This window comes from Taudactylus pleione, unplaced genomic scaffold (assembly GCF_031769625.1).
Source record: "Taudactylus pleione unplaced genomic scaffold, aTauple2 ptg001329l, whole genome shotgun sequence".
Classification (NCBI taxonomy): domain Eukaryota; kingdom Metazoa; phylum Chordata; class Amphibia; order Anura; family Myobatrachidae; genus Taudactylus; species Taudactylus pleione.
The window spans coordinates 647,678-719,766 of NW_028285729.1; the positions used below are offsets into that span (position 1 = coordinate 647,678).

General features: G+C 46.0%; 2 protein-coding genes and 1 pseudogene across 2 annotated transcripts; 1 reads left to right on the forward strand and 2 right to left on the reverse strand.

The window, feature by feature from the left end:
• Window positions 1-1,713: 1,713 nt before the first annotated feature.
• On the reverse strand, window positions 1,714-5,015 carry LOC148443145 (E3 ubiquitin/ISG15 ligase TRIM25-like; annotated as a pseudogene).
• A 4,955-nt stretch (window positions 5,016-9,970) lies between these two features.
• On the reverse strand, window positions 9,971-55,510 carry ATP6V0A4 (ATPase H+ transporting V0 subunit a4). The gene is made up of 21 exons (XM_088463172.1): window positions 55,334-55,510; window positions 51,439-51,592; window positions 50,505-50,583; window positions 49,694-49,791; window positions 49,324-49,449; window positions 47,478-47,575; window positions 45,050-45,176; window positions 35,417-35,499; window positions 29,757-29,850; window positions 29,347-29,559; window positions 27,072-27,222; window positions 26,334-26,473; window positions 25,936-26,093; window positions 25,048-25,141; window positions 24,807-24,925; window positions 24,176-24,392; window positions 16,064-16,171; window positions 14,730-14,936; window positions 13,800-13,917; window positions 13,438-13,609; window positions 9,971-10,177 (listed from the first exon to the last, which is right to left on the reverse strand). Exons 2-21 carry the CDS (start codon window positions 51,553-51,555, stop codon window positions 10,084-10,086), a joined length of 2,613 nt encoding a protein of 870 aa, XP_088319298.1. The 5' UTR covers window positions 51,556-51,592; window positions 55,334-55,510; the 3' UTR covers window positions 9,971-10,083.
• Window positions 55,511-59,849: 4,339 nt separating this feature from the next.
• Window positions 59,850-70,073, forward strand: TMEM213 (transmembrane protein 213). Its single transcript, XM_088463164.1, has 3 exons — window positions 59,850-59,958; window positions 62,184-62,222; window positions 68,770-70,073. Exons 1-3 carry the CDS (start codon window positions 59,895-59,897, stop codon window positions 68,937-68,939), a joined length of 273 nt encoding a protein of 90 aa, XP_088319290.1. The 5' UTR covers window positions 59,850-59,894; the 3' UTR covers window positions 68,940-70,073.
• Window positions 70,074-72,089: the final 2,016 nt, after the last annotated feature.

Genomic DNA, 72,089 nt, shown 5'->3' on the forward strand with positions numbered 1-72,089 from the left:
TCTGTATATTGTATTTGATAGCTCTCAATCTTATAGGACTGTGTGACATATACCTGAATATTGTCTTTGATAGATCCCCCCTCTTGTAGGACTCTGTGATATACATCTGTATATTGTATTTGATAGCTCCCTCTATATAGGGCTCTGTGATATATATCTGTATATTGTCTTTGTTAGCTCCCCCTCTTATAGGAGTTTGTGATATATATCTGTATATTGTCTTTGATACCTCCCCCTCTTATAGGACTCTGTGATATATATCTATATATTGTCTTTGATAGCACCCCCTCTTATAGGACTTTGTGATATATATCTGTATATTGTCTTTGATAGCTCCCCCTCTTATAGGACTCTGTGATATATATCTGTATATTGTGTTTGATAGCTCCCCCTCTTATAGGACTCTGTGATGTATATCTGTATATTGTCTTTGATAGCTCCCCCTCTTATAGGACTCTATGATATATATCTGTATATTGTCTTTGATAGCTCCCCCTCTTATAGGACTCTATGATATATATCTGTATATTGTCTTTGATAGCTCCCCCTCTTATAGGACTCTATGATATATATATCTGTATATTGTCTTTGATAGCTCCCCCTCTTATAGGACTCTATGATATATATCTGTATATTGTCTTTGATAGCTCCACCTCTTATAGGACACTGTGATATATATCTGTATATTGTCTTTGATAGCTCCCCCTCTTATAGGACTCTGTGATATATATCTGTATATTGTCTTTGATAGCTCCCTCTTATAGGACTCTGTGATATATATCTGTATATTGTCTTTGATAGCTTCCCCTCTTATTGGAATATGTGATATATATCTGTATATTGTCTTTGATAGCTCCCCCTCTTATAGGACTCTGTGATATATATCTGTATATTGTCTTTGATAGCTCCCCCTCTTATAGGACTCTGTGATATATATCTGTATATTGTCTTTGATAGCTCCCCCTCTTATAGGACTGTGATATATATCTGTATATTGTCTTTGATAGCTCCCCCTCTTATAGGACTCTGTGATATATATCTGTATATTGTCTTTGATAGCTCCCCCTCTTATAGGACTCTGATATATATCTGTATATTGTCTTTGATAGCTCCCCCTCTTATAGGACTCTGTGATATATATCTGTATATTGTCTTTGATAGCTCCCCCTCTTATAGGACTCTGTGATATATATCTGTATATTGTCTTTGATCGCTCCCCCTCTTATAGGAATTTGTGATATATATCTGTATATTGTCTTTGATAGCTCCCCCTCTTATAGGTCTCTCTGATATATATCTGTATATTGTCTTTGATAGCTCCCCCTCTTATAGGACTCTGTGATATATATCTGTATATTGTATTTGATAGCTCCCCCTCTTATAGGACTCTGTGATATATATCTGTATATTGTCTTTGATAGCTCCCCCTCTTATAGGACTCTGTGATATATATCTGTATATTGTCTTTGATGGCATTTACACTTAATTTACAATTGCAGAAACCTGTGTTGAACTAATTATTATACAGTGGATGTTGGATGAGGCTCTGTGATAAGCTGGCCATACACGTAAAGATTATCTGTCCAACCAGCCAACTAGTTGATTGGTTGGAATGAAAATCTGGTAATGTATGAAAGTAAATGATAATCAGCAATTTGCTCCCAAATGGTGGAAAATGGACAAAAACTGTTGTTTGAACAAATTACACTTTTATTATATACAGGCACTATTGTCGCTTATCTACCATCTTCACCGATTTATGTGTTTTATGTGGTAATTAGCCATTAACAAATTACTGTGGTTAAAGCAGACACTTATAACATAATAAGAAAGTGCAAAACACTAAATTATATACATAAATCAAATAAGGAAGCCTTGATAAAAACCAGTCGCAGAGTCCATTCACACTACACATATATATATATGCAATTAAATTTGTATATATTTTTTATATGTATATATTTTTTATATGTATATATTTTTATATGTATATATTTTTGTTCATTTCTAAACAACAATTATTAATTTTATTTATTTTTTTAAACCAATTTTTATAGTTATCGTTCATTATTTTATTGTATATATGTAATCAACTCCATATGAGGGAATATTAAGTGCATAAAGTTTCTATGAACAATGAAGGGCAGCTCATTGTAGCTGTATCAAATAAACATTTACCCTTCAAATGGTGATTATTGTAGTAAAGGTGTGTGTATGAGAAACAAATACCAGAGGCTATAGGAATTGCAATCAGGTGTAACAACCGATCAACCAATTTAGGTGATTTTGGAAGAATATAAGAAGACTCCAAGGACTTGAGTCTCCTGTCGTGAGAAAGTCCCCGGTAGTTTGCGGGACGAAACGCGTTGACCTTACCCTCCCACCACACCTGTACTCCAGACAAGCCTGGCAAGCCTCGCCAATCCATTATTACCTGCATTTAGGAGTCCGTTTACCAGGGGCAGAGAATTGCTGCAGCAGGCTTGTTCATACGAGACTATTTAGGATTGCAACAACATGGTCACTTCTTCTCTATTTTAAGAAACACAGATTTTTCTATTATTCGTAACATTGTTTGAGCTGGGAACATTGATTTTTCTCCACACAGGAGTGGTTCTCACAGCTCTGCCTACACCTTATATTATTCTATCACTCTCCACTTCATATGGTCATGCTGCTTATTAAGAACATCATTGTATTTACATGAATTATGTCACTATTTATTGTGTTTTTTAATGTTTTTTATTTTATTTCACTGATTAGGTATTTATGTGAATAAATTACTCTTGTTTATTATTATATACAAGCCTTTTGCACCTTTTTGGAAAGCAAACACCATTATATGTTTGAATTTGATTGTGTATATTTTTATCACTATGTGCAGTATTTAAAGTTCTTTCAGTTTTACATACATCCCCTTAGGTCTTAACTAGACCTTTTACTTGCAGCTGGTGATATACAATTATTAATCCTTAACAGCGCCAGGAAGTGTAGTGATTTTTGCACTAAAGCCAGATGTTACAGTGTCAGTGTCATTACCGACTGTAGTCTGCGGCAGCTGCGGGAGTCAGGACTCAGGAGAGTCACCATGGAAGTGATATTGCCGCCATAACATCGCTACAGCCAGGGCCCAGGGGGTGTGGCAGAAGGATATCAGAGGGGCAGGGCTGTGAGGGGCGGAGCTGTCAGTGACAGCAAATCACTTGGAGTCGGAGGCGCTGCTGCTCCCCTGCTGAATCTGAATGAGCCGTGTCCTGGGACACTCCACTGAGCTAAGTCATGTGACTCAACTCAGTTTAATGAATCACTCTGCCCATGGCTACACAGGAGGGGCTTAGCTGTAGCTCCACCCACTGCAGCATTCTACTGGCTGAATGTTTCACCAATCAGATTCCCCTCCCTGTGATGTCACCAGTCTCTGGACAGAATCTTTAAGGTAATTTCTCCCAGGTCCTGACTCCCCCAGATATAGTTATACACCCTCCTCCCCGCCCTACCCATAATGCAGCATGAAGGGGCTCAGTGAGGGCGGCAGTGTATGTGTGTAAGTGTCTGATGGGGTCACACAGAGAATAAAAGGACAGCTGTCCTGCCTCATAATCCAGGTATATCCTCACTCTGTCACAGGGGATATTGTCAGGTAACCAGATCTCTGTCCTGTCATGTATCACTAAGTACTGATTATTATACCTATACATACACCAGGACTTGTTATTATATCCAATGTGTGACTGATCTCCTCTCCTCTCTATACTGGGATAACACATCCCCACCATCCAGTGCTCTGATTTACTGACATCCACTTCCCAGTAATGTCCCCCTGAGGAGAATCCCCTGGTGCTTATTACCTGATCATACAGAAATCTCTCTGGTGTTACTGGGTGATTCTGGTTTATATCTGACCATGATGCAGTTTTCCTGTCACCTGATATCTGTATATAATTACCAGCTGTGGTTACATCCAGTAATAGGTCTGTAGCTTCCTGCACATAGACCCCTGTATTTATACCTGTTATTATATCAGATAATGTGTGTAATGTCCCTGAGAGGAGACCCACATCCAGATCTCCTGCACCATGGACCTGGTTATCATGTCTCTCTGAGTCCTCAGTATCACACAAGTCACCTGTGTCGGGGTCCTGTAAGACAGTCACTGGATCAGACATGTTACACAGCTCCTCAATGTGACGCATCTTCCTGGACAGCTCGTCCTTCTTTATTTCCAGCTGCTGGATCAGATCAGAGACTGAGAGTGAAATGCGCTGTTCCTGCCTGGAGATCTCACTCAGGACTCTCTTCTCCAGGTCTTCCAGCTGTCTCCTGATGTCTCTAAATAGGACAGTGACTGTCTCTGTTACACCAGCTGCTTTTCCCTGATCTCTCCTGCGCTCCTGCAGACTCTGGACTCTTTTCTCAGCCTTCGCTCTCTTTGTGGTCAGTTTCTGCAGAACATTTCTCAGTTTTTTCTTCTTCTTTTCAGAGGCCTCATCCAGTGTCTGCACCAGGTGTCCCCGATGTTCTCCAGCTGAACAGTACACACAGATACAGGCAGCATCCTCAGTGCAGTAATATTCCAGGATCTTCTTATGGACGGAGCATTTCCTGTTCCCCAGGGAATTGATGAGATCACATAAGACGTGTTCTGCTGACTTGCTGTGTACTCTCAGGTGTTTATCACACAGAGAAGCCTCACACAGCAGACAGGATTTAGCAGCAGGTACAGGAGAGTCCACACAGTAAGTGCAGAAGATCTCAGTCTCCTCCTGATCTGGCTGAGTACACAGTAATCTCTCCACTATGTTACACAGAGTTATGTTCCGTATCAGTGCAGGACGCTCCTGACACTCTGCTCTGCATTCAGGACAGCTATAAACTCCAGACCCCTCCTGTGTATCCAGCACACGATCAATACAGACCCGGCAGAAGTTGTGGCCACATCTCAGGGTTACAGGATCTGTATAAATGCTCAGACAGATGGAACAGTCCAGCTCCTGTCTCAGATCAGCAGACGCCATCGCTGGCAGCAGGAGAGAGAAATGAAAGTGATGATCTCTGATGCAGAGAAACCAGTGGGGTCACATTCTGCACACAGGGCGAGGCTGAGCTTATCATGCACTTTATATTTACAGGCTCAGTTATACTAAAGGACACAGCATAATGCAGCACAAATATGCTACAGTTATTGGATTATTAAACAAATGATGAAATATAACAGGTTGTTTCTAAGTGTAGTCTGGAGTCATTATTGCTGTTGGGAAAACACAGCAGCTTTATTTGGTGCCCACAGTAAATATTATGTATATACAGGAACAGCCGGTCAGGTTATGCAGTGAGATGAGCAGGTAATAGCAGTTACACTATACAGACAGCCTCATCCACACCAGCCATCTACACACTGACACTGAGGCCTTAGATAGACCAGACGTTTCCTACCTATAAGAAAGGGGAGGAGTCAGCAATGATAAACCTCTTCCTCACATGGGGCAATCTCTCACTCTACCACATACCTCCCCCCAGGGGGGGAACTTAAAGTTGACAATTTAGTTATTAGATGTGGCCTCATGTGGGTGGAACCAAACTAGCTGTGGATGGGACCATCACAAAAGAAGGCGGGATTAGCACACGATTATCCCTAGTCCCACCAGTTGGGTACTTATAAGGCTAAAGTAACACGCAATTGTAGGATAATGCATTCATACTAATGATAATATATTATAGGGCATTACTACTAGGGCTGTCTATCGATGTCTGTTTTAAGGCATCGGTTATAAATCATCAGTGGCTGAGTTGAGTTGCTATTTTTCAAAAATAAAAAACAACTTACATTTTCCACTGAGGTCATCCCCAGCCATGATATATGAGCAAATACCTCTGTGGGATTCTGAGCTTCCTACCGTACAATATAGACCATGCAGGCATCATAAAACGCATCACACTGGCTATGAAAATGTTATTTGGGTAAGTCCCCCTCAGCATGCAATGCTTGTAGCAGTGAGTGGGCTTATGTAGGCAGAAAACGTCCCTATGTTCTGTCACAAAGACAGTGATTCAATTCACCTTGCTGTTTGCGGAGAATGCCGGTTCTTGCTATTTTACCTGGGTGTTTAGTCGCGGTAACCAGCATTTTCCGACTAAAGTGCCGGCCGTGCAGCTGTCATCATCATGCTAAGCAGGAAAATAGCCACGCGGCCGGCACTTTAGTCGGATTTCTCCTCGTACCCTCAGAGGGGTGCGAGAAGAAATCCTTAAGTCCTACCAAACAGCGCGGTGAATTGAACAGCTCCGGGAGCTCCCTCCTAGGGCTATTCAGCATCGCGCTGAATTGAATCGCCCCCAAAGTGTCTGACAAAGGTTGCTGGGAAAGGCTAATAGTTCTATAGCTGCCACTTACTCATTCCCTATTTGGTTAATGCAATTGTGGAGCACTTTGAGCAGGCGATGTAGGAATGTCACCCATAACATGGAAGTGCTGAATGTAAGGACATAATCCAGGATTTTGGGACACGTTGCTTGGGGAGGGAAGGAAGATTTCAGAGCATTAAACATAGATACTATGGAGATCCCCATTGAGTGGACGACTAAATCAATCTCATATCTAAGGGTACAGTTACCCAAATATCTTGATAATCTATATACTATCAACATAAAGAGTATTTTGTGCAGTATTAGGGAGTATACTGAGAGATGGCGACATCTTAATATTTAATATCTAGGCCAAGACTTCTCTACTCTCTCCAATCACTTCCCATTTTATCAACTACAAAAGACACTATGGAGAGTGAGAGGAGGGGACACACATTTATTTGGAATGGTAGGAGAGCGAGAATTGGACTTGTAATACTCCAGCAACATAGATCTAACGGTGGCATTATTCTACCCAACATTAGTGCCTATAGTCTGCTCACCTACGTTACCTGAGAGACTGGATACACAATAGAAATGAATACGTGAATACTATGTTGGAAACAGCTTTCCTAGATAACATTGGTATTATCCCCTTTTTACATTTACATGATGATGAGATACCTGGGTCAATTCGGGGATCCGGTCTAAATATCTACAGTAAAAAGGTAGACAATGTCTAGATAGACACCTAAGAGGCAATTGTGCGTTATAGGCATCACAGCCACCATTCATTAATGTACCCAGGATGTATTTGTTTATTGGTCTCCATAACAACCTTCCACCAATCATATATGTTTTTTGCAGCTCACGTGGTGTGCTGTCCATGCCGCAAGATCTTGCGTGATCCGTGATATCACAATGTAGTGCCAGAGCGGGTGATCTGGCGTCATGGATGGTGGGGGTCTGTCTGGTATTTGTACTGGTAAGTGTATTTATGTATTATGCATCCTGAGGAAAATGTGTTAAACACCCTCCTGCATGTTACTACTGCACTCTCCTGCATGTTACTACTACACCCTTCTGCATGTTACTACTGCACCCTCCTGCATGTTACTACTGCACCCTCCTGCCTGTTACTACTGCACCCTCCTGCATGTTACTACTACACCCTCCTGTATGTTACTACTGCACTCTCCTGCATGTTACTACTACACCCTCCTGTATGTTACTACTGCACCCTCCTGTATGTTACTACTACACCCTCCTGCATGTTACTACTGCACCTTCCTGCCTGTTACTACTGCACCCTCCTGCATGTTACTACTACACCCTCCTGCATGTTACTACTGCACCCTCCTGCATGTTACTACTGCACCCTAATGCATGTTACTACTACACCCTCCTGCATGTTACTACTACACCCTCCTGTATGTTACTACTGCACCCTCCTGTATGTTACTACTGCACCCTCCTGTATGTTACTACTGCACCCTCCTGCATGTTACTACTGCACCCTCCTGCATTTTACTACTGCACCCTCCTGCATGTTACTACTGCACCCTCCTGCATGTTACTACTGCACCCTCCTGCATGTTACTACTGCACCCTCCTGCATGTTACTACTACACCCTCCTGCATGTTACTACTACACCCTCCTGCATGTTACTACTACACCCTCCTGCATGTTACTACTGCACCCTCCTGCATGTTACTAGTGCACCCTCCTGCATGTTACTACTGCACCCTCCTGCATGTTACTACTAGACCCTCCTGCATGTTACTACTGCATCCTCCTGCATGTTACTACTACACCCTCCTGCATGTTACTACTGCACCCTCCTGCATGTTACTACTGCACCCTCCTGTATGTTACTACTGCACCCTCCTGTATGTTACTACTACACTCCTGCATGTTACTACTGCACCCTCCTGAATGTTACTACTGCACCCTCCTGAATGTTACTACTGCACCCTCCTGCCTGTTACTACTGCACCCTCCTGCCTGTTACTACTGCACCCTCCTGCCTGTTACTACTGCACCCTCCTGCATGTTACTACTACACCCTCCTGCATGTTACTACTACACCCTCCTGTATGTTACTACTGCATCCTCCTGCATGTTACTACTGCATCCTCCTGCATGTTACTACTGCATCCTCCTGCATGTTACTACTACACCCTCCTGCATGTTACTACTGCACCCTCCTGCATGTTACTACTGCACCCTCCTGCCTGATACTACTGCACCCTCCTGCCTGTTACTACTGCAACCTCCTGCATGTTACTACTGCACCCTCCTGCATGTTACTACTGCATCCTCCTGCATGTTACTACTGCATCCTCCTGTATGTTACTACTGCATCCTCCTGCATGTTACTACTGCATCCTCCTGCATGTTACTAGTGCACCCTCCTGCATGTTACTACTGCACCCTCCTGCATGTTACTACTAGACCCTCCTGCATGTTACTACTGCATCCTCCTGCATGTTACTACTACACCCTCCTGCATGTTACTACTGCACCCTCCTGCATGTTACTACTGCACCCTCCTGCATGTTACTACTGCACCCTCCTGCATGTTACTACTACACTCCTGCATGTTACTACTGCACCCTCCTGAATGTTACTACTGCACCCTCCTGAATGTTACTACTGCACCCTTCTGCATGTTACTACTGCACCCTCCTGCATGTTACTACTAGACCCTCCTGCATGTTACTACTGCATCCTCCTGCATGTTACTACTGCACCCTCCTGCATGTTACTACTGCACCCTCCTGCATGTTACTACTGCACCCTCCTGTATGTTACTACTACACCCCTGCATGTTACTACTGCACCCTCCTGAATGTTACTACTGCACCCTCCTGAATGTTACTACTGCACCCTCCTGCATGTTACTACTGCACCCTCCTGCATGTTACTACTACACCTTCCTGCATGTTACTACTACACCCTCCTGCCTGATACTACTACACCCTCCTGCATGTTACTACTACACCCTCCTGCATGTTACTACTACACCCTCCTGCATGTTACTACTGCACCCTCCTGCATGTTACCACTACTGTACCCTCCTACTACTGCACCCTCCTGCACGTTACTACTACACCCTTCTGTATGTTACTACTGCACCCTCCTTCATGTTACTACTGCACCCTCCTTCATGTTACCACTACTGTACCCTCCTACTACTGCACCCTCCTGCATGTTACTACTACACCCTTCTGTATGTTACTACTGCACCCTCCTTCATGTTACTACTGCACCCTCCTTCATGTTACTACTGCACCCTCCTTCATGTTACTACTGCACACTCCTGCACATTACTACTGCACCCTCCTTCATGTTACTACTACACGCTCCTGTATGTTACTGCGCCCTCCTCTATGCCTTCAGGATGTGCAGATCAGGTCAGTGTACAGACGGTGCTGTCAGGTGTAGGAGGGTGCACAGGGTGTACTGGAGCTGAGATGGAATCTATGTTATATTTGTCCCGTGGCCCCTTATCATTGGTGTATCAGTAGAGGTATCCGTGGTTACACTGCGCCACGGACTATACATTGTGTATAATGGAGATGTCACATTTGTGTTGCAGGACAGTAAATCTAAAACACAGGGTGGTAAATTCTTATACACTTAAATTTTATTGTGCATCATTCAGGTTTATGGACAGCGGATGTCTCTGTAGCAATTACTGACATGAAGGTAGGATTGGCGCCATGATGACACTCAGTTTAATTATCCACAGTTCCATCCAGGATGCGCTGGAAGGAGAATGGACTGAACATGTGCCCGGTGCCGGAGTAAAACTTATTCTGAAACTCCACCCTAGGGAAAGGGAGAGAATACAGGAGAGGTCAGAGGTCGCCCCAGGTCATCTATGGGGCACAGCTACATCATGTTATAGAGGGAGAGAATACAGGAGAGGTCAGAGGTCACCCCAGGTCATCTATGGGGCACAGCTATATCATGTTATAAAGGGAGAGAATACAGGAGAGGTCAGAGGTCACCCCCAGGTCACCTATGGGGCACAGCTATATCATGTTATAAAGGGAGAGAATACAGGAGAGGTCAGAGGTCACCCCCAGGTCATCTATGGGGCACAGCTATATCATGTTATAAAGGAAGAGAATACAGGAGAGGTCAGAGGTCGCCCCAGGTCACCTATGGGGCACAGCTACATCATGTTATAAAGGGAGAGAATACAGGAGAGGTCAAAGGTCGCCCCAGGTCACCTATGGGGCACAGCTACATCATATTATAAAGGGAGAGAATACAGGAGAGGTCAGAGGTCGCCCCAGGTCATCTATGGGGCACAGCAGCATCATATTATAAAGGGAGAGAATACAGGAGAGGTCAGAGGTCGCCCCAGGTCATCTATGGGGCACAGCTACATCATATTATAAAGGGAGATGTGCCCCAAATAGGAGGGGGAGAGCCCAGAAATAGTCACTATTACAGCTGCACGTTATAATCTTATCTTACACTGATTCCCCATTACAGGACTTTTATAGCAAACACTGACACACACTCATCATTGTATCAGGATCGGGGGGGAAACATTCTATGGCGGATTTAGTGCCTGATGCAGCAATGTAGGCTGGTGTAATACTGATCGCAGATTCCTGATTATCGCAGAATGAGTCCTGCGTAGTCCCACGTAGACCCTTCTATGCCTCTAGGCAGAATCATTTAAGGGGTGGGACTGGGCGGCCGCAGTTCCCAGAAACTGGGAATTGTCCGCCCCGTTTTCCGGGAGTTGCAAGCGCAGGGACTGTGTCAACTCAGCTAGCCGGCAGCCCTGCACCATTTGCCATCACAACCATCGACCACTGATGGACGCGATGGTGATCCCAGCCTGTGACCTCCGTCGCAGTGCTGGAATCGCAAATGCAGCAGGGGGGAGTCATATACCTCTTGCTACATTTGAAGATTAGCAAGGATCACAATTGCAAAGCTGCCTGTGTGCTGCCTGAGTGTATACATCATATCTATAGCCTGTGTGCTGCCTGTGTGCATACATCATATCTATAGCCTGCGTGCTGCCTGTTTGTATACATCATATCTATAGCCTGCGTGCTGCCTGTGTGTATACATCATATCTATAGCCTGTGTGCTGCCTGTGTGTATACATCATATCTATAGCCTGTGTGCTGCCTGTGTGCATACATCATATCTATAGCCTGTGTGCATACATCATATATCTATAGCCTGCGTGCATACATCATATATCTATAGCCTGTGTGCATACATCATATATCTATAGCCTGCGTGCATACATCATATATCTATAGCCTGCGTGCATACATCATATATCTATAGCCTGCGTGCATACATCATATCTATAGCCTGCGTGCATACATCATATATATATAGCCTGCGTGCTTACATCATATATCTATAGCCTGCGTGCATACATCATATATCTATAGCCTGCGTGCATACATCATATATCTATAGCCTGCGTGCATACATCATATATCTATAGCCTGCGTGCATACATCATATATCTATAGCCTGTGTGCATACATCATACCTATAGCCTGCGTGCTGCCTGTGTGTATACATCATATCTATAGCCTGTGTGCTGCCTGTGTGTATACATCATATCTATAGCCTGCGTGTTGCCTGTGTGCATACATCATATCTATAGTCTGCGTGCTGCCTGTGTGTATACATCATATCTATAGCCTGTGTGCTGCCTGTGTGTATACATCATATCTATAGCCTGTGTGTATACATCATATCTATAGCCTGTGTGCATACATCATATATCTATAGCCTGCGTGCATACATCATATATCTATAGCCTGCGTGCATACATCATATATCTATAGCCTGCGTGCATACATCATATATCTATAGCCTGTGTGCTGCCTGTGTGCTGCCTGTGTGCATACATCATATCTGTAGCCTGCGTGCTGCCTGTGTGTATACATCATATCTATAGCCTGTGTGCTGCCTGTGTGTACACATCATATCTATAGCCTGCGTGCTGCCTGTGTGCATACATCATATCTATAGCCTGTGTGCTGCCTGTGTGTACACATCATATCTATAGCCTGTGTGCTGCCTGTGTGCATACATCATATCTATAGCCTGTGTGCATACATCATATATCTATAGCCTGCGTGCATACATCATATATCTATAGCCTGTGTGCATACATCATATATCTATAGCCTGCGTGCATACATCATATATCTATAGCCTGTGTGCATACATCATATATCTATAGCCTGCGTGCATACATCATATCTATAGCCTGCGTGCATACATCATATATATATAGCCTGCGTGCTTACATCATATATCGATAGCCTGCGTGTATACATCATATATCTATAGCCTGCGTGTATACATCATATATCTATAGCCTGCGTGTATACAACATTTTTCTATAGCCTGTATGTATACATCATATATCTATAGCCTGCATATATACATCATATATCTATAGCCTGCGTGCATACATCATATATCTATAGCCTGCATGCTGTCTGTGTGCTGCCTGTGTGCATACATCATATCTATAGCCTGCGTTTATACATCATATATCTATAGCCTGCATGCATACATCATATATCTATAGCCTATATATTATATGAAGTAATATTGTGTGTATTTAAGTTTCGTTGTGGTTATGTTTATTATACTATTTATTATATGATATATATTTTATTTATGATATTTATGTATTTTATGTTGCAAGTTTTAATAAATGAATTATTATCATATCTATAGCCTGCGTGCAGCTTTGCAATGACGATCCTGGCTGTATCACCCCTTAGTCACTTATGATGGGACCATTTTTCTGCATCAGTGTCAGAAATGTAAATCCAATACAAAATTACTTTTGTGTAATATCTTAAATAAGACTTCATAATACAACGTTTCTATAATAATAGTAATAATAAGTCTGTACATTTATACTGTAAATACAGCAAGTTACAATAATATGATGGAAGAACACAGCACATTATACTTCCAGTTCCTATGATATAAAGACGATCCGTCACTTCGCAAAATATCCTCTACGCGCTGTGTCGTTACTTTGCTTCAATGACCCAACCTAGGACGTTACCTACCAGTGGAGACGGAGTGCGTGCAGGAAGGCGGACAGCCCCTCCATGACCAGTAAGATGGCCACCGTGAGAACGGCAAAGACAGCAAAAATGATGAACACGCCAACAAGCCCTCCCCAGCCCGCACTGGACAGGCCGATGTGCATCACCATGGTCCACAGCACTTCCGACAGCTCTGCAGGGGAGAAACACCGGGCTGGTGAGTACAGAGGGGATACAGAGTAACACTGGGGACAAGATGGAAACTGCAGAGACTCAGGCAGGAGACGGCAATTATACCAGTATATACATTATGTGCAGGTTATATAGAGGAACCAGGAAGCCCTTCATTTATAGATTGTTACATTGAGGTCATGGTGACTTACGTGCGTGAGCCAGACTCAGCGCCCACAGCCGCAGGTAGGAGGCGGTGTTGGAAATGCAGCCTAGGCAGTACTCTATGGTGTGGATGGCTTGGTGAACAAATATATCTCCAAAATCAAACTATAGAGAGAAAAACAGATGCATTATTCCTGCCACGGTCCAGGTCTTATAGAGATTTATTAACAAGCGGAGATAATAGAGATTATTTCATCACCCAGATTTATATTCTGTCTATAGAAGTCACAAAGACGGTTCTTGGGGCCAATGATGTGGTGTCTGTACAGCGGATTATTAAAGACCCACAAGAGGGAGCGGATATCCCCTCTGATGTACAGTTTTATTTATCCATGGACTATGGGAAAGATTTAGTATGTTACAATGGAATTTATAAGCAGGACTGTCACCCATGATGGAGGGCTACATACAGTACATCCTCCATTATAGACACAAGTAACATCCATACGTTTCCATATAGACTAAGGTTCGCAATGTACGAGCGGCTCATGCGGAGGGCTGGATACTTAGTTTTAGTAGTTGCTGTATCTGGGACGGATCATACTAATAATGAGGCTTTATATGTCCTTCTGGGAGATGATGGTGCAATCAGTAGGACGTTACAGCTCCAGAACGCAATCTAGAACCCTATCTAACCTGAGGGGTATATTTACTAAAGTGCAGGATTTTTAGAAGTGGAGATGTTACCCATAGCAACCAATCAGATTCTACTTAACATGTGACTAGCACCTTCTAGAAGATAATATCTAGAATCTGAATGGTTGCTATGGGCAACATCTCTAAAACCTCTTTAGTAAATATACCCCCGAGTGTCTGTGTTATCTGGCTCTAACCAGCACTGTAGTTACACTGACCTCTCTATGGGCCACGCTGGAGACTCACTGTAGATAAAGAACATTTTGTCACTGAGCTTGTACCTCCTCATGATCTCCGTGTCCTCCTCCGTGATCTCCGTGTCCTCCTCCGTGATCTCCGTGTCCTCTTCCCTGATCTCCGTGTCCTCCTCTCTGATCTCTGTGTCCTCCTCCGTGCTTCTCCTTCTTCTCCTCCTTGGAGTGATTTGTTTGGACATTTTCCATCTCGGTGATCTCAATATTATCCTCAGGTGAGGATGATGATGGCAGCTGAGGGAGACAGAGCAGAAGCTGCGCCTGAGCCGAGCGCTCACTCACCGTCAGCCGCCTGGCGACGCCGCTACTGAGATAACACTCGGAGCTACAGCATATAAGGAGGCTGAAATATGGGCGATATTACTGGAACTTTGCACTGTTATGGGTCATTCACAGTAGTGCGGCACTGCGGTGCGCAGGTGGTTCTGCGGTGACTGGAGGTGCGATAGCTGGCTCATGCCGAGAAGAGAAGTGGGTGCTACTATTAGGTAGCAACAATTATTTTGGGGTGAGCGTTTGGGCGTGGGGCCCCTGAAGTTGCTCTGGCTTGGCCTTTTTTCAGGGCATCACCACTTAATTCACATAGATATTTTTTTATCACCTTTCTATTTGTTTGTCTATTATTTATGTAATTTTAACCCCTTACCATTAACACTTATTGATTTATCTTTACACAACTATACTTTACACTTCACTTTCACCTTTTTTCTATTTTTCGTGTGATGCCCTGGGGATGGTCCTTGGCTGGATTCTTTTGGGGTTCCCTGCATCTCGGACGTGAACCCCATAATGTTAGGGACGCTGGTATAGAGGAGCCTTGACGTTGGCCCAGCGTTTATTCATATATTTGCAAATGTATGTAAACCAATACCTCTGAATTTCTATTATCATGTAGGATTCAAGTATTTTTGTTGATTTTGCTGCAGTGTGCTGGAGGGAATATCCCTTTTTTTCTGTAGTTCAGTGTAAACCCCGCCCTTTACAAGCACCTGTGCAATGTCATTAAGTTGATGTGAGCGACCACCATACTTTTTGTTTGAGTAGAGAAGGTGGGCAGACTAGGGCACAGTGGGGGCTAGGTGTATTAATGTGCCCTGTATTGCACCCAAAATCAACACCAAGACATTCAAATAAGCTTCAAATGGTAGAGAGGATGTATTTAGGAATTATAGCTGGGCTCTAGGGCTATAGACTTGATTCTTAAATGTCCATGTAGGTACCGGAGAAAGACGCCAGAGAATGGCCAATATGTTTAATGAGGCGTCTTTTGCACCAAATTATCACAAATCACAGCTATAGCTCTCATTAATAAGGCACCGACCCCACACTTGAGCGACAACCCCTCTCCCCCCCCCACTTACCATGCGCTGCGCCTTGCGGTGATTGGCTCTTAGGACGAAAGGTTTTATCAGGAGCATCCAGGGAACAGCGATTAATGCGAATATAACCAGGAAACTCTGCACTTCTTTCTGAAAGGACACGAGTGTGACAACAGCCTTAGTGTGTGTGTGTAACAACAGCCGTAGTGTGTGTGTGACAACAGCCTTAGTGTGTGTGTGACAACAGCCTTAGTGTGTGAGTGTGACAACAGCGTTAGTGTGTGTGTGTAACAACAGCCTTAGTGTGTGTGTGTGACAACAGCTTTAGTGTGTGAGTGTGACAACAGCCTTAGTGAGTGTGACAACAGCCTTAGTGTGTGTGTGACAACAGCCTTAGTGTGTGAGTGTGACAACAGCCTTAGTGAGTGTGACAACAGCCTTAGTGTGTGTCTGTGACAACAGCCTTAGTGTGTGTCTGTGACAACAGCCTTAGTGTGTGAGTGTGACAACAGCCTTAGTGTGTGAGTGTGACAACAGCCTTAGTGTGTGTCTGTGACAACAGCCTTAGTGTGTGAGTGTGACAACAGCCTTAGTGTGTGAGTGTGACAACAGCCTTAGTGTGTGAGTGTGACAACAGCCTTAGCATGTGAGTGTGACAACAGCCTTAGTGTGTATGTGACAACAGCCTTAGTGTGAGTGTATGACAACAGCCTTAGTGTGTGAGTGTGACAACAGGCTTAGTGTGTGAGTGTGACAACAGCCTTAGTGTGTGTGTGTAACAACAGCCTTAGTGTGTGAGTGTGACAACAGCCTTAGTGTGTGAGTGTGACAACAGCCTTAGTGTGTGTGTGTGTGTGTGACAACAGCCTTAGAGTGTGAGTGTGACAACAGCCTTAGTGTGTGAGTGTGTAACAACAGCCTTAGTGTGTGAGTGTGACAACAGCCTTAGTGTGTGTGTGTGACAACAGCCTCCGTCGTGCGCATGCGCAGTGGGGGAACATCGACCCGCTTGCGAGCGTCCTGCCACTCGCGAGCGGGTCTGAATGACCCCCTTAGTGTGTGACAACAGCCTTAGTGTGTGTGACAACAGCCTTAGTGTGTGTGACAACAGCCTTAGTGTGTGAGTGTGACAACAGCCTTTAGCGTGTGAGTGTGACAACAGCCTTAGCGTGTGAGTGTGACAACAGCTTTAGTGTGTATGTGACAACAGCCTTAGTGTGAGTGTGTGACAACAGCCTTAGTGTGAGTGTGTGACAACAGCCTTAGTGTGTGAGTGTGACAACAGCCTTAGTGTGTGAGTGTGACAACAGCCTTAGTGTGTGTGTGTGACAACAGCCTTAGTGTGTGTGTGACAACAGCCTTAGTGTGTGTGTGTGACAACAGCCTTAGTGTGTATGTGACAACAGCCTTAGTGTGTGTGTGTGACAACAGCCTGTGTGTGTGAGTGTGACAACAGCCTGTGTGTGTGAGTGTGACAACAGCCTTATTGTGTGTGTGTAACAACAGCCTTAGTGTGTGAGTGTGACAACAGCCTTAGTGTGTGTGTGACAACAGCCTTAGTGTGTGAGTGTGACAACAGCCTTTAGCGTGTGAGTATGACAACAGCCTTAGTGTGAGTGTGACAACAGCCTTAGTGTGAGTGTGACAACAGCCTTAGTGTGAGTGTGACAACAGCCTTAGTGTGTATGTGAGAACAGCCTTTGGGCCTGATTCAGAGCTGAACGCTCTGACCAGAGCGCTCGCTCTGAATCAGGGCCCTCCTCCCTGAAAATGGAGCGGCCTCCTAGCCGCTCGCATAGCTGTGGGTGACAACCCACAGCATATGCGAGCGTCCATGATGATGGTCGCGATGGTCTTGATCATCGCGACCATCGGGCTTGCGACGGAGACCCTGCGGTAGGGTCTCGCTGCCGCAAGCCCAGGAGTGATTTTGGCTCTATCAGAGCCAAAATCACTCCCACTGACATCACCAGTGATGTCAGTGGGGCCGGCCATGGGAACGCCTCTGTCTGGCAGGCACGCCCCCAGCACGCCCACCAAAGGTGGCGTGCTGTCAATCAACATCTTTGGTGCGAGACCTGGAGCGATGGAGAGCCCGTCGTTCGCCGGGTCTCGCGCATGCGCACGAAGGAGCTCCCTCCGTCGTGCGCATGCGCAGTGGGGGAATATCGACCCGCTTGCGAGCGTCCTGCCGTTCGCGAGCGGGTCTGAAAGACCCCCTTAGTGTGTGACAACAGCCTTAGTGTGTGTGACAACAGCCTTAGTGTGTGTGACAACAGCCTTAGGGGCCCATTTATTAATGATCGCATTTTGCAATGCGATCAGGGCATGCAGTACCACCCCTGATTACATTGCAAAATGCGATCCTATCTGCCGGATGTATTATCCGGGACATGCAGGGAGACGGGCTCCATAAGGAGCCTTTCCCTGCGATGTCTCCAGAGGGCAGTCGGGGCTGCTGCGCACGCGCAGTCCCGCGGACTGCACATGCGCGGCTCTCATTGCCGGTGGAGGGATCCATGGCTAAATGTGCGGTAAGTTGCATTAGACTACAGCGGCTAACGCATTCCCGATATTGATACATTTGTCAGCATCGCATCCCCCATAGAAACCTATGGGGGAGGCGGCTGCCAGCGGCAATAGAGGGATCGCAGCAGGTATCGGAGATCATCCCTCCTTCATACATCCGGGGGATACTTAGTATTTGAGGTAAACCCCCGAAAACGTGTGTTTTCAAGGAATTTACCTCAAATTCACTTTGATAAATGGGCCCCTCAGTGTGGGTGTATCAACAGCCTTAGCGTGTGTGTGACAACAGCCTCAGTATGCGAGTGTAACAGTCTCAGAGGTCTATTTACTAAGCAGTGTTAGGAGAAAAGTGATAAGGTACCAGCAGGGCCGGATTGAGGGCCACATAGGCCTGGAGCTGAAAATGACCAAGGGCCTATTATGAGAAGCAGAGGAGGCGTGACCAGTGCCATGTGGGTGTGTACACCAACTATACTCTTAGCCCCAATGTCTCCGTTAATATGTAAAAGAAAAAAAATGCTTAATTTTTGTGAGGTAAAATTGTATTTCTATGATTTATGATTTATGGCTGATCATATGGAGAGCAGATGGCCAGACAACATCATGTTGTCATGACAATGGGCCTATTTTTATGTGGAGGCCTGGAGCTGTAGCTCCATCCGCCCCATTGTTAATCTGGCCCTGGGTACCAGCCAATCAGCTCCTAACTGCCATTTTTCAAACACAGCCTGTGAGATGACAGTTCGGAGCTGATTGGCTGGTGTGGTAGCCCACTAAAGCTGGAGCTGTATTATAAATGTATATATGTAAATACTGTCATTAGAACATGAAAATACATTGTGCACTGTGTATATAGCACAGAATGGGTAACATGGAACCATAGTATAAATGACCATATACATATAAGTGCTGGTGAGGTAGTATGTGGGGAGTCAGTAGCAGATCCCATGACTCGGAAGCTGCTGGAACCAGCCGCACGTGACAGTTACACAGAGTCAGTCACAGGGAGCCCTGAGGTAAATGTGCTGAGGTGAGGACCTGCACTGTGCCGCACTCCTGACGCTCTGCCATGACCAGAGACGGGCACTGCACAACGGCAGCAATGTGCGTAAGAGACGTTCCCCGGAGCTCCCTGTTGGTGCAGCTGGAACCTAGTGATTGAATTTGGTTGGAAGAAGGGTGGTGAGAGTCTTCTTAATTGACTCCCCCGTCAGTACATCAGTGAAAACGTCAGGAGAGGTCTGTAAGATACACCTAATAAAGTCCTATTATACTGCATTACATATCAGCTGCAGGGAATCGCTCCTCTCACCTCCCCACAGTGTCCCTGCTTATCCAGTATGGCTGCACACCTCCATACACCTACTGCAGTAACAGAGCAGCCAGCCATCCCATAATAAGAGACAGTCGCTCCGTTTGTAGCGAGCCCAGGAGCAAGTGCATTTCTCACTCACTACGGGGCTTGCGCGTGGCGCATGCACAGTGCCCCACCATCGACCCGCTTGCGAGCGCATAGCACTTGTGAGCGGGTCTGAATGAGGTCCTTAGTGTGTGTGTGACAACAGCCTTACAGGGGTATTCAATATGAGAGCGAAAAGTCCATGCTGGACTTTTCGCTCCACATCGGAGCTTTTCCTGAGATAAATTATCGGGCACGCGCCCGCTTTATCCCCGTATTCAATTAAAAAGCTACGAAAACGGGAGCCGGCGAAATAGGATCGATGAAAAAAAACGGGATTTACCTGAAATAAATTGTAGGACCCCCTAAAACTGTCAAAACATGGGGGATCACTATGGGTACCCCCGTTTTAGCCTGCAAATGAAAGTCGGGGTTTTAAATAGCCGCGGCACGTGTTTTTTTTCCGACATTGAAGAAGTGATGCAGAAGAGCTATTTTTTTCAATTTTTTAAATGGTCCCATCAAATTTGGGGTACATGAAAATGGGTACTAGCATATTTTTATGTCCCTAAAGTAATTTTTTTAAAATTCTGCAAATATGCACCTGCCGCTAATAATCTATTCTAGAATACACCTGCCGCTAATAATCTATTCTAGAATACACCTGCCGCTAATAATCTATTCTAGAATACACCTGCCGCTAATAATCTATTCTAGAAAACACCTGCCGCTAATAATCTATCCTAGAATACACCTGCCGCTAATAATCTATTATAGAAAACACCTGCCGCTAATAATCTATTCTAGAATACACCTGCCGCTATAAATCTATTCTAGAATACACCTGCCGCTAATAATCTATTCTAGAATACACCTGCCGCTAATAATCTATTCTAGAATACACCTGCCGCTAATAATCTATTCTAGAATACACCTGCCGCTAATAATCTATTCTAGAATACACCTGCCGCTAATAATCTACTCTAGAATACACCTGCCGCTATTAATCTATTCTAGAATACACCTGCCGCTAATAATCTACTCTAGAATACACCTGCCGCTAATAGCCTATTCTAGAATACACCTGCCGCTAATAGCCTATTCTAGAATACACCTGCCGCTAATAATCTATTCTAGAATACACCTGCCGCATACTTACAGAACACCTCTGAACCTATTTCCCTATTTTTAAACACTTTTTTCCACTTTTTTTTCACCCCAAATTTTTAATTCATTTCTTTGGGGTGTCCCTAATTTTTTTTTAAACTTATTTTGACACAGTTTATTTTTAAATGTGATTCCCAGGGGTACAGGCTATTTTTTTTAAGCCTGAACCCCTAAACCCCAATTCAGCACTTTTTTCGGCCACCTATTCAGTGGTGAAAAGTTATCTCCGTTTTTTTCAAAGACTTTTAGAACCTGCGAAAAGTCTTTGAAATTGAATACGGGGATAATTGAAATCGGCGAAAATGAAGATTCCGAAATTTTCGCTCCAAATTGAATACCCCTGTTAGTGTGTGTGTGTGCGTGTGACAACAGGCTTTGTGTGTGTGTCAACAGTTTTAGTGTGTGTGCGTGTGTGAGTGTGACAACAGCCTTAGTATGTGAGTGTGACAACAGCCTTAGTGTGTGAGTGTGACAACAGCTTTAGTGTGTGAGTGTGACAACAGCCTTAGTGTGTGAGTGTGACAACAGACTTAGCGTGTGAGTGTGACAACAGCCTTAGTGTGTGTGTGTGTGTGTGACAACAGCCTTAGTGTGTGAATGTGACAACAGCCTTACTTGTGTGTGTGTGACAACAGCCTTAGTATGTGAGTGTGACAACAGCCTTAGTGTGTGAGTGTGACAACAGCTTTAGTGTGTGAGTGTGACAACAGCCTTAGTGTGTGAGTGTGACAACAGACTTAGCGTGTGAGTGTGACAACAGCCTTAGTGTGTGTGTGTGTGTGTGTGTGTGTGTGTGTGTGTGTGTGTGTGTGTGTGTGTGTGTGTGTGTGTGTGTGACAACAGCCTTAGTGTGTGAGTGTGACAACAGCCTTAGTGTGTGAATGTGACAACAGCCTTAGTGTGTGTGTGTGTGACAACAGCCTTAGTGTGTGAGTGTGACAACAGCCTTAGTGTGTGTGACAACAGCCTTAGTGTGTGAGTGTGACACAGCCTTAGTGTGTGTGTGACAACAGCCTTAGTGTGTGAGTGTGACAACAGCCTTTGTGTGTGTGTGTGTGTGTGTGTGTGTGTGTGTGTGTGTGTGTGTGTGTGTGTGTGTGTGTGTGTGACAACAGCCTTAGTGTGTGTGAGTGTGACAACAGCCTTAGTGTGTGTGTGACAACAGCCTTAGTGTGTGAATGTGACAACAGCCTTAGTGTGTGAGTGTGACAACAGCCTTAGTGTGTGAATGTGACAACAGCCTTAGTGTGTGTGTGTGTGTGACAACAGCCTTAGTGTGTGAGTGTGACAACAGCCTTACTGTGTGTGACAACAGCCTTAGTGTGTGAGTGTGACACAGCCTTAGTGTGTGTGTGTGTGACAACAGCCTTAGTGTGTGTGTGTGTGTGTGACAACAGCCTTAGTGTGTGAGTGTGACAACAGCCTTAGTGTGTGTGTGACAACAGCCTTAATGTGTGTGTGACAACAGCCTTAGTGTGTGAATGTGACAACAGCCTTAGTGTGTGAGTGTGACAACAGCCTTACTGTGTGTGACAACAGCCTTAGTGTGTTTGACAACAGCCTTAGCGTGTGAGTGTGACAACAGCCTTAGCGTGTGAGTGTGACAACAGCCTCAGTGTGTGTGTGTGACAACAGCCTTAGTGTGTGAGTGTGACAACAGCTTTAGTGTGTGTGTGTGACAACAGCCTTACTGTGTGTGTGACAACAGCCTTAGGCCACAAATAACAATTACAGAGCATATGACTGCGCTAGTGCTGACCTGGGTAATATTTAGTGGGGCTGATTCTGAGGTGAACGCAATGATGCTGTGTGCGCAGGATGCCGTGGGAGCCTAATTTACTACCAGTGGCAGCTCCAGAGGTGAGGCTGCAGCGCTGTCCAATATCCACTTAGTGGAACCACACCAACTGCCACTCCATACACTGCCAAACATCACTGGCAGTTGGTGTAGCTCCCCTGCGTGAATATTGGAATGCGCTGCAGCCACACACCTCTGGCGTCACCACTGCTTACTACCTTATGCTAATGCGAGTGTCCGTAGGGTTAATGCAAGGACCTGTGCGGCCTTAGGCGGGAATTAGCTCCGCCCTCCGTGTTTCCATCCACAGCTGCAACCTCAGTATAAGTAACGGCACGTGCACCAGCCCCACACTGGGTACAGGAGATCCATCAGGCACAGGCGTCCCTTCCCCGTACGCACCACTCAGAACAGTGCAGAGCTCTAGCTTCACTCCTGGAACACTTCTGCACTCCCACATGAAAGATCAGCTCCATCCCATCGCATTGTCACCACCCAGTTCCCAGCTGGAAAGGCCCATTTCACACAAGGAGAGATGAACTAAGCCTTGGAGAGAGAAAAAGTGCCATCCAATCAGCTCCTGTCACTTTACAGGCTGTGTTTAAAAATTTACAGGAGCTGTTTGGTTGGTACTTTATCTCTCTCCACTTTATCTACTTCCAAGGCTTAGTACATCTACCCTATAGACAGATCCAGCCAAGATAGAATCGGTTTGAGATACGCACAGCGCAGGCGCTGTATACTAAAACTCGCCATTTGCGTCCATGCAAACAGATGCATCCGACTCAGAACGAGCCCCCAATATGACCTGAGCTGACCTGTACGAGATTATTTTATGAGTGTATTATGTTTTTAGGACTATAAAAAGGAAACATCATTTGTGAAATGGCAGTAAAAGAATATTGTCAGGACTCGATCAGAAATGCAGGAATATTAACTTTTTAATTAACTGCCCTCTAGTGGCAGGACGCGGCTTCCAGGCTCGCACTATTCTTTCTGTGCTGCTGCTTCTATATAGCAATGCCGTGTGGTACCTGCAGGACGCGGCTTCCAGGCTCGCACTATTCTTTCTGTGCTGCTGCTTCTATATAGCAATGCCGTGTGGTACCTGCAGGACGCGGCTTCCATGCTCGCACTATTCTTTCTGTGCTGCTGCTTCTATATAGCAATGCCGTGTGGTACCTGCAGGACGCGGCTTCCATGCTCGCACTATTCTTTCTACGCATTACTCACTAGCCCCGCATTCCAGCGCCCGAGTTACCTGGTGCTCGTAGAGGGGGCCGTTGGTCGGGTCGTTGTAGTTGAAGAGGAACATATTGATGAAGTGGATGAGGATACTCGGAGCCTTCTGCGAGTTATAGACGTTGAAGCGACACCACTTGAAGATGATCATGAAGACCAGATATCCAAAGAGACATATGATAAATATCATCTCCGGGATAAACTGCAGGATGATATTAATGTGTCTCCTGAAGTTTCTGGGGAGAATCCGAAATATTAAAATGTTACAGATTAAATCATTACAGTTTGTATAGCGCCACCACATGGTGCAGCGCATCATTCGCATCAGTACCGGTTACATCTGAGCTCACCGCCTAAATTCCCTCCCGTATAATCAAAAGGTGCCACCACCTAACCCAACAGGAGGTTTGATATAGAGGGCAGAGCAGAAAACAAAGATCAAAACAAAAAGAAAATAGAAAAATAGTAAAAGATTCAACAACTTGTATGGATAGAGACCCCACTTGGCGATGAACGGTGGTACTCCCATCTGGGGTGATACCACCTTTCATGAGACACACCAGTGATGTTTAGAGATAATTTAGCGATAAGCTAGTATAAGACTTTTTCCTATTGTGAGAAGATTAGGATCGTCCTTACAAAAAACCTACATGTGGTTTATTAGGCCAACTGTCACCCCAAAGACCATCTGCGTGATGCCCATTATGACCGACATCTTCATCTTGTAGGAGTTCAGGAAGGTCAGCTTGTTCTTTGCAATGTTCCAGATCTAACAAGACGGAAATGCTATCAGATACTGGGGTGTGCTATAACCCCTCCACCCCCAACTCTAGTACAGTCCCAGACTATAGGCCGGAGGTGCCACCTCTTCTGCACGGACAGGATATTTACCGGGTCGATCCCAAAGGGATAGGGGTTCCCAGAGAAGACGCCAGGCACAGCCGGGTCCAATTGTAAGTCAATGCCTTGCTCTAACAGGTGGTCACTGTGGAGAAAGAAGCCGGCATTGTAACATGACAAAATCATACGACATAGGTACCTATACTATATAACAAGGTGGCTATTTTGGCAGTTTCCACTCCTCCTCATTCCCCTTTAATATCGTCGATGTGTGGCAGAGAAGTCGGTCTCCATTAGTAGATACAGGGGCAGTAGAGGACAGTAGAATGGCAGAGTACATTGGAGAAATGTACAATCTCCTATTTACTTGAAGCTGGCCAGGCACTCTGCCATATGTACAGCACCAGGCGATTGGTCTAGTAACGCAGTGGTGGTGGACCTAACATGGCAAAATAAAATTAATAGGATTCTTATTGGACAAGAGAGTAGTAAAATGATGGTTATGTGTATTTCATCTACAACAACGCGCACAGGTGAGCCGCCATCTTGGCCCAAGCACCAGGAGTTCATCCGTCTTCAGCAACCACATCTGTAGCCATACTGATGAACCTTATGTTTGACTCTCAGGTCCAGTAGCGTCACTGACCCATGTGAGGACCCATAAACCATCACAGACCCATCATCTGTCTACGACCTAAAACTCAACTTTTGTGCATAAAATTTTTTTTTTTTCCGGATTTTGTTGTACGGCTCAAATTGTGCAAAATTAATTCAAAATATTGTTAAAAAATTATTTCCATTAATGGCATGTCTTTCTGAGTAGATTATTTTCCCTTTTAGGATACACCTTTGGCACCATCCCTGTATACGTGAGACTCTGCATATGTGAAATTATCTTTTCTCAACGCAATATAAAATCAAAGGAAAAGGGAAACTTACTTCCAGGTGTTGTTAATGAACATGGGGCGCACTCTCCAGGATGACCCGAATATGTTGATTGATTTGGAGAAGCAATCGTTGTAGATGAATCCGGTGTAGATGGAAAATATGGACATCAGGAAAATCAGGTATCGCCCCCCGAAGAACGTGTTCCAGATCTGAAGTAGAACGGAGCAGGACACAACTGTTATTGGTGCCACAGACAGGAGGAGACTTTGAGGAACATTTATGAAACGCGTCAGTTTCCAAAAAATGTGCAGATTTCTATTAGAAAGTTGCCCCCCCCAAAAAAAATAAACATTTTACTGTTATACTACTAAAGATCATCTCATTGTACCATAAACCTTAACCAGCTGAATGTATTCATTATATAGTAATAAACTCAGTTATAACCGCACCTCATTGTCACTTTTTGAAGCTAAGAGAGTTTTCTCATTCAAAACCATCCAGGCTGCAAATCCCAGCATGACGGCGCCGTGTCCGCAATCGCCAAACATCACCGCGAAGAGGAAGGGGAAAGTGATGATGGTGTAAGGGGCTGGACAAACGAAATAAGAAAGTTAAATTTCAGAAGCTTGGCATGTGGGGTTCTCCCCAAAATCACACAGAGAGGCATTTGGTGTGATTCAATTATTAATGATGAACAATGTTCTGTTTACTAGAGATAGATGGAACAGTCTTATTAAATGTGATTAATTGGCATGAAAATCTCACAATAAATAATGTATCTGTCCGTACAAGCTCTTTGAAGGCATCTACTGACCCTACAACAGAGGACGGCTTCGTTTCCCGCTGTTACATATAGTGGTAAGAAGCCCAATTTTGTTTAACCTATTTGTAATTGGAGATGAGGCTTCCCCCTCCCAAATTCTCATCACCCTCTCCTCAACACCCCGTACTCTGGTTTACAGGAAATGACAAAATAAAGTGTTGGTGATGTTAGAGCCGGCCTTTTGCCCCACCAGGCCTTCTACGGCCATGGAACACCGACAGCAGGTCCTTCGGTGTCAACCAACCAAACTACAGAAAAGTTCTAACTCTTGGTTAAGCAAAATGGCCGCCACTTTGTATCCTTATTCAGTGACTTTCCCAGACGTGATCCCCATAGTTTCTTCATCTAAGTTTATGGATCTTACTTGGGTTCATCTCCCTGTAGTTTCCCACACCGTACGCGTCCACAATGTTCTGGAAGCCGGAGGTGAACTTGTTGGTCCGGTTGAAGGTTGGTGGCTCGATCTTTGTGGGTATATTGGTCAGGATGGGGGCGATGGTGGAGCCGCTGCGATCCTGTAATAAGAGAGATGCACAGCGCAGGTGTTACAGATTACTGCGTGTGGACAGACGTCGTGGTTCCGAGGTTCTAACATAAAGAAGTGAGATAACTACTCTGTGCAGACTCGGTGCATAGACCCTGGGGTACAGAGCATAAAACATATACGTTGATGAAGGCAGAAACTAGTTCGGCTGAGGTGATTTGTGGTTAGCGATGTCCTTGGCCTTATATTTCTTTATATATACATACAGTACCGGGCATATTACATTGCAGACTGATAGGTACAGGCATGCTTAGGTTGTCTGACACGGAGTATTTATTAACAGTTTCTTATTCAGTTGCGCTTTACAATTGGAAACATTGATAGAACAAAACAGGGTAATAACAGACAGATATATAGGTAGGAGGACCCTGCTCGTAAGCTTACAATCTATAAGGGAATAGGCATTTATACACAAGGATAGGTGCTATATATTGCAATTTGGTCCAGCCAGAATGCAGAGTTTCTTGGTGGCTGCATGATCCAGTCACACAGGAATGTCGGCAAAATGTCAGGAGGATGTGAGAGAAAGACAATATGTGAGGTTATGTGTGGACTGTGAGAGGGGATGTGATAAGACATGGAAGCTATGAAGGTTATGTGGTCAGTTCTGGAATCTGATACGCTTGTCTGAAGAGGTGAGTTTTCAGGGAACGCTTGAAGGATTGAAGAGTAGAGGTAAGTCTTATTGTGTGTGGTAAGGCATTCCATAGAGTGGGTGCAGCCCGAAGAAAGTCCTGTAACCGTAAATGGGAGCAAGTAATGAGTGGGGATGAGAGACGCAGTTCTTGTGCTGAGCGGAGAGGTCGGGTTGGGAGATATTTTGAGATGAGTGAAGAGATGTATGTTGGTGTAATTCGGTTAATGGCCTTATGTGTAAGTAACAGTATTTTGTATTGAATACGGCAGAAAACCGGCAACCAATGGAGGGACTGACAGAGCGGGGCAGCAGACGATGAACGTTTGGCAAGGAAGATAAGCCTCGCAGCTGCATTCATAATGGATTGTAATGGCAATAGCCTGTTTTTGGGAAGACCAGTAAGGAGACTATTGCAATAGTCAATGCGGGAAATAATGAGTGCATGGATTAGCGTTTTTGCAGTGTCTTGTGTGAGATATGGTCGAATTTTGTATATGTTTTTTAGATGTATGTAACATGATTTTGAGACAGATTGAATGTGGGGAACAAAGGACAGTTCAGAATCAAGGATGACACCAAGGCAGCGAGCTTGTGGGGTGGGGTGGGGTGGATTGTTGAGTTATCAACAGTGATAAAGAGATCAGATTGGTAACTGTTATTGGCCGGTGGAAATATAATTAATTCTGTTTTAGAAATATTAAGTTTCAGGTAGCGAGATGACATCCAAGATGAAATGGCAGAAATACATTCAGTGACACGGACCAATACAGATGGTGATAAATCTGGTGAGGATAGGTAGATTTGAGTATCATCCGCATACAGATGGTACTGAAATCCAAAATAGCGGATTAGTTTGTATATACATTTGTCTCTACACAAATACATTGAGATCTCTGCTGTAGGCTGCTTATACTGTAAGGGGTAAATTTACTAAAATGGGAGTTCTATTTAAGAAGTGATGTTGCCCATAGCAACCTGCATTGCTTCCTGCCACGTGTCTGCTATTATCTGATATTATCGCTTCTCGGGGTGAATGTTTCGGGAATCATACAGCGGGACCTGAGTGTGAGTTAATCTGTAACATCGCTTGTGACACTGACAGACTTTAAAAAGTTCTTCCAAAACAGGAGTGAATGGAAGCGAAGGGAGAGGACTAACACACGTGGAATATAAATCTGAGTGAGGGGTAATGGGCAGAGGTCACCGGACAAAAAATGAAAATAAAGATTCCCATTATATCAGGAGATTTCTCTGATGGGAAACGTAGGGACGTAAACGTTTAATGTACAATAAAATGCAAATGTAGAGACTTTCTCCCCATCACACAGACAGCGTCAGCTCACCAGAGCATGTGTGTCAGGATCTTATACCCTTTCTTACACGTTGCAATAAATAACCGATGCTACGGGAGTGAGAAGACACATGGGCAGCACAAGAGGAGTGGCAGTGTACGCTCACCATTCCCAGGTGTAGTGCCCGCTTGATACGCTCTTTGTCAGCCACAGGGCACCAAATCTCGGCGATGACGCACTGCTGGGTGACGTCGATGCTGCACAGGTTCAGCACATGGTAAACAGACTTCATTTTCGTCACCTTAATCACCCAGTTAGGCAGGTTCTGTGCCGCCTCCAACAGGACGCGCTGGCGGTGGGACTCGGTTTGGGTGATGACCTGCAAGGAGAAGGGGTCTGACAATGAGAACATGCCGCACCCAGCATTATGGATCGGTCAGCTCATTCCTACAAGACAGCAGGAGAACTGAAAATAAAATATCATATATAACATTTAATCCCTGGAGTTTCCATGTCAGGCCTATAGAGCTTATATCAGCTGGTAGGTGCGAGTGACCGGATTCCCCCCGCGCTCACCGCGTTCATGTCCTCGATCCTGGTGTTCACATCAGCAGCCATGTCCCGGCGCTCAGTCGCCGACTCTGGGCACGGGTAAACTGTTGCTTTAAAACTGGAAAAAAATATAGTTGACAATGGGGGGAGATTAGGCGCAGTAACATCACTGGTGACATTTATCACTTCAAAAAGCTAAATACATTTTATTTTTTATTTTTTTATAATCACATAATTTTATTGGGAGATCAATATCAAACAGAGAAAAAAAGTAACAGAGATTCAATCCCCATAAATTTTAGAAGATAAAAAAAACAACAAATAATTTACATACATAAACATCTCAATCACAAAAAGAGAAAAAGAGACAGTTAACTGACTTTAAAATATATTGCGAAAATAGAAGATAATGAAAAAAAAAAAAACCACTAAAAAGAGATAGTTGGGAATGACAAAATGAGAAGGAAAAAAAAAAAATATATATATATATATATATACACACATACATACATATATATATACACACACATCTAATTAAATAAAAAATGAAAAAATAGTTATGGAGATAGGGGGAGGAGCGAGCTGGGGGAAAAAGAATGAGAGATGAGGGAAGACGGCTGAGGAGCTAAGGGAGGAAAAAATTAAAAATAAATAAGTAGATAGAGATAGCAGAGAATTAGGAAAGGCCAGGAGGGGTCACACCTTGGGAGCTGTACCAAGGAGTCCAGATTGCGTTAAACTTGTCCACCGTGTTACTTTGGAGGCTCGTTATATATTCCATTGTGGCCACATACCAGATGCGATTGAGAAATTGTTGACGAGTTGGGGGGTGTGGCTGCTTCCAAGATCTAGCGATCTGGTACTTGGCGGCACAGGAAATATGTAGGACCAATTTATTCTCATGTCTAGATAGTTGACGGACTGGGGCACACAGAAGAAGCGAGGCAGCGGTGAGAGGGGTAGCAAGGGGGACCATAGATGATAAGGTAGATTGGACCATGGACCAGAAAGTGACAATATGTGGACAGGACCACCAAATATGAAAAAAGGAACCGACTTGTCCACACTATCTCCAGCAGAGATTCGAGGAGTGGGGATATATGTGGTGGAGATGCTCTGGAACAAGGTACCACCTATTGTAGACCTTATAAGAATTTTCTTTAATAGAGACGCTGATCGAACATTTTGATATATTAAGGCGAATTTCCTCCCACGTGTCATCCCCTAGAGAGATACCTAGATCTGTTTCCCAACACTGCTCGTGTGTCTCTAGGAAAGGTGAGTCCTGGACTAAGATAGAGTGATACATTTGAAAAATGATTCCCTTATCCATGGGCCTGTAGATACAAAGACGTTCTATAGCCGTAGGGTTTTGTATTGAAGCTGGAGAAGAAAGGGACGAAGAGATAAAGTGACGGATTTGAAGATACTGATAGAATCAAGACTGTGGAAGAGAGTGTTTCTCCCTTAATGCTGTAAAAGATTGTGGGGCAGAACCTCCTAGGATATGATGAAAGCAGGTGATGCCCGCTGCTGACCATATAGTAGCCATATGGGGCGAGTGACCTGGGAGAAAGGAAGGGTGAGACCATAGGGGTGTCAGAAGTGATGGGTGAGAAGACAAAGTGAACTTGGTATCAAGCGAGTCCCAAACCGAGAGAGTGAGAGAGACTGAAGGGACAGATGAGATAGATATAGGCCTGATTTTCCTGGGAAGCCACGGTAAGTTTGAGACCGAGGGGACTTTAGTTAGTGCTGATTCAAGATCAATCCATCATTTGATTCCCTTAGGGGAGTGCCAGGCAACTAATTGGCTAAGTCTAGAGGCTTGGTAGTATTTGAATAATGAGGGGAGACCTAGACCACTAACTGAAGCATTCTTGAATAGGACAATTCGTCGTATACGAGGTCTCTTGTGGTTCCAAATAAATTTGCCGTAAAGCGCCTGTAAAGAAGAAAGAACACGGGAAGGGACTGCTATAGGAAGGTCTGGAAGAGATAGAGAAGTTTGGGGAGAACATTCATTTTAATTGCGCTGATAAGGCCGATCCAAGAAATGAACGTTGTCCGCCAATGAGAGATGTCTTGTTCTATGGCCCTGAACAGTGTGGGGTAATTTGCCTTGTAAAGGCCGTGTTAAGATTTTGTAAGATGGACGCTTAAGTATTTAATTAATTCCGAGCGCCAGCTCAAATTGAAATTAAGACGAAGGAGATCCAGGGAATTCTTTGGGATGTGTAGAGACAAAGCTTCCGATTTGTCATTGTTGATTTTATAACCAGAGAGTTGTCCGTAGAGGTTGAGTTCTTGAAACAGATTTGGAAGAGAGATCAGTGGATTAGTGAGGGTAAGGAGGACATCGTCAGTGAAAATAGAAAGAAGAGTCACCGGCAAGGATGCCGGAAATATCAGGATTCGCTCAGATCTTACAGGCCTAAGGTTCAATAATTAGAGCGAAGATCAATGGAGAGAGAGGACAACCCTGCCTGGTGCCATTAGAAATGGGGAAGTAATCAGAGAGCATACCTCCTGCAAGAACTGAGGTAGAAGGATTATGATAAAGGGCCCTAATGGTTTGGAGAAATCTACCTTTAAAACCAAAGCTGAAGAGAGTATGAGTCACGAAAGGCCAGGAGACCCTATAAAAAGCCTCGGCATCAACAGCAAGAAGAAGGGAAAGACGTTTTGTAGAGTTTATATGATGAATAAGGTCTACTGTACGCCCTGTGTTGTCAAGGGCTTGGCGGGAGGGTACAAATCCTACCTGATCCGGGTGAATCAGAGAGGAGAGAATGGGATGTAATCTATTTGCCAGAATTTTGGCAAAAAGTTTGAGGTCCGTATTTAAGAGGAAGATTGGCCGATAGTTAGTCACCAAATGGGGGTCCTTACCTGGTTTCGGAATAACCGTTATTTTGGCTCTGGTGGTGTCCATGGGGAAAAAATTACCTTCAAGAATTTGATTAAAAGAGTTTGTAAGGTGGGGGACTAAAGAACTCTGAAACATTTTATAGTAGGAAAAAGGAAGTCCATCCGGGCCAGGCGCCTTTGAGGGCTTCTGATGTTTGAGCACGGGAGACATCTTCCTCAGTTATGGGGAGATTAAGGGATTCAGACGTGGAGGCATCTATTTGAGGTAAGGCACAAGAGAGCAGGTAGTCATTAATGGAAGTGGGAGGAGGGGGTTGAGACATAGCGTGATCTTGAAGGTTATAGAGGTAAGAATAGTAGTCCTTAAAAATTGAGTTGATTTTGGAAGGGTTGTATTGAAGCGAGCCAGAGTGATCTTTAAGCGCAGGAATCGCCATAGTAGCTTTACGGGCCTTTAAACGATTGGCCAGAAGAGTGTCCGCTTTGTTCCTTTTTTCGTAAAATCGCTGATTCAGCCATCTAAGAGATTTTTCAATTTTTTCAGAAAGAATTGAGTTAAGGGCTGATTTTGCTGAGGTGAGTTGCTTAAAGATAACATCAGTAGGCGTGCGCTTATGGAGAGATTCCAAGTGGTGGACCTGTTCCGTGAGGGATTGGAGGAGACGCTTGTGTTCTTTAATTCTGAGCGAGGCGAAGCTGATGATGTGCCCGCGAAGGACAGTTTTGTGGGCCTCCCAGACCATAGGGGAGCATCCAGGTGCAGAGACATTAAGAGAAATAGTCTTTTAGGATATCTTTGATTTTAGCCTTTAAATGAGGGAGCTTGAGAAGGGTCTCATTGAGCCGCCAAGAGGGCCTAATAATCGGAGAGTCTAAAAAGTCGAAAGAAGAAATTACAATTGAGTGATCAGACCAGGAGTTAGAGACAATACTCGCATCTATAAGGTGTTTGGAGAGTGGAAGACTACAACAAATAAAGTAAATTGTAGAGTAGGTATGATGTGGATTAGAATAGAATGTGTAGTCCCTAAAAGAGGGATTGAGAGAACGCCATGTGTCACAGAGACCGGCTGCCTTCAAATGTCTGTTGAGAACTGTAGAAATAGAACAAGTAATAGGGCGGGTACAAGGGAGAGACTTGTCCAGACTCGGATCCAGGACAGAGTTGAAGTCACCGCCAAGAAACAGATGACCAATACGATGTTTGTATAGAACTTTGAAAAAAGAGTTAAAGAAGCGATGTTGACCCACAGTAGGGGCTTATACCACGGCAACGGTTACCTCTATGTGTCCAAGCCTGCCAGTCAGAATAATGTATCTACAATCTGCATCAGTATATACAGATTCTTGAGTGAAAGGTAGTTTGTTATTTATCAGGATGGCTACACCATTATGTTTAGATGTACTAGAAGAGCAAAACACAGTGGAGAAGTTTCTGGAAAGAAGAGAAGAGTGACCCATTGAGCGAAAGTGGGTTTCCTGCAAAAGGACTATGTCGGCCCTTATTGAGCGAATAGAGTGGAACAGGTGAGAACGCTTCTGGGGAGTATTAAAGCCCCTAACGTTCATTGAGGCCATGGTGAGCGGCATGACAGGAGAAAGTTGGGCAGGAGGAGGGGTAGTAGTGAAATGGGGAAAGAGAAAGAGAAAGGGAAAAAAAAGCCCCAGCACTCAAGGAACAGTACAGGGGGGAGAGAGAAGGAAAAAAAAAAAAAAAAATTTTGGGGAGCAGACAAATAACAAAAACCAAGGGCAGAGTACGAAAGCCCTACCTACAAAAAAGGAGGGGAGTGTACACAAACAAAGGGACTTAGAAGTCCGGAGAGGAGCAAGCCAAAAAGACCTGAGCACCTCTAGGGAAAAAAAAGGAAAATAAAATAAAAAATTCCTAAGAGGACGTGTAGTGAGACAAAAGCATCCCCTGGGTGCAGAAAAAGGGGGAGGGGAGGAATAAAATATTGGCGAAAAAGGAGAAAAACATGGAAGAGAGGAAACGTAGAATGGGATATATAAGGAAGAGGGCGAGGGAGATTTGTAGTATAGGAAAAAAATTGGGTGTAGAAATAACAAATTGGTAGTTATGATCACAAAAACCACAACGGGAAGAAATAAAAAAAAAATTTCTGATTTCTGAAGGCCATCCTGACGAGATTCAAGTTTGGTGGTTCTGGCGGCGAGGGTTGAAACTTCAGCTTTAATAGAAGCGACGGCTGTGTCGGGTTTGGTTTCAAGCGAATCCTTGAATTCCGTGATGAGAGAATTTAGAGCCAGGATGTCTTCTTTAGTAGACGGAGCGGGAGGGCGGGAATCTTCTTTATCCATGGCAATGAGAGGGGGAGAAGAGGGGCCCCTTTGTTGAGAATATTTTGTACCTCTTGTGAAGTGTTGCAAGATATCGCCTGCCCCTTGTTTAGGAGTCTTGGCAGTAGATTTCTGCCACGATGGAATCACAAGAGAAAACAGTGCCAATAATTTCGTCAAGGGATAGGTTAGAAAAAGGAGTAGAGTAGTATAAATGTGGCAAATTATGTTCAAGGGAAAAAAATAAATAAATGGGGGCTCAGAGCACCCAGGGGATGGGGATCATGCCCACTAGTACTTCATTGTATTCAAATAATCAGGATTTAGGGCCTGGCAGCTGAAATTTTTTTTTTTATGATTCCACCCCTTGATAAAAAATCTTTTATGTTGAGATTTACAGGGAAAGGGATTTATGGTAACTCTTAAAATGCCCTCTTCAGGCCCCAGTAATGAAGCATGTAATGTCTGGGAGCCGCCACTAGATGCCGCCACCGAGCCACCGCACTACTTACCCCTCACATATTTTCTTTATCTTCTGCTTGAGCTGGTCGCCCTGGTAGAATATGATGAATACGTTCTTCTTCACCTCCAATTTCTAGTGACGCGAGGAAGAAGGTTTTAGAAGAGGAAATAGATCAGGGGGTTGTTGCTCATATTTCATTCACCTCAATTATATTGTATTTGGATTTGCATCAATTAATTCAATTGGAAAATTATATTTACACCCCTCTCGATTTTGTAGATAAACCTGTATAACGTATTTGTGCTTATAGCTACATTCGGGGAAAAGCTGCCAACATTTAAATATATATCATTATATAAATATTTACTAGCTGCCACCAATTGTAATGAACTATAACTTGGGTACCATAGAAATGGCTAAAATTCTGCCGCTGGTGTGATGTATTATGTGTAAGTGACTGCGCTCCTGCCGCTGGTGTGATGTATTATGTGTAAGTGACTGCACTCCTGCTGCTGGTGTGATGTATTATGTGTAAGTGACTGCGCTCCTGCCGCTGGTGTGATGCATTATGTGTAAGTGACTGCGCTGCTGCCGCTGGTGTGATGTATTATGTATAAGTGACTGCGCTCCTGCTGCTGGTGTGATACATTATGTGTAAGTGACTGCGCTCCTGCCGCTGGTGTGATGTATTATGTGTAAGTGACTGCGCTCCTGCCGCTGGTGTGATGTATTATGTGTAAGTGACTGCGCTCCTGCCGCTGGTGTGATGTATTATGTGTAAGTGACTGCGCTCCTGCCGCTGGTGTGATGTATTATGTGTAAGTGACTGCGCTCCTGCCGCTGGTGTGATGTATTATGTGTAAGTGACTGCGCTCCTGCCGCTGGTGTGATACATTATGTGTAAGTGACTGCGCTCCTGCCGCTGGTGTTATGTATTATGTGTAAGTGACTGCGCTCCTGCCGCTGGTGTGATGTATTATGTGTAAGTGTCTGCGCTCCTGCCGCTGGTGTGATGCATTATGTGTAAGTGACTGCGCTCCTGCCGCTGGTGTGATGTATTATGTGTAAGTGACTGCGCTCCTGCCGCTGGTGTGATGTATTATGTGTAAGTGTCTGCGCTCCTGCCGCTGGTGTGAAGCATTATGTGTAAGTGACTGCGCTCCTGCCGCTGGTGTGATACATTATGTGTAGGTGACTGCGCTCCTGCCGCTGGTGTGATGCATTATGTGTAAGTGACTGCGCTCCTGCCGCTGGTGTGATATATTATGTGTAAGTGACTGCGCTCCTGCCGCTGGTGTGATGTATTATGTGTAGAGTGACTGCCCTCCTGCCGCTGGTGTGATGTATTATGTGTAAGTGACTGCACTCCTGCCGCTGGTGTGATGTATTATGTGTAAGTGACTGCACTCCTGCCGCTGGTGTGATGTATTATGTGTAAGTGACTGCGCTCCTGCCGCTGGTGTGATGTATTATGTGTAAGTGTCTGCGCTCCTGCCGCTGGTGTGATGCATTATGTGTAAGTGACTGCGCTCCTGCCGCTGGTGTGATACATTATGTGTAGGTGACTGCGCTCCTGCCGCTGGTGTGATGCATTATGTGTAAGTGACTGCGCTCCTGCCGCTGGTGTGATATATTATGTGTAAGTGACTGCGCTCCTGCCGCTGGTGTGATGTATTATGTGTAGAGTGACTGCCCTCCTGCCGCTGGTGTGATGTATTATGTGTAAGTGACTGCACTCCTGCCGCTGGTGTGATGTATTATGTGTAAGTGACTGCACTCCTGCCGCTGGTGTGATGTATTATGTGTAAGTGACTGCGCTCCTGCCGCTGGTGTGATGAATTATGTGTAAGTGACTGCGCTCCTGCCGCTGGTGTGATGTATTATGTGTAAGTGACTGCGCTCCTGTCGCTGGTGTGATGTATTATGTGTAAGTGACTGCGCTCCTGCCGCTGGTGTGATGTATTATGTGTAAGTGACTGCGCTCCTGCCGCTGGTGTGATGTATTATGTGTAAGTGACTGCGCTCCTGCCGCTGGTGTGATGTATTATGTGTAAGTGACTGCGCTCCTGCCGCTGGTGTGATGTATTATGTGTAAGTGACTGCGCTCCTGCCGCTGGTGTGATGCATTATGTGTAAGTGACTGCGCTCCTGCTGCTGGTGTGATGTATTATGTGTAAGTGACTGCGCTCCTGCCGCTGGTGTGATGTATTATGTGTAAGTGTCTGCGCTCCTGCCGCTGGTGTGATGCATTATGTGTAAGTGACTGCGCTCCTGCCGCTGGTGTGATGTATTATGTGTAAGTGACTGCGCTCCTGCCGCTGGTGTGATGTATTATGTGTAAGTGACTGCGCTCCTGCCGCTGGTGTGATGTATTATGTGTAAGTGTCTGCGCTCCTGCTGCTGGTGTGATGCATTATGTGTAAGTGACTGCGCTCCTGCCGCTGGTGTGATACATTATGTGTAGGTGACTGCGCTCCTGCCGCTGGTGTGATGTATTATGTGTAAGTGACTGCGCTCCTGCCGCTGGTGTGATGTATTATGTGTAAGTGACTGCGCTCCTGCCGCTGGTGTGATGTATTATGTGTAAGTGACTGCGCTCCTGCCGCTGGTGTGATGTATTATGGGTAAGTGACTGCGCTCCTGCCGCTGGTGTTATGCATTATGTGTAAGTGACTGCGCTCCTGCCGCTGGTGTGATGTATTATGTGTAAGTGACTGCGCTCCTGCCGCTGGTGTTATGCATTATGTGTAAGTGACTGCACTCCTGCCGCTGGTGTGATGTATTATGTGTAAGTGACTGCGCTCCTGCCGCTGGTGTGATATATTATGTGTAAGTGACTGCGCTCCTGCCGCTGGTGTTATGCATTATGTGTAAGTGACTGCACTCCTGCCGCTGGTGTGATGTATTATGTGTAAGTGACTGCACTCCTGCCGCTGGTGTTATGCATTATGTGTAAGTGACTGCGCTCCTGCCGCTGGTGTGATGTATTATGTGTAAGTGACTGCGCTCCTGCCGCTGGGGTGATACATTATGTGTAAGTGACTGCGCTCCTGCCGCTGGTGTGATGCATTATGTGTAAGTGACTGCGCTCGTGCCGCTGGTGTGATGCATTGTGTAAGTGACTGCGCTCCTGCCGCTGGTGTGATGTATTATGTGTAAGTGACTGCGCTCCTGCCGCTGGTGTATTATGGGTAAGTGACTGCGCTCCTGCCGCTGGTGTGATGTATTATGTGTAAGTGACTGCCCTCCTGCCGCTGGTGTGATGTATTATGTGTAAGTGACTGCACTCCTGCCGCTGGTGTGATGTATTATGTGTAAGTGACTGCGCTCCTGCCGCTGGTGTGATGTATTATGGGTAAGTGACTGCGCTCCTGCCGCTGGTGTTATGCATTATGTGTAAGTGACTGCGCTCCTGCCGCTGGTGTGATGTATTATGTGTAAGTGACTGCGCTCCTGCCGCTGGTGTTATGCATTATGTGTAAGTGACTGCACTCCTGCCGCTGGTGTGATGTATTATGTGTAAGTGACTGCGCTCCTGCCGCTGGTGTGATATATTATGTGTAAGTGACTGCGCTCCTGCCGCTGGTGTTATGCATTATGTGTAAGTGACTGCACTCCTGCCGCTGGTGTGATGTATTATGTGTAAGTGACTGCACTCCTGCCGCTGGTGTTATGCATTATGTGTAAGTGACTGCGCTCCTGCCGCTGGTGTGATGTATTATGTGTAAGTGACTGCGCTCCTGCTGCTGGGGTGATACAATATGTGTAAGTGACTGCGCTCCTGCCGCTGGTGTGATGCATTATGTGTAAGTGACTGCGCTCGTGCCGCTGGTGTGATGCATTGTGTAAGTGACTGCGCTCCTGCCGCTGGTGTGATGTATTATGTGTAAGTGACTGCGCTCCTGCCGCTGGTGTGATGTATTATGGGTAAGTGACTGCGCTCCTGCCGCTGGTGTGATGTATTATGTGTAAGTGACTGCCCTCCTGCCGCTGGTGTGATGTATTATGTGTAAGTGACTGCACTCCTGCCGCTGGTGTGATGTATTATGTGTAAGTGACTGCACTCCTGCCGCTGGTGTGATGTATTATGTGTAAGTGACTGCGCTCCTGCCGCTGGTGTGATGTATTATGTGTAAGTGACTGCGCTCCTGCCGCTGGTGTGATACATTATGTGTAAGTGACTGCGCTCCTGCCGCTGGTGTGATGTATTATGTGTAAGTGACTGCGCTCCTGCCGCTGGTGTGATGTATTATGTGTAAGTGACTGCGCTCCTGCCGCTGGTGTGATGTTTTATGTGTAAGTGACTGCGCTCCTGCCGCTGGTGTGATGTATTATGTGTAAGTGACTGCGCTCCTGCCGCTGGTGTGATGTATTATGTGTAAGTGACTGCGCTGCTGCCGCTGGTGTGATGTATTATGTGTAAGTGACTGCGCTCCTGCCGCTGGTGTGATGTATTATGTGTAAGTGACTGCGCTCCTGCCGCTGGTGTGATGTATTATGTGTAAGTGACTGCGCTCCTGCCGCTGGTGTGATACATTATGTGTAAGTGACTGCGCTCCTGCCGCTGGTGTTATGTATTATGTGTAAGTGACTGCGCTCCTGCCGCTGGTGTGATGTATTATGTGTAAGTGTCTGCGCTCCTGCCGCTGGTGTGATGCATTATGTGTAAGTGACTGCGCTCCTGCCGCTGGTGTGATGTATTATGTGTAAGTGACTGTGCTCCTGCCGCTGGTGTGATGTATTATGTGTAAGTGTCTGCGCTCCTGCCGCTGGTGTGATGCATTATGTGTAAGTGACTGCGCTCCTGCCGCTGGTGTGATACATTATGTGTAGGTGACTGCGCTCCTGCCGCTGGTGTGATGCATTATGTGTAAGTGACTGCGCTCCTGCCGCTGGTGTGATATATTATGTGTAAGTGACTGCGCTCCTGCCGCTGGTGTGATGTATTATGTGTAGAGTGACTGCCCTCCTGCCGCTGGTGTGATGTATTATGTGTAAGTGACTGCACTCCTGCCGCTGGTGTGATGTATTATGTGTAAGTGACTGCGCTCCTGCCACTGGTGTGATGTATTATGTGTAAGTGACTGCGCTCCTGCCGCTGGTGTGATGTATTATGTGTAAGTGACTGCGCTCCTGCCGCTGGTGTGATGTATTATGTGTAAGTGACTGCGCTCCTGTCGCTGGTGTGATGTATTATGTGTAAGTGACTGCGCTCCTGCCGCTGGTGTGATGTATTATGTGTAAGTGACTGCGCTCCTGCCGCTGGTGTGATGTATTATGTGTAAGTGACTGCGCTCCTGCCGCTGGTGTGATGTATTATGTGTAAGTGACTGCGCTCCTGCCGCTGGTGTGATGTATTATGTGTAAGTGACTGCGCTCCTGCCGCTGGTGTGATGCATTATGTGTAAGTGACTGCGCTCCTGCCGCTGGTGTGATGTATTATGTGTAAGTGACTGCGCTCCTGCCGCTGGTGTGATGTATTATGTGTAAGTGTCTGCGCTCCTGCCGCTGGTGTGATGCATTATGTGTAAGTGACTGCGCTCCTGCCGCTGGTGTGATGTATTATGTGTAAGTGACTGCGCTCCTGCCGCTGGTGTGATGTATTATGTGTAAGTGACTGCGCTCCTGCCGCTGGTGTGATGTATTATGTGTAAGTGTCTGCGCTCCTGCTGCTGGTGCGATGCATTATGTGTAAGTGACTGCGCTCCTGCCGCTGGTGTGATACATTATGTGTAGGTGACTGCGCTCCTGCCGCTGGTGTGATGTATTATGTGTAAGTGACTGCGCTCCTGCCGCTGGTGTGATGTATTATGTGTAAGTGACTGCGCTCCTGCCGCTGGTGTGATGTATTATGTGTAAGTGACTGCGCTCCTGCCGCTGGTGTGATGTATTATGGGTAAGTGACTGCGCTCCTGCCGCTGGTGTTATGCATTATGTGTAAGTGACTGCGCTCCTGCCGCTGGTGTGATGTATTATGTGTAAGTGACTGCGCTCCTGCCGCTGGTGTTATGCATTATGTGTAAGTGACTGCACTCCTGCCGCTGGTGTGATGTATTATGTGTAAGTGACTGCGCTCCTGCCGCTGGTGTGATATATTATGTGTAAGTGACTGCGCTCCTGCCGCTGGTGTTATGCATTATGTGTAAGTGACTGCACTCCTGCCGCTGGTGTGATGTATTATGTGTAAGTGACTGCACTCCTGCCGCTGGTGTTATGCATTATGTGTAAGTGACTGCGCTCCTGCCGCTGGTGTGATGTATTATGTGTAAGTGACTGCGCTCCTGCCGCTGGGGTGATACATTATGTGTAAGTGACTGCGCTCCTGCCGCTGGTGTGATGCATTATGTGTAAGTGACTGCGCTCGTGCCGCTGGTGTGATGCATTGTGTAAGTGACTGCGCTCCTGCCGCTGGTGTGATGTATTATGTGTAAGTGACTGCGCTCCTGCCGCTGGTGTATTATGGGTAAGTGACTGCGCTCCTGCCGCTGGTGTGATGTATTATGTGTAAGTGACTGCCCTCCTGCCGCTGGTGTGATGTATTATGTGTAAGTGACTGCACTCCTGCCGCTGGTGTGATGTATTATGTGTAAGTGACTGCGCTCCTGCCGCTGGTGTGATGTATTATGGGTAAGTGACTGCGCTCCTGCCGCTGGTGTTATGCATTATGTGTAAGTGACTGCACTCCTGCCGCTGGTGTGATGTATTATGTGTAAGTGACTGCGCTCCTGTCGCTGGTGTTATGCATTATGTGTAAGTGACTGCACTCCTGCCGCTGGTGTGATGTATTATGTGTAAGTGACTGCACTCCTGCCGCTGGTGTTATGCATTATGTGTAAGTGACTGCGCTCCTGCCGCTGGTGTGATGTATTATGTGTAAGTGACTGCGCTCCTGCCGCTGGGGTGATACATTATGTGTAAGTGACTGCGCTCCTGCCGCTAGTGTGATGCATTATGTGTAAGTGACTGCGCTCGTGCCGCTGGTGTGATGCATTGTGTAAGTGACTGCGCTCCTGCCGCTGGTGTGATGTATTATGTGTAAGTGACTGCGCTCCTGCCGCTGGTGTGATGTATCATGGGTAAGTGACTGCGCTCCTGCCGCTGGTGTGATGTATTATGTGTAAGTGACTGCACTCCTGCCGCTGGTGTTATGCATTATGTGTAAGTGACTGCGCTCCTGCCGCTGGTGTGATGTATTATGTGTAAGTGACTGCGCTCCTGCCGCTGGGGTGATACATTATGTGTAAGTGACTGCGCTCCTGCCGCTAGTGTGATGCATTATGTGTAAGTGACTGCACTCGTGCCGCTGGTGTGATGCATTGTGTAAGTGACTGCGCTCCTGCCGCTGGTGTGATGTATTATGTGTAAGTGACTGCGCTCCTGCCGCTGGTGTGATGTATTATGGGTAAGTGACTGCGCTCCTGCCGCTGGTGTGATGTATTATGTGTAAGTGACTGCCCTCCTGCCGCTGGTGTGATGTATTATGTGTAAGTGACTGCGCTCCTGCCGCTGGTGTGATGTATTATGTGTAAGTGACTGCACTCCTGCCGCTGGTGTGATGTATTATGTGTAAGTGACTGCGCTCCTGCCGCTGGTGTGATGTATTATGTGTAAGTGACTGCGCTCCTGCCGCTGGTGTGATGTATTATGTGTAAGTGACTGCGCTCCTGCCGCTGGTGTGATGTATTATGTGTAAGTGACTGCGCTCCTGCCGCTGGTGTGATGTATTATGTGTAAGTGACTGCGCTCCTGCCGCTGGTGTGATGTGTTATGTGTAAGTGACTGCGCTCCTGCCGCTGGTGTGATGTATTATGTGTAAGTGACTGCGCTCCTGCCGCTGGTGTGATGTATTATGTGTAAGTGACTGCGCTCCTGCCGCTGGTGTGATGCATTATGTGTAAGTGACTGCGCTCCTGCCGCTGGTGTGATGTACTATGTGTAAGTGACTGCGCTCCTGCCGCTGGTGTTATGCATTATGTGTAAGTGACTGCACTCCTGCCGCTGGTGTGATGTATTATGTGTAAGTGACTGCGCTCCTGCCGCTGGTGTGATATATTATGTGTAAGTGACTGCGCTCCTACCGCTGGTGTTATGCATTATGTGTAAGTGACTGCACTCCTGCCGCTGGTGTGATGTATTATGTGTAAGTGACTGCACTCCTGCCGCTGGTGTTATGCATTATGTGTAAGTGACTGCGCTCCTGCCGCTGGTGTGATGTATTATGTGTAAGTGACTGCGCTCCTGCCGCTGGGGTGATACATTATGTGTAAGTGACTGCGCTCCTGCCGCTGGTGTGATGCATTATGTGTAAGTGACTGCGCTCGTGCCGCTGGTGTGATGCATTGTGTAAGTGACTGCGCTCCTGCCGCTGGTGTGATGTATTATGTGTAAGTGACTGCGCTCCTGCCGCTGGTGTGATGTATTATGAGTAAGTGACTGCGCTCCTGCCGCTGGTGTGATGTATTATGTGTAAGTGACTGCGCTCCTGCCGCTGGTGTGATGTATTATGTGTAAGTGACTGCGCTCCTGCCGCTGGTGTGATGTATTATGTGTAAGTGACTGCGCTCCTGCCGCTGGTGTGATGTATTATGTGTAAGTGACTGCGCTCCTGCCGCTGTTGTGATGTATTATGTGTAAGTGACTGCGCTCCTGCCGCTGGTGTGATGTATTATGTGTAAGTGACTGCGCTCCTGCCGCTGGTGTGATGTATTATGTGTAAGTGACTGCGCTCTTGCCGCTGGTGTGATGTATTATGTGTAAGTGACTGCGCTCCTGCCGCTGGTGTAATGCATTATGTGTAAGTGACTGAGCTCCTGCCGCTGGTGTGATACATTATGTGTAAGTGACTGCGCTCCTGCCGCTTGTGTGATGCATTATGTGTAGGTGACTGCGCTCCTGCCGCTGGTGTGATACATTATGTGTAAGTGACTGTGCTCCTGCCGCTGGTGTGATGTATTATGTGTAAGTGACTGCGCTCCTGCCGCTGGTGTGATGTATTATGTGTAAGTGACTGCGCTCTTGCCCCTGGTGTGATGTATTATGTGTAAGTGACTGCACTCCTGCCGCTGGTGTGATGCATTATGGGTAAGTGACTGCGCTCCTGTTCTACTTTCATAGAAGATTTTGAACTTCAGAAGTGTCAGGAAAGTTACTAGCAAGACAGCAGCCTTGAATCAGTGTTCTCTGGTCATGTTACAGTTTGTATCTGCAATAAAAGTTTGTGCTTCTGAGGCAAATGAGCCAATCATTAATTAATGCCCCTACAAGAAAATGGATTAGGGCCCCATGGGGCATTAGGTAACATGCTGCTTTTGGCCATCGTCCGCCCCAGTTTGTAAAAAATAAAACCAAACAAACATAAAAGCAGGTTAGGGCCGCCTGGGACGTACGCAGGTCGGGAGGCGGCCGGTTTGCAATACGGAACGCTAATGCGACGGTATGTACGTCTTCATGCGTACGCATTGCACCGCCCCACGTTTTCCTTGAGCAACTATCAGTTTGCTAAAACACGCTAAAAGCGACCACATTCAGACCAGCGCACAGCTCAGAGCCAGGCCCTCGGCAGGAGCCTAGGTAGCTGAATAGATGATCCGACTATGCCTGAGCCTAGTGTGGCCGATATCTCTCCTGAAAGACGGAGACAAGGCACATGAGTAGTAGACTAGTCTGGGGTGCTTGTCCTTACGGTGACCGGGTCCTCCAGCGTGGTGTCCAGCTCGCTATACTTCACGTAGATATTCCCCCTGCAGACCCTCCACAGCAGCCTCTCGAATGAGGCCATCCGCTCCCTGCCGATCACCCCAGCAGTGAACCTGCGTAGAGAAAGGGATCATGGGAGATGGGAACAGGTCCAATGACAGCAGAGAGTGACATAGAATGATTGTTTCCTGACGGACAACAATTAGCAGTACAAAAAGTATACAACTAGAGGCGTAAGTGTCAATCCAGCTGGATACTAAAAATTAGGTACAACACGGGATAGGTCTATATTTACATATATATATATATCTATATATAGGTATACAAAGAATAAGCATATACACAGAAGATTCTGTATATAATTACCGGTTGTCCGGTACCACTTGGTATATAGGGGTAAAAGTCCAAATGTCCAGCAGGGTATGAATAGCTTGCAGCCTGTGCAGGCTCTTAGCTGTGGTCTTCTCCCATAAACAGAGGGTTCCAGAGTGGATAATCTTTTTTTGTGATCATCCGGTTTTTAATAGAATAAAGGTGCCCACACATATTGCGACATTTTACACGATTTGGCCGATTTCGACGAATCTTGACGACGAATCGGGTAAAAAAAGTACAAATCGTGAGTTTATACTCACGAGCACGATGCCGATGCGCGTCCCCGCTCGTCGTACATCGCATCTTTTGATCTGCCGTGCTGTAGGGCAGATTAGCCAATCTGGGATACAATGCATTGGCTGCAAGATAGATCTTTAGTCAGATTGGACATTTTTAACTCAAAATCGTGATCACGACGGCAAGGGAGCTCCCGTGAAAGTTCATGAGGAAATTGGCCATAAAATCGTATCGTGAGGACATCGGTATGTGTGTGGGCACCTTAAGAGTCTGATCCTTAGAGCAATCACTATGCAATGTATAGTCCAGCAGCAATGTTGGCAGACCTGTCACTAGAGGATGATTTGTTTCCCCTACCTTGCTGTTGGACTATATATTTTGGGATAGTGTTTGGTGGATCCACAATTATTATTATCTTTTATCCATACCCTATATACATGATTACTGGACGATAGTTTTAATGGTATGATGATACATTATTCATGTGATTTATGTACAGTATGCCTATATGCAAAAGTTTTTTTTTATAATTTTTTTCTTTATTGTATTTAGTATTTATTAAAATAGCTTATTTATCGCTCAAAAGGATGCTCAGACAGGCTTTTATTTGGTTCCATCCTGGTTTTTTCCAGGAGGAAAAAAAACTTCTTTCTATACATTGTACACATTGAGGTATAACATTATATGCGCCATTTTTTTGTCTATTTTTATATAGATTGCTATGATCATTATTTCCTGACAGAACAGTGACGCCAAACTGTATTGTATCCATGGGAATCCGCCCGGTTATCAGGACTGTGACAGTATTGGGGCTGCCAGGTGCTATGTATAATAATTAGCTTTAATAAGCTGCAGTAAGGGGGCGGGATCTGTTATCTCGCCATTACTTGGATGTCAGAGTAAGCGGGACTGGTTCACAGATGCCCGCAGCGACGTCCATGTTTGTGTTTTGCTGTAGTAGCGTCTTCCCCCGTGTAAAAGCGTGCACCTGAATGTGCAAGGACTGACACGCCCACTTACAGCGTCTAGGTGCGCTCCATCTCCGTGTGGTGCATAAAGCCGCAAACATCGGCCGCACTATCGAAACTTGCACAGACCATATGGCAAGCGCGGTTTCTTCGTCTGAGTTTGGCTCTGCATGCAAACGCTTTCAGTGACGCGCCCATAATGTCCCTGAGACCGACCATTTTTGCGCATATCCCTAGCCATATCTCAGTCTCCGTCCCTTTACCTTAACAGTTCTTAGTGCGCGTGTCTGAATCGGTTTCCATCTTTTCAGGCACACTATTGGGACACACGCAACTGCAAAATAATCGCTCAACTGTGTGTAAATCTTGTTACTTGTTGCATCCTGCCACTGAGCTTCGACAACACACACACACAGTGTGTGCCTCTCTCTCTCTCGACGGCTTCCGATATTAAGTCATCGTTGTTCAGGAACCAATGCTTAAGGCTAAATTCTGTTTTGCGTTTCATGTTACAAACATCGGTACTAGCGATATTTTCTTTCGATGTCCCATCCCTAGTTGGTGCTCGATGCATAGTGAATGGTCAGTGTGTACTGACCCCCGGTCACCAAAGGGAGCAATGTGGCCTATCCTGACGGCCGCACCAGCTACAGTGACCGCAGCTCAGGCTGAAGGTGTCACAGGCCCAATAACAAGAGCCCCCTGTGTGCGATCTGACGAGAAGGTTTATAACAGACGCTGTAGGTGTCGCTGTCATTGTTATATAACACCCAGTTATTTGTCACCACACTCATCGGCTGATCCACATAAGCGCAACGCCCATGAGGCACGTACCCCAGCTTGCCGGCAGCCGCGGCGGAGGGCACCGTCCGGAGCTCCAGGAGACTGCTGGTATCTTCATTAAAGAAATCATCCGGCAGGTTCGCTTCAGCCTATAAAACAAACATCCCAAGTACAAGATCAGATAAGGAATTCTGTATGTGTGCATCATAAATAGGCGGAATGCGCTAATCCGCCTATACAGACGTGTCCTCGTTTACCTAGCGTTTCTGCGCCATTTTGTCCAAGATGTATGGTGCGACTTAGACACAGCGCCATGGCCGATTGGCTAATTTATAATAGCGTCTTTTCCGCACTGCAGCCACAACCAACACACCTAGTACTGGGGACTTTGAATTCCCACTTTTGTTGCAACTGTATCAGTGGAAATTTGCATGATCGTCGCGTGGCGCGGCTATTCCATATCGGTCCCCGGTCTCCTGTCTATTTCCACAGCATCTTTTTTCGCACTGCTATTGTTACGCAAGTTCACCACAAAAGCGCTGGCTATATGTACCTGCACATTAGTGATGCAAAAAGCCGCATATTTACCAAATAAAATGCATGGCTATTTGGCAGGGCTACTTGGTGTCAGGAGCCATCAGTCTGCTTACACTACTAGAATGTCTGCTGTATCTGTCTCCTCCCCCTCATTTACATACAGTGCCAGAGGTCATCAGTCTGCTTACACTACTAGAATGTCTGCTGTATTTGTCTCCTCCCCCTCATTTACATACAGTGCCAGGGGTCAGCTTTCTTTTTATGCTATTAAAATGTCTGCTGATCCTGTCTCCTCCCCCTCATGTACATACAGTGCCAGGGGTCAGCCTTCTTTTTATGCTACTAGAATGTCTGCTGATCCTGTCTGCTCCCCCTCATTTACATACAGTGCCAGGGGTCAGCCTTCTTTTTATGCTCCTAGAATGTCTGCTGATCCTGTCTCCTCCCCCTCATTTACATACAGTGCCAGGGGTCAGCCTTCTTTTTATGCTACTAGAATGTCTGCTGATCCTGTCTGCTCCCCCTCATTTACATACAGTGCCACGGGTCAGCCTTCTTTTTATGCTCCTAGAATGTCTGCTGATCCTGTCTCCTCCCCCTCATTTACATACAGTGCCAGGGGTCAGCCTTCTTTTTATGCTACTAGAATGTCTGCTGATCCTGTCTCCTCCCCCTCATTTACATACAGTGCCAGGGGTCAGCTTTCTTTTTAGGCTACTAGAATGTCTGCTGATCCTGTCTCATCCACCTCATTTACATACAGTGCCAGGGGTCAGCTTTCTTTTTAGGCTACTAGAATGTCTGCTGATCCTGTCTCATCCACCTCATTTACATACAGTGCCAGGGGTCAGCTTTCTTTTTAGGTTACTAGAATGTCTGCTGATCCTGTCTCATCCCCCTCATTTACATACAGTGCCAGGGGTCAGCTTTCTTTTATGCTATTTATTACCAGTTATTTATATAGCGCACACATATTCAACATCGCTTTATAGAGATTAGTTGGCCATTCACATCCGTCCCTGCCCCAGTCCCACAGACACTACTAGAATGTCTGATCTCTCTGGAGCTAAATGTCCCATCAAGATCCTCTGTTCCTGTATTGCACAACGACCCATGTATTATTTTTTAGGAATCATTTAGATTATTCAGTCAAATCTCTCTAGATCTGCAGCACATTGCCCTGGTCTGTATATTGACATGTTCTGCAGAGCATCTCATCCCTAGATACCAGGGTTTCCCCCAAAAATAGACTTTATGCAGTAGTTCCGCTGTACTCATACACCTTCCTGCAGGAACTTTCCCCCCCCCTCCCCCACAAGAGTCTTCCTTTATTTAGAGAACAAAAACTAAGCTCTGATACCTCAAAGAAATCCTGAGTCTTCTTCAGGAGATGCTTCAGCTCCGTCAGCTCCAGGAAGTTTTGTTTCAGGGTCTGTTGGTTCTGATTCACTTCCTGCAATTCCCCTTCCAGCTTCTCCAGGACTGTCTGTTATGGGGGATATGGAGACGGTTAGCACCATCCACAGAGAGACCCACTATACTGTGTCACATCATACTCACATTCCCTGCTCCGCCATAGCTATTCATGACCCCAAACCCCGCCCCCGCTGAACAAGTCAGCCCTAAAGAGCAGAGGTCAGCTCCTGAACTGGCGCCACCCCAGGACTGGGTATATTAGAGCTTTTGCGGCCAGGTGGGGGGGGGGTCCCCTCTCTCCCTATGTCACTCACCTCCAGGTCAATCATCTCTCTGGGAAGGGGGGTCTTCGGCGGCTTTTCGGGTTCCCTTATGACGATCTTATCATTTTCCATCTCACACTCTAAAAATCCTACACTCCAAAAAAGTCAGAAGCTGATGTAAGAAATTAATACAATTATTATATTGTCCCAACTAGATACAGATCAAAAACCGATTTAATAGCTGCAATAATGGTATAAACAAATACACTAACTCTGCCATCAGGGCCGGATTAAGGGCCACGGGCTGAAAATAATAAAGGGCCTATTGGTAGTGTAGCTATGACCAGTGCTGTGTGGGTGTGGCCAGGTCCATGAGGATGTGACCAGGGATGTGTGGGTGTGGCTAGTGCCATGTGGGTGTGTCCAGTACTTTGTGGGTGTGTACAAACCACAATATCAGCCTCATTATCTCTCTACATACGTAAAATTAGAAAAATTGCATCATTTTGTAAGGAAAATTGAAATACAATTTTAGGGGTCTACTTACTAAGCCTTGGATGGCGATAAAGTGAATGGAGATAAAGTATCAGCCAACCAGCTCCTGTCATTTTTCAAACACAGCCTGTGACATGACAGTTAGGAGCTGATTGGCTGGTACGACCATGTGGCCTATTTTATGTGGAGGCCTGGGGCTGTATATCGTGGCAGAATTTATTTCTACAGTGTGTACGTTTAAAAAAAAAAAATTGTATTGAGGAGCTGGCTGCTTATAATATACCAATATTACTGGTAATTACGTGTCACACGTAAACAGGAAAAGAAAGTGTCTCCTGTACACACAACAAATCCTCTCTGTACTCACGGAGAATCCGCTCCATTCCCTCGCATCGCCGCACCTCATTCACAAACCTGCGCTGGAAGTTGTTGGTGGAGGCATTCAGCTGTAATGAACGGCAAAGGGTTAAATATCAGACGATAGCGAAATTATTAAAGACAGGCGAAGACTCTATAAATAACGAGTATTAATAACAGGAGAGAGCCTAGGAAAAACCCTTCCTTCATTAAACAGAGTTGGTCAGTAGATTTGGCCGAGGATTAGGCAAGTTGTGGCTCTCCACCGTCTACAGGTCCCAGCGTTTCTCCTATGGTCTGTAGTCAGATTGGTTACCCAGCATATTTGTTTTAACAGTGTATACACTCTGCAGGACATTACACTATTCTAACTACTTATAGAGATATACATAGAGATCAGCAGATCATCTCATACTTATATTAACCATTTCCGCAGTTATTGTGGCCCCTTCATTCCCGTGGCACAATTAGATGTGGACTCCGGGTGAAACGCGTAGGGTAGGAGTGTTGCTACTTTCTAATTTCTGGACATATGAACATTTTGTTCTGCTTTGAGATATTTCCTTTAGTGGCTTTTTGGAGCAAGAAAAACATGTAGCATTTTTGGGAGTATCTGAATTGGACGTTTTACATCCACTACAAATGTTTTAAGAGGTTTATTTATTACTAACACTATCAAGTCCATTTCTATGCTATTTATATTACCATATGGTGTAAATATCACACTTATCCTTGGTGTAAGTGCCAGTATTTTTGAGCTGTACCTTCTCCAGATAAGTCAAGTAATGAAATACGCTTTGTATCGGTGCATCTTCTTCCTGCGTACGTTCTGAGCGCATGTATGACCACCTCTAGATGTGCCGCTTCCTTGTACTGATCGCTGGTATCTCCACTCTCACCAATCCCATCATCCAATAAATTAAATAGTTCCATCAGCTACTTACATCCCTGAACTGCACCAGTCCCAGCTCCCCCAGCTCCGCGATGCAGCAGTACCCGGCCTCCACCTGTAGGATCAGCTGTGTCAGACACATCTCCTCACTCCGAAACAGGGACGCCATACTGATAGCTGCCTGCTGCGCGGTCCCTCAGTTGAGACTGTAAAGACACATAAGAAAAAACAATTAGGTGAAACGCGTCTGATCACAGGCATCGGGTTATGGGACTGATTCTTTGTTACCAAAACACAAATTTAATACAAAGCTCCATTCTGCATATAAGACTGGGCTGGATAAACCCCACGAGCAGCTCAGGAATCTAATCATCTGAGCCAGATCATCTATTGGACAACTTGGGCTACCGCTAGCCCAGACTGCAATTAGAGGCCCAGATAACTTTTTACGTCATCTTTCTTTTAGACTTTATTGACTAATGGAGAGGGGGGGAGGGGAAGGGGGGGGTATGATATTGATATTTGGTACATTTTAGGTGCTTTTTAAACAATGTCATCAAAACTTTAAAACACATAAAAGTGCAACTTGTAACAATCTGTCCCGTTGTGCAATCAAAAAGGAGGCTGAACAGATCAGTATTTTGGGAGAAAAAATGAATACTTTTAATTAACTAATGGGGTTTATCCAATATAAGATGGACTTTGAAATGAGGTTTTCTGTTGGTCCTGAAATCCCCAAAAGTAGATGTAGAATGATTTGGTGGGAGCGATCCCAAGGACAGGGATGTGTGCGTTAACTATGAATGCACAAGGTGCATTTGCATTTGTTGTGAGAAATTGACTCACTTTGTAGAAATTACTTGCTTATATTTCATTTAACAACAAAAGGCGGCACTGTATGTGTAACGTGACATATTGTTTAGTGATCAGTAATGTCAGGATTTTTATGGTTTCTTTATTTGTCATTTTTACACACATCCCTATTATAAAAAATGTCTGGAAATTCTGCAGCAAATAGTTCTGATTTATTAAGGTACAGTCATTTATTTCACCCTAAACACTCCCACTTCTTGGCTAGTAATGTTTATATAGGAGAGTTTTCTATCCCCAATATTACTGCAAATGATGGGTTAGAACTGCGCTCTGCTGTATGGGCAGATGGGATGTGAGATGTATTGTTTGTGTCGGGGTGCTGCACCTTCCTAAAAGCAGGAGTACCGGGTCCTGTGTAACGATATAATGGGGTAGAGGGTGCGGAGGGTGCGCTCGCCCTATGGGTGTAATGCTGGAGTAATAGTGTGTTGTGGTCTTTTGTGTTCAATGTTGTTTGTGGAGTGATGGGGTGTAGGGAGGGAAGGGGGTCTAATGGACTGGAGGTGGTGGGTGAGGAAATGAAGACAGAGGCAGAAATGGGGGCCAAAGGGTTTATTGGAAAAAAACAGTACTAATCCTGTTTGGTCCCAGGCACCCAGGTGGGGTGAGCGATCCACTTGGGGGTGTGTGTGGGTGGAGACTGGGGAGGTGAGTGGACCCTTTTAGGGGGCTCCTTTCCGTGCAGTTCAATAGACCGGCACGTTACCCCTGCTGGACCTTTGGTCAACAGTCTTAGGATGTCTTGGGGGGAGGGGAGTGGTGGGTTGGCAGCGGGTCTGGCGGTTGTGGATGTACACCCTGGCGGCGTCCCGCGCAGGGGTGTAAGTCTCGGAGTCACTTACCTACCGGTAGGATTTGTTGGTGAAAAAGGCTTGGGCTGCTAGTAGCTGGTGTTAGTTTTACTTTTGCAGATGCGGTGTTGGATGGCTGTTGCGGTGTCAGCGGTTGGAGGAAGCTCTGTGTGTGGTAGTGGCTTGCTGGTGCACTGTGGGGCTTGGTGCACCGCGTTGCTGGCGTTCTGTTCCCGCTGCCTGGTGGGTGCCTGCTGGTGTGGATCGCTTAGGGATTGCTGCTGGACGAACAGCTGTGAGTGGAGCTGGTGTTGGTTGCTCCCAGGGGGCGGTGCGTGGTTGCCTGGGTCTAGCAGGTGGAGTGGTGATCAAGAGAGGTGCGAAGGGCTTTGCTAGGTGTGATGCCCAGCGCGGCCCTGCGGGTGGTGGGTAGAGAGGGTTCTGGAAGCAGCAAGGCTCGACCGAGTTCTCCAATGCGTTTCGGCAGGGGCTCTGCCTTCTTCCTTGAAGAAGGCAGAGCCCCTGCCGAAACGCGTTGGAGACCCCCTACATTCTGACACCACAGCCAGCTTACACCAGAGCTCTTCATTCCTGCGGAGAACTCGGTCGAGCCTTGCTGCTTCCAGAACCCTCTCTACCCACCACCCGCAGGGCCGCGCTGGGCATCACACCTAGCAAAGCCCTTCGCACCTCTCTTGATCACCACTCCACCTGCTAGACCCAGGCGACCACGCACCGCCCCCTGGGAGCAACCAACACCAGCTCCACTCACAGCTGTTCGTCCAGCAGCAATCCCTAAGCGATCCACACCAGCAGGCACCCACCAGGCAGCGGAAACAGAACGCCAGCAGCGCGGTGCACCAAGCCCCACAGTGCACCAGCAAGCCACTACCACACACAGAGCTTCCTCCAACCGCTGACACCGCAACAGCCATCCAACACCGCATCTGCAAAAGGAAACTAACACCAGCTACCAGCAGCCCAAGCCTTTTTCACCAACAAATCCTACCGGTAGGTAAGTGACTCCGAGACTTATACCCCTGCGCGGGACGCCGCCAGGGTGTACATCCACAACCGCCAGACCCGCTGCCAACCCACCACTCCCCTCCCCCCGAGACATCCTAAGACTGTTGACCAAAGGTCCAGCAGGGGTAACGTGCCGGTCTATTGAACTGCACGGAAAGGAGCTCCCTAAAAGGGTCCACTCAACTCCCCAGTCTCCACCCACACACACCCCCAAGTGGATCGCTCACCCCACCTGGGTGCCTGGGACCAAACAGGATTATTACTGTTTTTTTTCCAATAAACCCTTTGGCCCCCATTTCTGCCTCTGTCTTCATTTCCTCACCCACCACCTCCAGTCCATTAGACCCCCTTCCCTCCCTACACCCCATCACTCCACAAACAACATCGAACACAAAAGACCACAACACACTATTACTCCAGCATTACACCCATAGGGCGAGCGCACCCTCCGCACCCTCTACCCCATTATATCCCCAATATTAGTCCTCGGTGTCCTGAGATTGTAGCATCAGCAGGGCAATAAGTCACCGGGTCTTCAGAATATAATGTATTCTATCAGGATAATAACTAGATGACTTAATTGTGTTCTAAGTTCTTAGTTCCCAAATAAACGAGGAGGTGAAGATTACTGCCTGGAGTTTTGTGTCCCTATTTCTAAACATGAACCAAACCGCGCAGTGAATGCAATGACTCACTGTTTAAAGTATAAAACTTCATCTGCAAACATGTCATAATGGGAATTATAGCTGTCTGTACCGATCCTAAACTGTCACATCTGGGGTTCTGGTCAGCAGTAATATTAAATATATTTAAATGCTGAAATTAAAAAAAAAATATATATATATATATATAATATATATATATATATATATACACACATATATATATATATATGTATATATACACACGCATTTATATATAGTATTTAATATAATGCATCAGTGAAACGAATATAGACTAATTAAACATTAATTCAATAATTTATTAAGTTTACATCATGCATCTTACGGTAAGTTATCCACACTATTTTACTATTTCTACCAGTAACATATGTGTTGTTATAACATACAATGTCAATTATATCAAGAACTGCGTTATACGTTGCACTGTGTAAGGTGAGCGGAGATTGTTATCACAGAATGAAACCATGGATAAAAGAGAATATTGTACATGACAGAAAGTCTCAGGTAATAGGTACAACAGGTAGCACATAACTCAGGTGAGCACAGGACAGGTGTCTGCTGCCAGGTAACTTACCTGTTCTGACCTCTACTCCTCCAGCTGGGTCTGCACTCCCTCAGCCAAAAACCTAACACACGTTATCTTGTTCTCCCATCTAAAGGAGCATGAAGAATGCTGACTGGTGGTGCTGGAGCTGGGAGACGGGGTGTGAGGCTGGGGATGCCCCTGTCCTACTGCAGAGACCCCACCTACCCAGGAGATGAGGCTGAATGGGGCAGAAAGAAGCAGCCTCTGGCTGGTTCCTACCCCCCCTGAGTCTCTCCCACTGTTATAGGTAATAACAAAGCAGGTAATCAGGTTCTCACAGGACATAACAGAGGCAGCAAGCTCGTGTCACCTTCCTGGGTCCTTTCAGACACGATGATACACAGCAAGGGGAATTCGATCAAATCCGAAATTACAAGTCCCTCTACAGGCATCGGTTGCTATAAATGTATGGCTACAGCACAGACTGTAGCGCTGTATAATATGAAATGGTTCAAAAAAAAAATGTAATTGGGAACCTTGCTCATAGAAAATTAATATGTACGAGAACTGTGTGGGGCATATTCAAAGGCGGATGAAATTTTAAAAAACCTTGCGGGTTACAGAGTTTTTCCCGCAGCCACAAGGTTTTTACTATTCAACTGCCTGAGAGAAAATCTATAGAAATTAACGCATTTTTTTTCTCGCAGCTTTAGAGCAAGTCCAATTTTTTTTTTTGTTAATTGATGCACCCGAAATTTAATGAAAGCATTTATTTAAGCGAAAAATTATTTCTTTATCTTTTTCTTAATTGGCCTAAAATTCCCCCTAAATCACTTTTTTTTAGATTTATTTTTTTATTTTATTCGTTTGCAATAAAACTAAAAGTTTCCTTTTTTTATAAAAAAATTTTACTTTAAAAAAAAATGGAGAAATCACCCATTTAATGCATTTTTAAACAATATATTGTTCTTTGGGACAGTAATAAGCATTATTACTGTTACCCAATATTTTTTGATGGTACCGGCTGTTACGCAATTTTTTTTTTAAATTTCCCACTGAGTTTGGTCGAGAAAAAAATTTGTAACCAATTTTTTTTTCTATTGGACACCGCAGGTATTTGGAGCCCGCCCCGCACATCTGCAGAAATAGAAAATTGGTCGAGATACCTGCGTACATTTTTGTAAGGAAAACCTTTTGGCCAATTGAATATGCCTGGGGGGAGGAGGAGGAGGGGGGGGGGTTTATGATTTAAAAACTGTTGAGACAAATATTATTACACAGTTCTTCAGTGTCAGGGATAGTACAGCCACAATGCCAGCAGGTGGCACTGTTGCAGTTCATGAACACTTTTTGCAGTTAGTGACCCTTTAGTGAAATTTTTCCATAGACAGCAAATCTTAAGAGCATCTCCGACATAAGATTATCTGTGCACAGAACAGTACATGGCATATTACTGACTACCAGCAGAGATCTTTAATAACCGTGGTAACATAACTCATACTTCCGATGTCTTTGCCATCAAGTCGCCCCATACTAAGGGGTCTATTCACTAAAGCTGGCCACACACTAGAACAACTTACATCCAACCAGCCAACTTGTTGATTGGTTGGAAGGAAAATCTGGTAACGTATGGGAGTAACTGATAATCAGCAATTTGCTACTAAAGGCCAGAAAACAGATGAAAATGTTCGTTCAGACAAGTTTGTTAAATGTGTGATCTAAACTATGTGTTCAAACAACAGTTTTGGTCCATTTTCCAGCGTTTGGGAGGAAATTGCTGATCGTCATTTGCTTTCATACCTTACCAGGTTTTCATTCCAACCAATCAACTAGTTGGCTGGTTGGACAGATAATCTTTAGATGTGTGGCCAGCTTAAGCCTTGGAGAGAGATAAAACGGAGAAAGATAAGTCCCAGCCAATCAGCTCCTGTAATTTTTCAAACACAGCCTGTAACATGAAAGTTAGGAGCTGATTGTCTGGGACTTATCTTTCTCTATTTTATCTCTCGCCAAGGCTTAGTGAATAGACCCCTAAATGCCTTCTTACACTCCAGCAGCTGGATCCCAGCATAACGATATACCTGCTTTTATAATCAATGTATAAATGTATTCACTATCATTGTGCTATATGTATACAGCCAGTGCTGTTTTTCTATGGAAGAAGGTGTCGGTACTCACCTAGAGTTACAATGTGATACAAGATAATACAGAATATAGATACGTATAGCAGCTTCCACGGAATCAGTATGATTTACCGCCGGCCGCAGCGGAAGCCCGGCAGTGAAGATCTATTTACTAACCCCCCCCCCCTAACCCTCCTTTAGGGCTGCCTAACCCTAACCTCCTCCCGGGGTGCCTAACCCAAACATCCCCCCCCCCAAAGTACCTAACCCCCCTCTAAGTGCCTAAACCTAAACCCCCATTCCCCGTAGCCTAACCCTAAGTCTACCCAGGGGGGTGGCCTAACCCTAACCTCCTCCCGGGGGTGCCTAACCCCCCCTTCCCCTAGCCTAATCCTAACCTCCCGGGGGGTGCCTAACCCTATGTCCCCCCCGAGAGCCCCCTTACCTAACCCTCCCCCCCCTGGCGTCGGGATTTCGACACCTGTCATTAGACACTTGCCGGGATTAGATAGTCGGGATGCCGATGGTCGGCATTTAGACCGTCGGCATCCTGACTGCATACCGCTTCCACACCCTGGATAAAGGAGCAGATACTTATTATATTCATTCCTGTAATTATTTCACTGATTTCCTCCTGTTTCTGGGACTCGTTATAAGGAATAAAGATCAGCCCAAAACAAAAAGTGCAGGTACTGTGCACCCCCGAGTACCCCCACACATAAAGCACTGTGCATAGCTGCAGCATATTCTGCAGAGCAGTACAATCAGGGAGATGAAACAGAGGATGGGAGGTGCCTGCTCCCAAGAGCTGACAATCTATGGTTATTGTATGAGATGAAAGTGTTTTATTTGTCACTTGTATCACTGTCCCCTATCCGTAGAGCTGACAGAACATGCTCACATGGGCGACTGCTCTCCTAATATCACCGGGTGACCTCTGAAGCGGATAAATATTATGTATCAGATCGGGGTGAGGAGACGGAACACAGGAGATCATTTACATGTTGTTTATACAACAGGTCACCTTCATAGGGACACGCACAGCGCTCCCCGGGTGTTTAGCAAACACTGAACTGGTTTGTCCCAATCACTGGTGCCTGTATCCAACCAGGGCTGTCTGACTGCCCAGGTTACAGGCAGAGACCTCTGAGAGCCGGGGGTCTTACCACCAGTAACCCAGCCCCCGGCCAAATAACTCTGAGAAGTCACACGCAAAACTGAGGTGTCTATGTACTAAGCATTGGATGAAGAGAAAGTGAACAGAGATGAGGTACCAGCCAATCAGCTCCTGTCATTTTTCAAACAGCCTGTGACATGGCAGTTAGGAGCCGATTGGCTGGTACTTTATCTCTGTTCACTTTCTCTCCATCCAAGTCTTAGTAAATAGACCCCTGAATGCGATTGTGAGCAAACTGCGCAGGTATTGCGGGCTGTATAGCCTCTTTAGGAGATTACGAGCGGTGCAGAGTTGTGCGCATCTCAGCCATGACTCTGCGGCTCGCTAAATGGGCATTACAGCTCCTGCTCCTGGCCTGGGGTAGGTGTAAGCGCTGCTGATAGTGATGGCGGCTGCTCCGCAGACATAGGAGTGGGACGGTGCGATCGCATAGATGCGTACGACTCGGGCGCATAATTGCATTAGCATACAGTTCACCGCTGGCAACTGGAATTGCGTTGGCATCGCCTGCGACTCTGGCTGCTCTGTGTATACTGTCATTACTGTACATGTCACTTACACAACGTTACCGATATCTGCCGCCAGGAATACGTCCCACTGATGTCCCATAACGTACTTCTCCGGCGTTACACACATCTGGACCCTCTAAAATACAGCAAATATTATTAAAAAAAAAAAAATTATAGAAATGTGGATTAGAAATAAAAGTGATTAAAAACTGTCCGTGGGGTTACGCCGAAAATGTATATTTAATCTATTATAACTTTATTGCGCACTTTTCCCCTTAAGGATAATGCACTTATCTGTTTTTGTCCCTTAGGGGTCTATTTACTAAGCAGTGTTAGGAGATAAAGTGAACCGAGATAAGGTACCAGCCAATCAGCTCCCAACTGTCATTTTTCAAACAGAGCCTGTGAGATGGCAGTTAGGAGCTGATTGGCTGGTACCTTATCACCGTTCACTTGATCTCCTAACACAGCTTAGTAAATAGACCCCTTCGTGCTATAAGAGCTGACACCTGATGCGATTTATATATCTGTATACTTATTATTGTATCTCTTGCGCCCAGGAGAGAGCCGATGTAAATGTGCGCTGTATGGGATGGCGGCCGGGTGCTCTCACAAGCAGGTGGCTATTGGTTGTGATATAACTGAGAATTCATTCTTCTGCTATAGAACGTCTACAGGTGAGTGTGGGGGCGGAGCTCAGCCACCAGGTGGCTCCTCCCACTCCTCTGCTCCTGATCAGCCTGGCTGTTATCCTCAGTCACATCAGATCCAGTGTAGAGACCTTCTGCATTGTCCCCAATATGAAGACCTCTCTTTCTGTCTTCCTCCTGCTCCTCCTCTGTTATATCCAGGAGAACACATCAGGTGAGTGTGTACCGAATCCATCACCGATTATACATTATTACAGGTGTTATACTGACACATTATTACAGGTGTTATACTGACACATTATTACAGGTGTTATACTGACACATTATTACAGGTGTTATACTGATGATCAGTATAACACCTGTAATAATCAATCAGTATAACACCTGCGATAATCAAACTGATACTAATACATTATTACAGGTGTTATACTGATATGTTATTACAGGTAAGCTACAGATAAACAATTACTGATACATTAGGCAGCACAGATGGTGTAATGGTTAGCGTTACTGCCTCACAGCACTGAGGTTGTGGGTTCAATTCCCACTGTGTGGAGTTTGTATATTCTTCCTGTGCTTGCGTGGGTTTCCTCCGGGTACTCCGGTTTCCTCCCACACTCCAAAATTATACTGGTAGGTTAATTGGCTCCCCACAAAAAAATTGACCATATTGGGGGCAGGGACTGATGTGAATGGTAAGATATTCCATGTAAAGCGCTGCGGAATATGTGTGCGCTATATAAATAATAACTGGTAATAAATAAATACAGATAAAGTGTTCCTGAAAAATTATTACAGGTGTTACAATGATAATCTAAGACATTATAACAGGAATTATGCTTATAAACTGCTATGGATAGATTATTACATGTTTTACTGATGCGTTGTTGCAGGTAATATATTGACAGATGTGTATTACACAAATAAATTAATACATTATTACAGGTATTACACCCATAAGATGATAAATTAATAGAGGTAATATACTGATACATTATTACAGGTATTTCACCCATAAGATGATAAGTTATAAGAGGTATTATACTGATACATTATTACAGGTATTACACCCATAAGATGATAAGTTATAAGATGAATTATACTGATATATTATTACAGGTATTACACCCAAGGGGTCCATACATTATAAGACATATTATACTGATACATTATTACAGGTATTACACCCATGAGCTGATACGTTATAAGAGGAATTATACTGATACATTATTACAGGTATTACACCCAAGGGGTCCATACATTATAAGACATATTATACTGATACATTATTACAGGTATTACACCCATAAGCTGATAAGAGGTATTATACTGATACATTATTACAGATATTACACCCATAAGCTGATACGTTATAAGAGATATTATACTGATACATTATTACAGGTATTACACCCATCAGCCAATATTATACTGATACATTATTACAGATATTACACCCATAAGCTGATACGTTATAAGAGATATTATACTGATTTACACCCATCAGCGAATGTTATACTGATACATTATCACAGGTATTATACCCATCAGCCAATGATATACTGATACTGTACATTATTACAGGTATTACACCCAAGGGGCCCATATATTATAAGATATATTATACTGATACATTATTACAGGTATTATACCCATCAGCCAATGATATACTGATACTGTACATTATTACAGGTATTACACCCAAGGGGCCCATATATTATAAGATATATTATACTGATTCATTATTACAGGTATTACACCCATCAGCCAATACATTATAAAAGGCATTATACTGATACATTATTACAGGTAATACACCCATAAGCCAATACATTTTAAGAGGTATTATACTGATACATTATTACAGGTATTACAGCCATAAGCTGATATGTTATAAGATATTATACTGATGCATTATTACATGTATTACAGCCATAAGCTGATATGTCATAAGGGATATTATACTGATACATTATTACAGGTATTACACCTATAAGCTGATACATTATAAGAGATATTATACTGATACATTATTACAGGTATTACACCCATCAGCCAATGTTATACTGATACATTATTACAGGTATTACACCCATAAGCTGATACATTATAAGAGATATTATACCGACACATTATAGCAGGTATTGTACTCGTCGGTAGGAAATTATTGATAGACGGTCAACACATTATCATAGGTATTATACCCGTCAGATTACTGCCCCCACAAACTCAGAACCACCCAAGAAAAACTCTACAACCCATAAGGTCATTTATACGGGATGCAGGCAGGAAGCCATATATACTTCTCATTGTGCAAAGTAAAATCTCATTTCTGAGATCCCGTCCTCACCTGCCTCCATGTCCCCCATACCAGTGACTTGTGTACCCCATCTGGCCATGTCCTCGGTTAATGAGCTGACCATGCTTTACTCATTTCAGACTCCAACAATACAGTGACGATGTTACTGCAATGTCCAGGTAAGTCCCCAATGTCTGTATCAATGCAAACTCTGTGTATTCCAGTCAGTGTTAGATCGTCTGTCTCCCCTCAGTCCCTGATCAGGATATCACGGAGCATGGAGATTATACCGTGGATAAGGGGAACTGCACATTACTGTACTTTATGGTTAAGGCAATGGGGGAGTTGTATCAAATCTTGGAGAGATAAAGCACCAGCTTCTAACTGTTACAGGCCGTGCTAGATCAATGACAGGGGGGGAATTCAGTTGCTTTTTGGGTGGTGATAATTAATGGGCGCCCAATGGAGCAATTCAATTGTTTTAGGTGGCAATAAATTATCTCGCTTGTCGCGCCCAAAAGTCCTGGGTTTAGTGGCTAAACCCAGCTAAAGTACTAGTCAGGGCGCCAACCACAGATTTTTCGCACATTTCTGCTCGCCACTTCAGGAGGCTGCGAACAGCAATGTGTGCGTCCACGTCTCTCGCGCCCGGCGTAGAATTTGAATTGCTCTGTTGGGCGCCCATTAAATACAGGAGCGTTAAAAACAATAGATCATGTACAAAAGAAGGTGAAATGCGTAGTGCTCAAAACGCATGTTTCCCCAGCTGCTCCGTAATTGGTTTGCGGAGAACACATCAACGGTGTAGGCCCTCCCTGCGCTCACAAGACGTCTCCGTGACCTAGAACTTCGACCACAACGTGCAATGATGAGGCGCAGATCGCAGTGTCAAAAATTATATCATAGTCCAACCTCCTACAGTCCTACCTCCCAGCATTCACTCCCATCGTCCCATACTGCTCAGTTTTTTTTTTTGTATTCCCATCTGGGTCCCAATAAAATCATAGGACAAGACCCGACCTCCGCCCAGCACTGAGCCTGTGTAAAAACAAGAGATATGGTAAGAACTCACCTTTGTTATCTCTGTTTCTACGAAGTCCATAGGGTCCACAGGGTTGACCTTGGGGTATAGCTGGATCTGGATCCACGGGCACCACGCAGTTAAAGCTTTGCTGCTCCCAGGATGCACTTGGGTCCGTCCTCCTCTATACCCCGCCCCCGAGCCACAGGCACCTCAGTTAGTAAGCAGCCAAGGCCGGAGGAGGAGACTAAACAGAGAGAAGGAAGACTGGAACACACAAGAAACCATACTCACAGAAATGGGAGACGGAAAACCGGTGACCAGCCACACAGCCCATATGAAGCCAGGTGCGTCAGGGCGGGCGCCCTGTGGACCCTATGGACTTCGTAGAAACAGAGATAACAAAGGTAAGTTCTTACCATATCTCTTGTTTTCTACTTCAGGGTCCATAGGGTCCACAGGGTTGACCTTGGGGTATAGCTGGATCTGGATCCACGGGCACCACGCAGTTAAAGCTTTGCTGCTCCCAGGATGCACTTGGGTCCATCCTCCTCTATACCCCGCCCCCGAGCCACAGGCACCTCAGTTAGTAAGCAGCCAAGGCCGGAGGAGGAGACTAAACAGAGAGAAGGAAGACTGGAACACACAAGAAACCATACTCACAGAAATGGGAGACGGAAAACCGGTGACCAGCCACACAGCCCATATGAAGCCAGGAGCGTCAGGGCGGGCGCCCTGTGGACCCTATGGACTTCGTAGAAACAGAGATAACAAAGGTAAGTTCTTACCATATCTCTTGTTTTCTACTTCAGGGTCCATAGGGGGTCCACAGGGTTGACCTTGGGGATGTCCCAAAGCAGTTCAACTAAGGGCGGGGACGCTCCTGTGCTGAAAGGAGCACCCGGCACCCGAAGGAGGCATCCTGAGAGGCGAAGGTGTCAAATGCATAGAACCTCAAAAACGTCTGAATTGAAGACCAAGTGGCCGCCTTACACAGCTGAGCAGCGGAGGCGCCACGTCTAGCAGCCCAAGAGGGACCCACAGAACGAGTGGAATGAGCCTTAACAGAGGCTGGCACAGGTAAACCCTCCTGTGCATAAGCCTCACAAATAACTGAACGAAGCCAACGGCCTAACGTTTGCTAGTTGGCAGGCCAACCCCTCTTGTGAAAACCGAAGAGGACAAACAACGAATCCGACTTCCTAACCGAAGCAGTCCGGACCACATAGATTCTAAGTGCCCGGACTACATCTAAGGAAGCCTCACCAGCTGAAAGATCAGGTGACTGAAAAGCTGGCACAACAAGTTCCTGATTAATGTGGAACTTTGAGACCACTTTGGGCAAAAACTCAGGACGAGTGCGGAGCACCGCTCTGTCCTGGTGAAAAATCAGAAAAGGAGGGCGACAGGAAAGCGCCCCCAATTCTGACACCCTCCTGGCAGAAGCAATTGCCAGGAGAAAAACGGTCTTAAACGTCAGCCACTTGAGTTCCACAGACTCAAGCGGCTCAAAAGGAGGACCCTGCAAGACCCGTAGCACCACCGCCAAGTCCCAAGGAGCCACCGGAGGCACGAAGGGAGGTTGGATCCTGAGAACACCCTGGAAAAAGGTGTGAACATCTGGTAGTGTAGCAATCTGTTGCTGAAACCACACGGACAAAGCAGACACATGAACCGTCAGAGAGGCCAGGCGTAAGCCAAGGTCCAAACCCGATTGAAGAAACTCCAAGATTCTGGAAACCCGGAACACCTGCGGATCATAGTTTCTGGATTCACACCACTGAAAATAAGTGCGCCACACCCTGTGGTAAATCCGTGCGGAAGCAGGCTTGCGTGCCCTAAGCATGGTACCAATGACCGAACTGGAGAAACCCCTAGACCTCAAGACGGCTGTCTCAAGAGCCACGCCGTCAAAGACAGCCGACCCAGATCCGGGTAAAGGCAGGGCCCTTGAGACAACAGGTCCCGACGCTGAGGAAGAAGGTACGGAGCGTTGATGGAGAGGCACCTCAGATCGGAGTACCAAGGACATCTGGGCCACGCCAGAGCTACCAGCACGAGCGTGCCGCCGTCCTGCTTGAATTTCCGCAGAACCCGAGGAAGCAGGGATATCGGAGGAAACAGATACGCCAGGTGAAACGTCCATTTCACCGACAGTGCGTCTACCAGACAGGCGCCTGCGTCTCTTGTCCTTGACCCGTAAACGGGCAACTTGTGATTGTGACGGGAGGCCATCAAGTCCAGCTCCGGCAGCCCTCACCTGTCCACGAGTAGCTGAAACACCTCTGGGTGAAGCGACCATTCCCCGGGATGCACGTCGTGACGGCTGAGGAAGTCCGTCTCCCAATTGAGGACTCCGGGAATGAAGACTGCCGAGATCGCTGGAATGTGACACTCCGCCCAAGCAAGAATACGAGACACCTCTGACATCGCTGCCCGACTGCGAGTTCCTCCTTGGTGGTTGATGTACACCACCGTGGTGGCGTTGTCGGACTGCACCTGAACCGCCCTTCCGTGAAGAGCGGGGCCGGACGACTGCGGGGCCCTGTATACTGCCCACAGTTCCAGGATGTTGATGGGGAGAAGTGCTTCTTCCGCGGACCAACGACCCTGGAGCGATAATGAGCCGGTCACGGCCCCCCAACCCCGGAGACTGGCATCCGTCGTGAGCAGGACCCAGTCCGGGATCCAAAAGGGGCGCCCCTCGACCAGATGCGCTGTCTGAAGCCACCAAGCCAAAGACTGCCGAACCTCCGGGGACAACACCAGCATCTGAGAGCGGATCCGGTGAGGTAACCCGTTCCATTCCGATAGAATCAGCCCCTGCAGGGGCCGGGAATGGAACTGGGCAAATTCCACCATGTCGAATGTCGACACCATGGACCCCAGAACTCTCATAGCCGAATGGACGGACAGGCGGCAACTGCTCTGGCAACTGTGTATCCGCAGCTGCAGGGAGGAGACCTTTTCCGGAGTCAGGAAAATCCGTTGCTGACGAGAATCCAGCAGGGCTCCCAAATGAACCATCCGCTGTGATGGAATCAGGGAGGACTTTTTCCAATTTATCAGCCACCCGTGCGCTTGCAGGCAAGCGATCGTCAGGTGGAGATGTTGAAGCAGTACCTCCGGGGAGCTCGCCAGCGACAGGAGGTCGTCCAGATATGGCAACACCTGTACATTCTGGTTCCAAAGATGTGCGACCATGACCGCCATAATGTTCGTGAACACCCTCGGTGCCGTGGAGAGGCCAAAGGGTAGCGCTCGGAACTGAAAATGATGTTGAAGGATAGCAAACCTCAGATACCGCTGGTGCGAAGGTGCTATCAGAACATGGAGGTAGGCGTCATGGATATCCAGGGACACCATGTAATCCCCCGGTTCCATCGCCAGAATGATGGAATGTAACATTTCCATCCTGAACTTGGGAACTCTGAGGAATTTGTTCAGAGACTTCAAGTTGAGGATAGGGCGATGAGAACCATTGGGTTTCTGCACCAGAAACAGAGAAGAATAGTACCCCGTCCCCGTTGTAATTGAGGAACGGGAACAATGACCCCTGCTTTCAGCAAGGAATCTATAGCTTCCTGAATCAGTAAAGTCTTGGTCGTATCCTGAGAAGGACTCGTGCAGAAAAACTGGTGGGGCGGTCTGTGCCGAAAAGACAGGGCGTACCCCTGGGAGACCACTTCTCAAACCCAGGCATCCGTGGTGGTATTGTGCCAGCACTGGGCAAACAGAAGAAGTCGGCCTCCCACTCTGGGGACCCCCAGAGGGAGGCCCATCCCATCAGGCAGAAGGTTTATCCTCCTGCTTGGAAGAAGGGCGCCTCCAGGGCGCCTCAAGGGCACTCCAGGCCTGCTTCTTGGGCTTAGAAGCGACCTTGGTTGTCGACTGCCTCGGGAAGGACTGACCTTTGGCCTTGCCCTGAACCCGAAAGGACTGAAAGGCAGAGCTCCGTGCCTTGGTAGGTGCAGAAGCCGAAGGGAGGAAGGCTGATTTAGACTTAGCCAGAGTATCCACAATTTCGTCCAAGTCTGGACCAAAAAGCAACTACCCATTAAAAGGTAAGGCCTCCAGGCCCTTTTTGGAGTCCGCATCAGCCTTCCAAGACCTCAGCCACAAGGACCGACGCGCCGACACAGCTGCAGCCGACACCCGAGAGGTCAGCAGGCTCGCATCTAACGATGCTTCCCCAATGTAGGAAGCCGCATCCCTCATTTGTCCTATCAACGCTCTCTGGATCTCCGGAGCATCCTCCGGAAAGGTATCCTCCAAAGCGTTGGCCCAGCTCTCGATGGCCTTAGCCACCCAAGAGACGGCCATGGACGGACACTCCCAGATTCAGTGTCTGGGAGGGCTATAGCGCTGCGAACACTGTCCTGACAAGGGGAGAGGTACGCAGGGGGACTGGTCCACTGTATACCGCCTGGGAGCTCTGCGATGCTGCCTGAAGATGGCCGCCGGAGAGCACTGAGGAGTGGCCGCAAGAGGAACAGCCCAGCGACGCCAGCACGCATGAGAGAAGGCGCGCTGGGCTGAGGGGAGGAGCGCTAAAGCAGGGAAGGCCGCCTCCCCTGCTAGTATTAAACCCCCAGGGAAGCCGGTTCCCCGCCGGTACTTACACCCTGGAGGCCAGCAGACACGCGGGGTATACCAGAGTGGGGAGCCCGCCGCTGCTACTAGCGCCGCCGGTCTGTCCCCAGAGACTGGCGGCTTAAAGACTGCATTTGTTCCCCGCGCGCAGCGCTTACCTGGCCCCGTGGAATCCGGCAGCAGTCCTAAGGAGGTCCCGGAGCCACGCTAGTACTGACTCCGGGGTCCCGCTGTGATCTCTAGATCAGTACTGGCGTCGCAGCGCCAGCGGGGCTGTTGGAGTGGCAGCGTGGACGTCCAGATGGACAGTCCATTGCTGCCGCTCTGAAGATAGTCAAAATAAAGAATAAACTCTTCTCCTAAAAAAATAAAGCTTAGGGGCTGCTTATGCAGCCCCACTGTGCAGGGTGACCCGACTCCGGCCGGGCACCAACTAAAACTGAGGTGCCTGTGGCTCGGGGGCGGGGTATAGAGGAGGACGGACCCAAGTGCATCCTGGGAGCAGCAAAGCTTTAACTGCGTGGTGCCCGTGGATCCAGATCCAGCTATACCCCCCCAAGGTCAACCCTGTGGACTCTATGGACCCTGAAGTAGAAATTATAATCCCTGTGCTAAAATAAATCCCATTTGTGTCCCAGTCCAGTAAATGAGACAGCACCCTGCACCCACTCACTGGGAAGTGATCCACGCCACCTGGAGGCTGCACCTTGGCTGGAAAATCTTCTCGTCCGCCTCCTATGTGCCATTTTGCTGCGTCATGTCATGCACCCTCGCAGAAATCCAGCCCCGAATCACGGCGTCCAAAGCTTCAATTACACTACATGCCTAACCCCCCAAAGATATTCTACCCCATCCACAAAACTTCCATGTTCTCTTTCTACACTCACACAGCCCACGGCTCACTTTTTACCCATGCAATCTTGCTGGATGAATTCACAGCGTTTAACCTCGTGCTTTAAACTCCTATTATCAGATAGATTGTAAGCTTCTCTGACCAGCATTGTATTATTAGTCTTTGCACCTAATTGTAAAGCACAATGCAATACAGCTGCTGCTATACGGATAAATGTCTCTGAGACCCCCCCCCCCGTTTTTGTATTTGCCCCCCACAGAAGTAGACATCTGCGAGGTGGCGAGCAGATGTTGTACACCGGGAATGGACAGTTACGGCTGGATCGCGGCCGCTGTGGGCTGGAGCTTGTGGTTCTTCACCCTCATCCTCTTCTGTGTCTGTAAAGTTATGAACTTGCGTCCGAATGAGCCCAAATACCTGCAGGCCTAACGGAGGGGATCCCCAGGAAGGAGGGACATCCGGGAAGATGAGAACGCAGCGGGATCCATCCCAAAGAGAGTCCTGAGAAACGGCATAACATGCAACATTTCTTCAGTCGCTGACAATCCATTTGCACTGTCTCTTTTGGAGAAATGTATCAAATCTTGGAGGGAGATAAAGTGGAGAAATTGCCCATAGCAGCCAATCAGCTTCTGTCATTTATCTAGCACAAACTATGAAATGACAATAAGACACCGATTGGTTGATTTTCACAAACTCTCCAGTAAATCTCTCTTCAAGGATTGATACATCTCCCCCTATGTTTCTTATCCCATGTAGCAAAACTATTTCCCAGAACTCTACAGTTTACTCCGAGACGTTACTGACATTACCCTGTGCACAAAATATATTGGCCCTCATTCAGAGCCACTCGCTAGCGGCAGTACGCTCGTTCCGAGCGATGTTCGCACATCTGCGCATGCGTACGGTTTTTAGTACGCATGCGCGAACCAGTCAGTGCGGCCGAAAATCGTTGGTACGCAATATAGCGAGGGCCTGCTATTTTGAGTGACAGAATGAGGCGTATGTGGGTGGTAACAGGGGAAGGTGCTTGAAAACGGGGAGTGGAGATCCGAACGCAGGCGTGCTTAAAGGTCAAAACGGGTGTTTTAAGGGAGTGCATAATTAATACAGCAGCGTCATTGACCACGTCACTTGGTTTTTTTTAACTCAGAACTGCTCGCAAAATAGCGGTTGGAAACACCAACCACAAGAATAGCGAGCAGTTCATACGCTGTACGATGTACTCGATTAATCTAATAAATAGCGGACATGACGTATGGTGCGTGCGGCCAGGGGGCGTTTTTATCAAAAAAACGAGCGTATGTTTTGCTCGCTCATTCAGACTTAGAGGTGGGAACAGACTGCAATTTGCGAACGGATCATTTGAATAGCCACCCCTTGTTTTTGAACGAACGACCACAAATAGCGAACGGCTCTGAATCAGGCCCATTGTATTAATGCATATTATAAAGGTATTAATGGGTGTCAGCGCTGGGCGGGAACAATCCAAGATCAAAAAATGCAGAATGATTCAATGTTACTAATAACTCTGTGGGGCAATGGGGTAAATATATATTTATGCACAAATATGTCTCCTTATACATCTTTGCTGCAGTCACTGTAAAAACACTATCTCGGCGCGCCGATCCTGCGAGACTGCTTGCGCAGGGCGTCTTTTTTTTGCTGTAAATGCATCAAAGCTGCAATACAATTAGGAAGCACCAGCAGACTGTGCTGATTAATTTCATATGCAACACTTGTATGAGTGAGAGTCTCTGGGGCATATTTACTAAAGTGTTGGTTTTTAGAAGTGGAGATGTTGCCCATAGCAACCAACCAGATTCTAGCTATTATCATCTAGCAGGTGCTAGATAGATGTTAAATACAATATGTTTGGTTGTTATGGGCAACATCTCCACTTCTAAATACCGCACTTTTGTAAATTTACCCTCTGAATCTGTATAGGAAATGGTACAATGTAACGGCTGCAGCTTTTTTATATACAGACCACACAGATATACAGGTGTCACATATCACATTACTCAGCGCAGTCTCCTATATACAGACTCAGGAGCACACAGATATACAGGTGTCACATATCACATTACTCAGCGCAGTCTCCATATACAGACTCAGGAGCACACAGATATACAGGTGTCACATATCACATTACTCAGCGCAGTCTCCATATACAGACTCAGGAGCACACAGATATACAGGTGTCACATATTACATTACTCAGCGCAGTCTCCCATATACAGACTCAGGAGCACACAGATATACAGGTGTCACATATCACATTACTCAGCGCAGTCTCCATATACAGACTCAGGAGCACACAGATATACAGGTGTCACATATTACATTACTCAGCGCAGTCTCCCATATACAGACTCAGGAGCACACAGATATACAGGTGTCACATATCATATTACTCAGCGCAGTCTCCCATATACAGACTCAGGAGCACACAGATATACAGGTGTCACATATTACATTACTCAGCGCAGTCTCCCATATACAGACTCAGGAGCACACAGATATACAGGTGTCACATAGATATATAGGTGTCACATATCACATTACTCAGCGCAGTCTCCCATATACAGACTCAGGAACACACAGATATACAGGTGTCACATAGATATACAGGTGTCACATATCACATTACTCAGCACAGTCTCCATATACAGACTCAGGAGCACACAGATATACAGGTGTCACATATCACATTACTCAGCGCAGTCTCCCATATACAGACTCAGGAGCACACAGATATACAGGTGTCACATATCACATTACTCAGCGCAGTCTCCCATATACAGACTCAGGAGCACACAGATATACAAGTGTCACATATCACATTACTCAGCTCAGTCTCCCATATACAGACTCAGGAGCACACAGATATACAGGTGTCACATATCACATTACTCAGCACAGTCTCCCATATACAGACTCAGGAGCACACAGATATACAGGTGTCACATATCACATTACTCAGCGCAGTCTCCCATATACAGACTCAGGAGCACACAGATATACAGGTGTCACATATCACATTACTCAGCGCAGTCTCCCATATACAGACTCAGGAGCACACAGATATATACAGGTGTCACATATCACATTACTCAGCGCAGTCTCCATATACAGACTCAGGAGCACACAGATATACAGGTGTCACATATCACATTACTCAGCGCAGTCTCCATATACAGACTCAGGAGCACACAGATATACAGGTGTCACATATCACATTACTCAGCGCAGTCTCCCATATACAGACTCAGGAGCACACAGATATACAGGTGTCACATATCACATTACTCAGCGCAGTCTCCCATATACAGACTCAGGAGCACACAGATATACAGGTGTCACATATCACATTACTCAGCGCAGTCTCCCATATACAGACTCAGGAGCTCACAGATATACAGGTGTCACATATCACATTACTCAGCGCAGTCTCCTATATACAGACTCAGGAGCACACAGATATACAGGTGTCACATATCACATTACTCAGCACAGTCTCCCATATACAGACTCAGGAGCACACAGATATACAGGTGTCACATATCACATTACTCA

What these genes read in the sequence shown, in the direction of transcription:
- ATP6V0A4 (XM_088463172.1), bottom strand. Translation starts at nt 51,555, where the DNA reads ATGGCGTCCCTGTTTCGGAGTGAGGAGATGTGTCTGACACAGCTGATC. An exon ending in GGGCACTACACCTGGGAATG is followed by an intron (nt 27,223 to 29,346) that starts GTGAGCGTACAC and finishes CTCTTATTACAG; the next exon opens with GATCGCAGCGGCTCCACCAT. An exon ending in GACACGGAGATCATGAGGAG is followed by an intron (nt 13,918 to 14,729) that starts GTACAAGCTCAG and finishes TTCTCTCTATAG; the next exon opens with TTTGATTTTGGAGATATATT.
- TMEM213 (XM_088463164.1), top strand. Translation starts at nt 59,895, where the DNA reads ATGAAGACCTCTCTTTCTGTCTTCCTCCTGCTCCTCCTCTGTTATATC. An exon ending in TATCCAGGAGAACACATCAG is followed by an intron (nt 59,959 to 62,183) that starts GTGAGTGTGTAC and finishes TACTCATTTCAG; the next exon opens with ACTCCAACAATACAGTGACG. An exon ending in GATGTTACTGCAATGTCCAG is followed by an intron (nt 62,223 to 68,769) that starts GTAAGTCCCCAA and finishes TGCCCCCCACAG; the next exon opens with AAGTAGACATCTGCGAGGTG.